Here is a 72,089-nt window from a genome sequence, read left to right on the forward strand (position 1 = left end):
TCCAAACTTCAGCCTGACATGTTTGTTCTCTGTCAAAACTTTAGGATCTTTAGTAGAATCTGAAACTAATGTCAACAACATGAGTTTGTATAGAGCTGGAAGAGTTTAAGAGCTGAAGTCACTATGTCTTTATTGAAGCAGCAGCATGTTGTCATTAATATTAATGAGAGCTGTGTTTGACTTTTAGTATCTGACTGTTTTTAAGCTGCATCCTGTTGGTTCAGGTGTTTGGAGTTTCCATTTTCCAAACTTGTACATTCTCAACCTTCTTCAGCTCTGAACAGATGATGAAACACTCAACGCTTTCAAGCAGGAACTTTGTCTCCTAAACTCACATCTTTTATTCTTTATTCAGTTTGAGTCACTGCAGGTTGTCAGAGATCAGCTGTGCTTCTCTGGCCTCAGCTCTGAAGTCCAACCCCTCCCATCTGAGAGAGCTGGACCTGAGTGAAAACAACCTGCAGGATTCAGGGTTGAAAGATCTGTGTGGTTTTCTGCAGAGTCCAGACTGTGGACTGGAGACTCTGAGGTCAGACTCCATTGTTTACTTGTGTGCTGAGATGAATATGATGTGAAAGTTGTGCTTTATTCAGTATTTATTAGGTCAAATCTCCTTCAGAATTTCTAACATTCAAAGTGTGAAATGGTTGAAAGGAAGTTGTGAAAGTGCTGACTCTGATTTTCAAAGTGATTTTTAAAGCTTTGAAAATGATTTGGATTCTGACTCTTACAGTCCACATTGACAGTGTCAGCAGTTTGACTGAGTTGAGCTTGTGTTATTCACAAAGTCTCATTGAGATCAGGATGTTTGACAAGAACTGATCTGTACAACACGTGTGAGCAGGTCTGAAGGCACAAGTGTTCATAGCTGCTCCCAATGGCCTCACTCACAGGCACAGTGAAAAGCCTGCTGTCACAGAGAGGACACGTCACCATGGTTTAAATACGGAGAGGACATTTTCACACAGTGTCTCCTGAAGACATTCATAGAGCTACACTCAGCTGCTGAGCTGAACAGGGACACAAATATTTGTGGAACCAATGAAAACAGAGCAGAGAGAGAAGTTCAAACCCTGGCTCCTTTCTCAGCTCCACACAGCCGACCAATCACTGAGCCCACTGGGTGTCAACGTCCCACTGTGTCTTTGTCACAGGGACACAAACTGTGGGACACAGACCCCCCCTAAGCTGTTAGCCACCAGGAAGGTGGGGCCAGGAATCCCAGAATGCAATGCTGGAACAGCAGATTCAAATGTGTGAGCAGAGAGTGTTGGATGAAGCTGAACTTGCTTTGGACCAAAGACACATGACTGGAATGTGATGAAATGTCTCATTCAACACACTGCACATGTGCTGAATGTCTGCAGCTTCTCAAACTCTCAACACAAACTTCAGTCACACTCAAAACATCAAAGGCTCAAACTATTATTTCACACAATATGAAAGATTTGATTTGAAACCTTAGTGAACACTTTGAAAACTTTCTTCCAAACTGTTAAACCTGAGTGTGAATGTGGGACTTTTTGAAGGAGATTTGAGCTCAGAGATTTGATGCTGATCCACACTGAGCATCTTGTTCAGCTTCATATTTCAAACTCATTGAATGAAGATTCAAAATCCAACACTTGCTAATTGACTCTTTACTTTGGAACAATTTCATCTTCACCTTCAGTTGACTTTTATATTTCTTCGCATACAAAGCAAATATTCCACATTAAGACAGAAAGAAATGTTTCTTCACTCTTTGCTTTATGATCTGTGATGTTTATAGTGACTGAAGTTAATGAGAGCTGTGTTTGACTTTTAGTATCTGACTGTTTTTAAGCTGCATCCTGTTGGTTCAGGTGTTTGGAGTTTCCATTTTCCAAACTTGTACATTCTCAACCTTCTTCAGCTCTGAACAGATGATGAAACACTCAACGCTTTCAAGCAGGAACTTTGTCTCCTAAACTCACATCTTTTATTCTTTATTCAGGTTGAGTTCCTGCAGGTTGTCAGAGATCAGCTGTGCTTCTCTGGCCTCAGCTCTGAAGTCCAACCCCTCCCATCTGAGACACCTGGACCTGAGCTACAACAGGAACCTGCAGGATTCAGGAGTGAAGGATCTGTGTGGTTTTCTGCAGAGTCCAGACTGTGGACTGGAGACTCTGAGGTCAGACTCCATTGTTTACTTGTGTGCTGAGATGAATATGATGTGAAAGTTGTGCTGACAGTAAAGTGCAGACATCACACTGATATTATACTGATCCACACTGAGGATCTTCATGGTAAAGTCTGTTTTCTTCTTCTGTGGTTTAGTCCACTGACTGTGGCAGAGCAATGTTGAGCTACAGATTTCAAAGCTTCATTTAACAAGAAAAAAGTTTCACTTTTTAAATCACATCCAAGTTTTTTCCACACTCACATCAACAAATATATATTCAGTATTTTCTTCTTCCAACACGACTAGAAAGTGATGAGACTAAAGTCAAAGTGACTCAGATATTCAGAGCAAACTCAGCATGTTTGTTAAATGTCGTCACCGTTACATGAAGTGAAAATCTTTTCCATTTTGTCTCAATCATTTGTTGACTTTCCTCCAAACTTCAGCCTGACATGTTTGTTCTCTGTCAAAACTTTAGGATCTTTAGTAGAATCTGAAACAAATGTCAACAACATGAGTTTGTATAGATGGAGCCACTGGTGGAGCTGGAAGAGTTTAAGAGCTGAAGTCACTATGTCTTTATTGAAGCAGCAGCATGTTGTCATTAATATTAATGAGAGCTGTGTTTGACTTTTAGTATCTGACTGTTTTTAAGCTGCATCCTGTTGGTTCAGGTGTTTGGAGTTTCCATTTTCCAAACTTGTACATTCTCAACCTTCTTCAGCTCTGAACAGATGATGAAACACTCAACGCTTTCAAGCAGGAACTTTGTCTCCTAAACTCACATCTTTTATTCTTTATTCAGTTTGAGTTACTGCAGGTTGTCAGAGATCAGCTGTGCTTCTCTGGTCTCAGCTCTGAAGTCCAACCCCTCCCATCTGAGACACCTGGACCTGAGTGCAAACGACCTGCAGGATTCAGGAGTGAAGGATCTGTGTGGTTTTCTGCAGAGTCCAGACTGTGGACTGGAGACTCTGAGGTCACACTCCATTGTTTACTTGTGTGCTGAGATGAATGTGATGTGAAAGTTGTGCTTTATTCAGTATTTATTAGGTCAAATCTCCTTCAGAATTTCTAACATTCAAAGTGTGAAATGGTTGAAAGGAAGTTGTGAAAGTGCTGACTCTGATTTTCAAAGTGATTTTTAAAGCTTTGAAAATGATTTGGATTCTGACTCTTACAGTCCACATTGACAGTGTCAGCAGTTTGACTGAGTTGAGCTTGTGTTATTCACAAAGTCTCATTGAGATCAGGATGTTTGACAAGAACTGATCTGTACAACACGTGTGAGCAGGTCTGAAGGCACAAGTGTCCATAGCTGCTCCCAATGGCCTCACTCACAGGCACAGTGAAAAGCCTGCTGTCACAGAGAGGACACGTCACCATGGTTTAAATACGGAGAGGACATTTTCACACAGTGTCTCCTGAAGACATTCATAGAGCTACACTCAGCTGCTGAGCTGAACAGGGACACAAATATTTGTGGAACCAATGAAAACAGAGCAGAGAGAGAAGTTCAAACCCTGGCTCCTTTCTCAGCTCCACACAGCCGACCAATCACTGAGCCCACTGGGTGTCAACATCCCACTGTGTGTTTTTCACACTGACACAAACTGTGGGACACAGACCCCCCCTAAGCTGACAGCCACCAGGAAGGTGGGGCCAGGAATCCCAGAATGCAATGCTGGAACAGCAGATTCAAATGTGTGAGCAGAGAGTGTTGGATGAAGCTGAACTTGCTTTGGACCAAAGACACATGACTGGAATGTGATGAAATGTCTCATTCAACACACTGCACATGTGCTGAATGTCTGCAGCTTCTCAAACTCTCAACACAAACTTCAGTCACACTCAAAACATCAAAGGCTCAAACTATGATTTCACACAATATGAAAGATTTGATTTGAAACCTTAGTGAACACTTTGAAAACTTTCTTCCAAACTGTTAAACCTGAGTGTGAATGTGGGACTTTTTGAAGGAGATTTGAGCTCAGAGATTTGATGCTGATCCACACTGAGCATCTTGTTCAGCTTCATATTTCAAACTCATTGAATGAAGATTCAAAATCCAACACTTGCTAATTGACTCTTTACTTTGGAACAATTTCATCTTCACCTTCAGTTGACTTTTATATTTCTTCACATACAAAGCAAATATTCCACATTAAGACAGAAAGAAATGTTTCTTCACTCTTTGCTTTATGATCTGTGATGTTTATAGTGACTGAAGTTAATGAGAGCTGTGTTTGACTTTTAGTATCTGACTGTTTTTAAGCTGCATCCTGTTGGTTCAGGTGTTTGGAGTTTCCATTTTCCAAACTTGTACATTCTCAACCTTCTTCAGCTCTGAACAGATGATGAAACACTCAACGCTTTCAAGCAGGAACTTTGTCTCCTAAACTCACATCTTTTATTCTTTATTCAGGTTGAGGGGCTGCAGTTTGTCAGAGATCAGCTGTGCTTCTCTGGCCTCAGCTCTGAAGTCCAACCCCTCCCATCTGAGAGACCTGGACCTGAGTGAAAACAACCTGCAGGATTCAGGATTGAAAGATCTGTGTGGTTTTCTGCAGAGTCCAGACTGTGGACTGGAGACTCTGAGGTCAGACTCCATTGTTTACTTGTGTGCTGAGATGAATATGATGTGAAAGTTGTGCTGACAGTAAAGTGCAGACATCACACTGATATTATACTGATCCACACTGAGGATCTTCATGGTAAAGTCTGTTTTCTTCTTCTGTGGTTTAGTCCACTGACTGTGGCAGAGCAATGTTGAGCTACAGATTTCAAAGCTTCATTTAACAAGAAAAAAGTTTCACTTTTTAAATCACATCCAAGTTTTTTCCACACTCACATCAACAAATATATATTCAGTATTTTCTTCTTCCAACACGACTAGAAAGTGATGAGACTAAAGTCAAAGTGACTCAGATATTCAGAGCAAACTCAGCATGTTTGTTAAATGTCGTCACCGTTACATGAAGTGAAAATCTTTTCCATTTTGTCTCAATCATTTGTTGACTTTCCTCCAAACTTCAGCCTGACATGTTTGTTCTCTGTCAAAACTTTAGGATCTTTAGTAGAATCTGAAACAAATGTCAACAACATGAGTTTGTATAGATGGAGCCACTGGTGGAGCTGGAAGAGTTTAAGAGCTGAAGTCACTATGTCTTTATTGAAGCAGCAGCATGTTGTCATTAATATTAATGAGAGCTGTGTTTGACTTTTAGTATCTGACTGTTTTTAAGCTGCATCCTGTTGGTTCAGGTGTTTGGAGTTTCCATTTTCCAAACTTGTACATTCTCAACCTTCTTCAGCTCTGAACAGATGATGAAACACTCAACGCTTTCAAGCAGGAACTTTGTCTCCTAAACTCACATCTTTTATTCTTTATTCAGGTTGAGGGGCTGCAGGTTGTCAGAGATCAGCTGTGCTTCTCTGGCCTCAGCTCTGAAGTCCAACCCCTCCCATCTGAGACACCTGAGACACCTGGACTTGACAGGAAACAACCTGCAGGATTCAGGAGTGAAAGATCTGTGTGGTTTTCTGCAGAGTCCAGACTGTGGACTGGAGACTCTGAGGTCAGACTCCATTGTTTACTTGTGTGCTGAGATGAATATGATGTGAAAGTTGTGCTGACAGTAAAGTGCAGACATCACACTGATATTATACTGATCCACACTGAGGATCTTCATGGTAAAGTCTGTTTTCTTCTTCTGTGGTTTAGTCCACTGACTGTGGCAGAGCAATGTTGAGCTACAGATTTCAAAGCTTCATTTAACAAGAAAAAAGCTTCACTCTTTAAATCACATCCAAGTTTTTTCCACACTCACATCAACAAATATATATTCAGTATTTTCTTCTTCCAACACGACTAGAAAGTGATGAGACTAAAGTCAAAGTGACTCAGATATTCAGAGCAAACTCAGCATGTTTGTTAAATGTCGTCACCGTTACATGAAGTGAAAATCTTTTCCATTTTGTCTCAATCATTTGTTGACTTTCCTCCAAACTTCAGCCTGACATGTTTGTTCTCTGTCAAAACTTTAGGATCTTTAGTAGAATCTGAAACAAATGTCAACAACATGAGTTTGTATAGATGGAGCCACTGGTGGAGCTGGAAGAGTTTAAGAGCTGAAGTCACTATGTCTTTATTGAAGCAGCAGCATGTTGTCATTAATATTAATGAGAGCTGTGTTTGACTTTTAGTATCTGACTGTTTTTAAGCTGCATCCTGTTGGTTCAGGTGTTTGGAGTTTCCATTTTCCAAACTTGTACATTCTCAACCTTCTTCAGCTCTGAACAGATGATGAAACACTCAACGCTTTCAAGCAGGAACTTTGTCTCCTAAACTCACATCTTTTATTCTTTATTCAGGTTGAGTTACTGCAGGTTGTCAAAGATCAGCTGTGCTTCTCTGGCCTCAGCTCTGAAGTCCAACCCCTCCCATCTGAGAGACCTGGACCTGAGTGAAAACAACCTGAGGGATTCAGGACTGAATCATCTGTGTGGTTTTCTGCAGAGTCCAGACTGTGGACTGGAGACTCTGAGGTCAGACTCCATTGTTTACTTGTGTGCTGAGATGAATATGATGTGAAAGTTGTGCTTTATTCAGTATTTATTAGGTCAAATCTCCTTCAGAATTTCTAACATTCAAAGTGTGAAATGGTTGAAAGGAAGTTGTGAAAGTGCTGACTCTGATTTTCAAAGTGATTTTTAAAGCTTTGAAAATGATTTGGATTCTGACTCTTACAGTCCACATTGACAGTGTCAGCAATTTGACTGAGTTGAGCTTGTGTTATTCACAAAGTCTCATTGAGATCAGGATGTTTGACAAGAACTGATCTGTACAACACGTGTGAGCAGGTCTGAAGGCACAAGTGTTCATAGCTGCTCCCAATGGCCTCACTCACAGGCACAGTGAAAAGCCTGCTGTCACAGAGAGGACACGTGACCATGGTTTAAATACGGAGAGGACATTTTCACACAGTGTCTCCTGAAGACATTCATAGAGCTACACTCAGCTGCTGAGCTGAACAGGGACACAAATATTTGTGGAACCAATGAAAACAGAGCAGAGAGAGAAGTTCAAACCCTGGCTCCTTTCTCAGCTCCACACAGCCGACCAATCACTGAGCCCACTGGGTGTCAACATCCCACTGTGTCTTTGTCACAGGGACACAAACTGTGGGACACAGACCCCCCTAAGCTGACAGCCACCAGGAAGGTGGGGCCAGGAATCCCAGAATGCAATGCTGGAACAGCAGATTCAAATGTGTGAGCAGAGAGTGTTGGATGAAGCTGAACTTGCTTTGGACCAAAGACACATGACTGGAATGTGATGAAATGTCTCATTCAACACACTGCACATGTGCTGAATGTCTGCAGCTTCTCAAACTCTCAACACAAACTTCAGTCACACTCAAAACATCAAAGGCTCAAACTATGATTTCACACAATATGAAAGATTTGATTTGAAACCTTAGTGAACACTTTGAAAACTTTCTTCCAAACTGTTAAACCTGAGTGTGAATGTGGGACTTTTTGAAGGAGATTTGAGCTCAGAGATTTGATGCTGATCCACACTGAGCATCTTGTTCAGCTTCATATTTCAAACTCATTGAATGAAGATTCAAAATCCAACACTTGCTAATTGACTCTTTACTTTGGAACAATTTCATCTTCACCTTCAGTTGACTTTTATATTTCTTCACATACAAAGCAAATATTCCACATTAAGACAGAAAGAAATGTTTCTTCACTCTTTGCTTTATGATCTGTGATGTTTATAGTGACTGAAGTTAATGAGAGCTGTGTTTGACTTTTAGTATCTGACTGTTTTTAAGCTGCATCCTGTTGGTTCAGGTGTTTGGAGTTTCCATTTTCCAAACTTGTACATTCTCAACCTTCTTCAGCTCTGAACAGATGATGAAACACTCAACGCTTTCAAGCAGGAACTTTGTCTCCTAAACTCACATCTTTTATTCTTTATTCAGGTTGAGGGGCTGCAGTTTGTCAGAGATCAGCTGTGCTTCTCTGGCCTCAGCTCTGAAGTCCAACCCCTCCCATCTGAGACACCTGGACCTGAGTGAAAACAACCTGAGGGATTCAGGGTTGAAAGATCTGTGTGGTTTTCTGCAGAGTCCAGACTGTGGACTGGAGACTCTGAGGTCAGACTCCATTGTTTACTTGTGTGCTGAGATGAATATGATGTGAAAGTTGTGCTGACAGTAAAGTGCAGACATCACACTGATATTATACTGATCCACACTGAGGATCTTCATGGTAAAGTCTGTTTTCTTCTTCTGTGGTTTAGTCCACTGACTGTGGCAGAGCAATGTGAGCTACAGATTTCAAAGCTTCATTTAACAAGAAAAAAGTTTCACTCTTTAAATCACATCCAAGTTTTTTCCACACTCACATCAACAAATATATATTCAGTATTTTCTTCTTCCAACACGACTAGAAAGTGATGAGACTAAAGTCAAAGTGACTCAGATATTCAGAACAAACTCAGCATGTTTGTTAAATGTCGTCACCGTTACATGAAGTGAAAATCTTTTCCATTTTGTCTCAATCATTTGTTGACTTTCCTCCAAACTTCAGCCTGACATGTTTGTTCTCTGTCAAAACTTTAGGATCTTTAGTAGAATCTGAAACTAATGTCAGCAACATGAGTTTGTATAGATGGAGCCACTGGTGGAGCTGGAAGAGTTTAAGAGCTGAAGTCACTATGTCTTTATTGAAGCAGCAGCATGTTGTCATTAATATTAATGAGAGCTGTGTTTGACTTTTAGTATCTGACTGTTTTTAAGCTGCATCCTGTTGGTTCAGGTGTTTGGAGTTTCCATTTTCCAAACTTGTACATTCTCAACCTTCTTCAGCTCTGAACAGATGATGAAACACTCAACGCTTTCAAGCAGGAACTTTGTCTCCTAAACTCACATCTTTTATTCTTTATTCAGTTTGAGTCACTGCAGGTTGTCAGAGATCAGCTGTGCTTCTCTGGCCTCAGCTCTGAAGTCCAACCCCTCCCATCTGAGAGAGCTGGACCTGAGTGAAAACAACCTGCAGGATTCAGGGTTGAAAGATCTGTGTGGTTTTCTGCAGAGTCCAGACTGTGGACTGGAGACTCTGAGGTCAGACTCCATTGTTTACTTGTGTGCTGAGATGAATATGATGTGAAAGTTGTGCTGACAGTAAAGTGCAGACATCACACTGATATTATACTGATCCACACTGAGGATCTTCATGGTAAAGTCTGTTTTCTTCTTCTGTGGTTTAGTCCACTGACTGTGGCAGAGCAATGTTGAGCTACAGATTTCAAAGCTTCATTTAACAAGAAAAAAGTTTCACTCTTTAAATCACATCCAAGTTTTTTCCACACTCACATCAACAAATATATATTCAGTATTTTCTTCTTCCAACACGACTAGAAAGTGATGAGACTAAAGTCAAAGTGACTCAGATATTCAGAGCAAACTCAGCATGTTTGTTAAATGTCGTCACCGTTACATGAAGTGAAAATCTTTTCCATTTTGTCTCAATCATTTGTTGACTTTCCTCCAAACTTCAGCCTGACATGTTTGTTCTCTGTCAAAACTTTAGGATCTTTAGTAGAATCTGAAACAAATGTCAACAACATGAGTTTGTATAGATGGAGCCACTGGTGGAGCTGGAAGAGTTTAAGAGCTGAAGTCACTATGTCTTTATTGAAGCAGCAGCATGTTGTCATTAATATTAATGAGAGCTGTGTTTGACTTTTAGTATCTGACTGTTTTTAAGCTGCATCCTGTTGGTTCAGGTGTTTGGAGTTTCCATTTTCCAAACTTGTACATTCTCAACCTTCTTCAGCTCTGAACAGATGATGAAACACTCAACGCTTTCAAGCAGGAACTTTGTCTCCTAAACTCACATCTTTTATTCTTTATTCAGTTTGAGTCACTGCAGCATGTCAAAGATCAGCTGTGCTTCTCTGGCCTCAGCTCTGAAGTCCAACCCCTCCCATCTGAGAGAGCTGGACCTGAGTGAAAACAACCTGCAGGATTCAGGACTGAATCATCTGTGTGGTTTTCTGCAGAGTCCAGACTGTGGACTGGAGACTCTGAGGTCAGACTCCATTGTTTACTTGTGTGCTGAGATGAATATGATGTGAAAGTTGTGCTGACAGTAAAGTGCAGACATCACACTGATATTATACTGATCCACACTGAGGATCTTCATGGTAAAGTCTGTTTTCTTCTTCTGTGGTTTAGTCCACTGACTGTGGCAGAGCAATGTTGAGCTACAGATTTCAAAGCTTCATTTAACAAGAAAAAAGCTTCACTCTTTAAATCACATCCAAGTTTTTTCCACACTCACATCAACAAATATATATTCAGTATTTTCTTCTTCCAACACGACTAGAAAGTGATGAGACTAAAGTCAAAGTGACTCAGATATTCAGAACAAACTCAGCATGTTTGTTAAATGTCGTCACCGTTACATGAAGTGAAAATCTTTTCCATTTTGTCTCAATCATTTGTTGACTTTCCTCCAAACTTCAGCCTGACATGTTTGTTCTCTGTCAAAACTTTAGGATCTTTAGTAGAATCTGAAACAAATGTCAACAACATGAGTTTGTATAGATGGAGCCACTGGTGGAGCTGGAAGAGTTTAAGAGCTGAAGTCACTATGTCTTTATTGAAGCAGCAGCATGTTGTCATTAATATTAATGAGAGCTGTGTTTGACTTTTAGTATCTGACTGTTTTTAAGCTGCATCCTGTTGGTTCAGGTGTTTGGAGTTTCCATTTTCCAAACTTGTACATTCTCAACCTTCTTCAGCTCTGAACAGATGATGAAACACTCAACGCTTTCAAGCAGGAACTTTGTCTCCTAAACTCACATCTTTTATTCTTTATTCAGTTTGAGTGACTGCAGGTTGTCAGAGATCAGCTGTGCTTCTCTGGCCTCAGCTCTGAAGTCCAACCCCTCCCATCTGAGAGAGCTGGACCTGAGTGAAAACGACCTGCAGGATTCAGGAGTGAAGCTGCTGTGTGGTTTTCTGCAGAGTCCAGACTGTGGACTGGAGACTCTGAGGTCAGACTCCATTGTTTACTTGTGTGCTGAGATGAATATGATGTGAAAGTTGTGCTTTATTCAGTATTTATTAGGTCAAATCTCCTTCAGAATTTCTAACATTCAAAGTGTGAAATGGTTGAAAGGAAGTTGTGAAAGTGCTGACTCTGATTTTCAAAGTGATTTTTAAAGCTTTGAAAATGATTTGGATTCTGACTCTTACAGTCCACATTGACAGTGTCAGCAATTTGACTGAGTTGAGCTTGTGTTATTCACAAAGTCTCATTGAGATCAGGATGTTTGACAAGAACTGATCTGTACAACACGTGTGAGCAGGTCTGAAGGCACAAGTGTTCATAGCTGCTCCCAATGGCCTCACTCACAGGCACAGTGAAAAGCCTGCTGTCACAGAGAGGACACGTGACCATGGTTTAAATACGGAGAGGACATTTTCACACAGTGTCTCCTGAAGACATTCATAGAGCTACACTCAGCTGCTGAGCTGAACAGGGACACAAATATTTGTGGAACCAATGAAAACAGAGCAGAGAGAGAAGTTCAAACCCTGGCTCCTTTCTCAGCTCCACACAGCTGACCAATCACTGAGCCCACTGGGTGTCAACGTCCCACTGTGTCTTTGTCACAGGGACACAAACTGTGGGACGCTGACAGCCACCAGGAAGGTGGGGCCAGGAATCCCAGAATGCAATCCTGGAACAGCAGATTCAAATGTGTGAGCAGAGAGTGTTGGATGAAGCTGAACTTGCTTTGGACCAAAGACACATGACTGGAATGTGATGAAATGTCTCATTCAACACACTGCACATGTGCTGAATGTCTGCAGCTTCTCAAACTCTCAACACAAACTTCAGTCACACTCAAAACATCAAAGGCTCAAACTATGATTTCACACAATATGAAAGATTTCATTTGAAACCTTAGTGAACACTTTGAAAACTTTCTTCCAAACTGTTAAACCTGAGTGTGAATGTGGGACTTTTTGAAGGAGATTTGAGCTCAGAGATTTGATGCTGATCCACACTGAGCATCTTGTTCAGCTTCATATTTCAAACTCATTGAATGAAGATTCAAAATCCAACACTTGCTAATTGACTCTTTACTTTGGAACAATTTCATCTTCACCTTCAGTTGACTTTTATATTTCTTCACATACAAAGCAAATATTCCACATTAAGACAGAAAGAAATGTTTCTTCACTCTTTGCTTTATGATCTGTGATGTTTATAGTGACTGAAGTTAATGAGAGCTGTGTTTGACTTTTAGTATCTGACTGTTTTTAAGCTGCATCCTGTTGGTTCAGGTGTTTGGAGTTTCCATTTTCCAAACTTGTACATTCTCAACCTTCTTCAGCTCTGAACAGATGATGAAACACTCAACGCTTTCAAGCAGGAACTTTGTCTCCTAAACTCACATCTTTTATTCTTTATTCAGGTTGAGTGACTGCAGGTTGTCAAAGATCAGCTGTGCTTCTCTGGCCTCAGCTCTGAAGTCCAACCCCTCCCATCTGAGACACCTGAGACACCTGGACCTGAGTGAAAACAACGTGCAGGATTCAGACCTGAATCATCTGTGTGGTTTTCTGCAGAGTCCAGACTGTGGACTGGAGACTCTGAGGTCAGACTCCATTGTTTACTTGTGTGCTGAGATGAATATGATGTGAAAGTTGTGCTGACAGTAAAGTGCAGACATCACACTGATATTATACTGATCCACACTGAGGATCTTCATGGTAAAGTCTGTTTTCTTCTTCTGTGGTTTAGTCCACTGACTGTGGCAGAGCAATGTTGAGCTACAGATTTCAAAGCTTCATTTAACAAGAAAAAAGCTTCACTCTTTAAATCACATCCAAGTTTTTTCCACACTCACATCAACAAATATATATTCAGTATTTTCTTCTTCCAACACGACTAGAAAGTGATGAGACTAAAGTCAAAGTGACTCAGATATTCAGAGCAAACTCAGCATGTTTGTGAGGTAATGGAGGACGGCTGGCTTGTTTTTGACAGCAGACAGGATGGTGTATCGATCTGGATACAGGAGGAGATATAAGGAGATGTTTATTCTTCTGTTTTTCCAGCAATGTTTATTGTCACAGTTCAATATTCAGCATTGCCATTAATCTAGAATAACATAAAGGCGGTAACATTTAGTAGTGATAAACCACTATCCAGTCCTTAACATAACTAGGATACCGACTGAAATAACAACTTAATATTTTGCCCTGGAAATTACCATCAGGACGCCCTAACACGGCCAGAATATCTCACATTGTGCTAAACTTGTACACTTTTATTAAACCCACAGCATGTGAGCATTATAACAAGCAACAGACACTTACGTTCTGTCATTGACTTGATACTCTGAATCATGAACTGGAACAAACACATAGAGAGGAATACGGACAACGACCATGGCAGGTAAAGGCAAACTCTAACTAACTATACTGTGCGTCTAACGCTGTGCGCTTCTTCACTCTCAAGGCACAAAAAAGTGGTCTCAGCTCTTAAGTCCAACCCCTCCCATCTGAGACACCTGGACCTGACAGGAAATGACCTGCAGGATTCAGACCTGAAGGATCTGTCTGATCTTGTGAAGAGTCCAGACTGTAGACTGCAGACTCTGAGGTCAGTAGAGGGTTGGAGTCAGTCCATGCTGCTTTCATCAGTATTGTACTAAACACAGTTCGTATCAAAGCAAAGATCCAGTGTCTCCTGTAAACCTCCAACCTTCTCAGTGGCTGCTTTCCTCATTGAAGCTGTGAGAGGAGAACAGGGACAGGCTTCAGGATTGGACAGAAAGACAGAGACACAGAGGACAGTCAGCCAGTCAGATATTAGTAATCAGGAACACCAAAGGTCAGTCAGCTAAGTTTTGTCTTAACTCTGGCTTTTCAGTTTAATGGACATGGATGGAATACAGTATTGTTTAAGATAATAGCAGTACAATGTGACTAACCAGAATAATCCAGATTTTTAGTATATTTTTTATTGCTACATGGCAAACAAGTTACCAGTAGGTGCAGTAGATTCTCAGAAAACAAACAAGACCCAGCATTCATGATATGCACACTCTTAAGGCTGTGCCATTGGGCAATTAGTTGAAAGGGGCGTGTTCAAAAAAATAGGAGTGTGGCATTCAATCAGTGAGGTCATCAATTTTGTGAAAAAACAGGTGTGAATCAGGTGGTCCCTATTTAAGGACTATTTTGAACAATACTGTATGTATATTGAGCTCATGAACTAAGATGAATATTTTTAGATCAGCACATGGAACAAAATAATTTCATCTAGTGTGCAACAAACCTACAGAACCCAATGAAAGACAAGCTCAGTAGGTTTCACTCAGAATCTTCCGAATCAACACAGTACAAATATCTACCAATGAAACAGAAATAGTGAATGATTTTGCAGCCAGAGAAAAGTGCAAAAAATTAGAATAATCTATCTTGGGAAAATATACAGTGAAAAATGATGAAGCTTAGCTCAGAGGACCAAACTTCAAGGATACAGGATCAGTTAATAATCAGCAGGGTGAGACTGATCTCGGATTATCACTGTTAGGTTTAATGAAGCTAACTCAAACAAAAGCGGATGATTCTCCACTCGCTTTGTAATTGTTGTGGTTGTGTCCGTCCTCACAGGGTCGACGACAGGGAGATTAAAGCTTCTGGAGACAAAGCATGTGAGTACTGAAACAGTGTCTCCTTTCCATCAGTGTGTCCTCAGTAAAATCTGAGTGTACAATGAGCACGTGGTTCGAGCTCTGGAAGACAGGCTGTGTTTACTTCAAGGGAATCTGGATCCTTAAAGTCTTAAGTCTAGATTCTCACTCCTGACTTGAGTCCTGGTGGGGATGATATGGAATCTAAACAGGTGGATGTTGGAGTCAGGTGAGCAGGATTGGTGGGAAAGTCTGAGGACATCTGGTGGACAGGTGGGGATTGTCAAGTCTGGAATATATCTCAGAAATGCCTGGGTCTGGGGAAGTGAGACATATCTGGAGACAGGGACAGAGCGGCAGGCTGAGTAGAAGAAAATAAACCAAGGCAGTTACTGTGACAACATGAGGTAAAATTGAATTATTAAATAAAAAGGAGGAATTGATCATTACAGAGATCTGCAGTCTGCCGGTCGCAGTTTGACCACAGTCAAAGTGATGACAGGAGACTTTGAGCTGCTGCCCATGTTATCTGACTCAGATCCGATGAAGACAGTAACAGTAAACTCAGATTTCTGACATCTCGTCCCTTCAGGCGACTCTGATCTCAAACAGGAACCAAACACAGCAGACTCAGAGCTGGATGTGTCTGACAACACAAAGCTGACGAAGGTGAGAGAAAGATCGTTGTATCCTGATGCTCAGATTCAAGGGCTCGACTCGCTGCAGGCAATGGAAAACAAGCATTCAGTACTTCACCCTCTGTACAGGGGGGAGAGAAAGGCATCAAGTGTCTCTTTGAATGAGGAAACTAAACCATCTGTTGTGTGGATTCTGACTCTGTACCAGTTCAGTCCTCAGCAGCCTTTATCCACAGACTGCAGAGTCTGCTGTGCTTCAAAGCACACAGATGTCCTTTGTAAATAATTACAGTGGCACCTTATACTTGTGTCACACTATTTGTCCACTCAGACTTAATTGTCCCTCTGATCTGTACAGTGAGCTTCAGTTAAGTATGGACTATGGAAGAGTATTTGTTTGCTTCACTGAACAGAAGTTGGTTATTTCCAGTAAAATGATGATGTTTCTTTCTGAATCCCAGCCTCCATCAAGCTTCACTCCTGAACTGCAAACTGAATCTGCAAAAGTCTCATACAGGTAATGATAAAGATAGTAGCTCCTTCTTCCTCCACAGCTTCACTGTGTTGAGCCATAGCAGTCAGCTGATGTGGTCTCTGCAGGCTCCTTTCCCTCTCTCTCCTACGGTGCCAACCCCAGGGTCATATAGTGATATTGTGTTTGTGCATGTGTATGTGCTGTAAACTCCTCTGTGTGTCCGTCTTATTTCGTTTTTCTCACCTGCATGTTTACCTTGTGTCTCAGTCCGTCCCACTGAAGACAGAGAATGATCGAGGAAAACTCATTTTTAGAGAAACAAGTAGTTTCCTCTGAACCGTGACCTGAAGTGACATCAGTTTCTGATGACGACAGTGCAGCTTTACCAGCTGTCAGTCAGCTTTAACGGCCCTGTTTTATCTTTTGACAGTTTGGACTTTGTATTTGCACATGCGTGCACAGTCGAGTACTGAACTGAACCTGCAGTTTGTCCCCTCTTTCCTCTGGGCTCTCAGGGCTCATGAAGTGGAGTCTGATTTGGGACGAGCTCAGTTTTTGAGTTTCTGGGTTTAAGTGGTTTGTTATGGTCATTCAGCCTTCTGTGTCCTACAGGTTCAGGTGTCCTGGTCCAGGTGAGTTCCAGTGTACTGTAACTGGACTGGTGTTTGTAATGGATCAGGAGGCGGAGCTTCTCTACAAGACTGTCCAGTGGGATGAGAGCCTCCTCCAATCAGCTGGCAGGACAGCTGCAGGGCCACTGTTTGATATCCAGTGTCCTGAGGATGCTGTCTGTCAGCTCCACCTCCCACACTGTGAAACTAAGGATGGTGAGCAGATTATTGTGCTTCGTTAGAGCAGTGATCAAACCCTATAGTCCCGTTCGTGTCCCCTGCAGCTGCAGAGTTCATTACAGCCACAGTCACTGCAGACATCTGTCCCAGCAGCCACTCTGTAACTTATGTCAGAGAACTGCCTCAGTGAGGTCAGTAAGATCTCAAGCATGATGAGGTTTATCAGAGCCCACTGGGGCACACTCGGTTTATACGTGGCTCTACAAAGCTCAGTTTGTTAGTTTCATTTTTATTTTCACACAGAAACGTCGACATAAACAAAACAAAACATCATATTATTTTGAAAGTTTTCTTTGATAAATAGTGAGGGAACAAACCCATTTTTTATTGATAAAATGATATTTAAAATTCACGGCGACAGAGTCAGATATGTGATGTCAGTCTTATTGTTCTCATTAACAATATGTTTGTACTGACACTGAAGAAATAACATTTTAATACAGTACTAATTAGCATACAGGTTCACAGAGTAAAGAGCAGGTGGTCTCTCAGGTCATCTGGATTTATCCTCTGAGGATCCTGAATATATTAAAAACCATTATCTTTTCTTTGTTGTCATTTCTTGTAGCCTGATCCCCCACGTTCAGAGGTTTGTCCCCTCTGAACCTCACCCCAGCTGACTGAAAGCAGTCTGACCTGCAGCAGCAAGGGCCCAGTCCCTCACCGGCTGCCCACCCACTAACTGTGGGCAACTGTTTAATTCTTCAGTCACAAGACTGAGTGTCCCACATATAGAATAAAGTGATCACTGCTACTGTATTGAGGCTGTTGTCAGTAACACGGATGTTGAACTCCGCTTTGTTTTCACAGCTCTGCTGTCTGAAGGCCTGCTGTCAGTCGTCCACATCACTGGTGATGGAATGACCATCCTCGAACCGCTGGAGATCACAGACACTCACGTGATTGTCAGCGTCCCTCATCTGTCTTCCTTTGGTCTAGTCTGGGACATTTTAGGGAGGTTATGGAACAACATGAAAACAATTAATGGCCAAGTTTTGCTGTTCCTCCGACCACCAAACCCACAAACACAGAGGCAGAACCTCAATGTGTTTCTCCTGCCGAGCAACGTCCCTCTGGAGGAGGTAAAGATTTTTGAAATGTTACAGCTCCACTGTCAGTCCAAACTCATCAGTATCTATCAGACCTTGTGAAACAAATAAAAAACAGTTACTCACCTGATAAGATGGAATTTCCTTTTTTAAATCATTTTATTGGTGAAACTCGAGAAAACCTCTGTGATTTAACAAAGATTGACAAGAACTGGATAAACATTACATTACAGGGACTGTCAGGAAAGCTGTGCACTGGTGTGTGGCTTCATCCAGCCCAGTATCTCCCTCACTGCTACCAGAAGTCAGGAGAACATATGAAAGAGAAAATCTCTGATTTCTCTGATCAGTGGGGCTCTGCTGCTGATCTGCCTTCTAACTAAAATGTTCTCATGTCTTTTAAGGTGAGTGCAAAACAGCGAAATTCTGAGTACATCCAGGCACCTTCCAAATGCAAACTCATCAAAGACCAAAGCTACACTGTTCACTGTCCGGTGGCCTTTAAAGTACAGCCTGAGGTGAGTATTTCAGATGAACATGATTCATAAACTGCTGCTGGTTACCTTAAGTTTACTTTGGATACGCTAAAGATCCTGACACTGGTGCTACTGGTTTTCAGAAAGAAGATTTTGACCTGGATTTTGGACCAAATTACCACCCAATATTTGAGATCCGTCTGCCTACAAACATAGAAGAAGCAGCTGTAACAGTCCGAGACCAAACAAGTACAGATGTGTGGAAGCACGAAGTTGAGCTCACTGGTAAATCCTTCATCTACCTGCAGCATCACTCCACCTGATAGAAGAGAAAAGAACAGAAGACAGTAGAGTAATGTCATAGTTACTGATTGATCCATAGTGCCTTTACACTTGTTCTGCCTGAGATCAGCGTCAGCCTGCTCTTATTCTACGGCCCACTGTGTAACCAGCGTGAGTGGATCTTATTGTTCATGGAGCTCCAGGACCAGTCTGTTTAAAATTAGTAAGAGATGGTTGAAAACTCTGACCTGTGAGTCAAAACGTTCCACTGAAGAGCTGAATGAGGAGAAGCTGAAAGTAACTTTGATCAAGAACATGTAGGTATAAATGCAGGCATAAATGCAGTGGAGCACATCTGGATGTGGTCATAGTTCTCTGTGCTGGAATGTAACTAAGTACAGTTACTCCAGTACTGTAGTTCAGATTTTAGGTGTTTGTGCTTATGGTGCAGCAAACTTCACTAAGTGTCAGAGGGAAATATTCTGCTTTTTACTGCTTCACATTTCTTTGACAGCTACAGTTTCTAGTTACTTCTAGTTACTTACTAATTAATTAATGAATTAAGATGTTTGCATACAAAACATATAAAGGTCTGAGTAAACATGAAGCTTTACTGATGATTAAACTGCTACAAACAGAAGTGAAACGGTCGAGTGACAGGAAATGCTGCCTGTAGAAATACCAAAGATCTAACAGTTCCAGCTGCTCACGTGAGAATTTTCAGATAAATAATATGGAGGAAATAATCAACCTTTAAAAGTTCAAATTCAGCTTCACCTCAACCAACAGCTTCAATGCACAAACAACAGTTTAATCAAACAGTAGAACCACAATCACAGGGACGTGTCTGTGTGATTGACAGCATGTGGAGGGGCTTGTCCATAGTGTCTGGTGATGTACAGAGCAGAGGCTGCAGCAGACAGAAAACAATTCTGTTCATTTCATTTGCACTTTTGTAATTAGATCTGTTTGAAAGTGATTATCAACAAAAGTCTTTCTCTGGTTTTCTTCCAGGTCCAAGGAGGATAACTGTACAGAGGAGCCTCCCAGCAGAGGACAGTCTTCCAGCAGAGGACAGCCTTCCAGCAGAGGACAGGCTGCTCTTAGTTCGCGGGCAGTTTGTTAAAAGAGTGTCTGAACCTGTTCTAGACCAGCTTCTGGACAAACTTCTTGAGCGTGGCGTTGTAAATGATGAGGAAATGCAGTCAGCCCAAACCAAAAGCAAAGCAGATAAAGCACGATACGTGATCGACACAGTGCGAAGAAAGGGGACTGAAGCCAGCTCTGTTCTGATCGCTGCCCTCTGTGAGGTGGATCCATGCCTTTCCAGAGTGCTCACCTTAAGATGAAGCTAAAGCCACAAACTGTGGACTGTGAGGATGGATTTCACATTATTTACACGGCTTCACCAACTGTTGAGTGTCTGTTAACAGTGAAAGAAGCAGAGAGGGAATTGAGACAGTGAGGACACAGGGTGGAAGCTAAAGGTCTCACTGTTTACAGTCAGATCCAGAGTCTTCTCCATCTCTGGTGCAGCTGAATGTCTCTTCATTCAGCTCCACAGTTACAGATGGTCTCAGTGCTTCTGTCTCTTGTGCAGCAGTAATGAAAAGGTTTGATTCCTCAGGATCAGAAGCCAAAGCACCTGCAAAACCAGTCTCTGTTAGGGGTAGACGGGGTCTCCCTCCTCCTCTTGTTCCTGCTGTTTCAGGAACAGGACAGAGCGTGGGGACATCATGACTTACCTGTGTTGACGAACGTTTACCTGTTGGTTTGGTTTACTCACGTCTGTTGTCTTACCTGTGCCCCAGGATTTCCAGCTCAAACATCTGCTCAGCTGGTCTCTGGAGACGTGGTCCCCGGCTCTGTCCTTCACCATCTGTGGAGGGAACATGGACTCACGTCCTCCCTCAGACCACAGCAGCCTGAGCCGTCTGCCTGAACTCCCTCTGAGCCTAAAGCCTGACTCTCAGAACAAAATGAAATAGTTGAACTGCCTTTTGTCTCTGCTCTGAGTTCTGTTCTGTTCTTTGGGTCTAGTCTTAGAAATAAAGTCTCATGATTCTGATTGTTGTGCGTCACACTGACTGTACAGTGTTTAACGCTTCAGTCAGGACGTTAGCCGGTGGAAGGCAGCTCTGTCTGAGCTGCTCTCTTTGCTTTGAGCTGTTAGCTGTGAGTTCACTGCTGGTCAGTGTCGTAATCACAACATCAGCGTTTTGGTTTGAGAAACTAAGACGGAACACAAGTGAAATTTTTTCTCACCAAATGTTCTCACAGCTAAAAAACAGGGCAAAAAGAATTTAGAGCCAAATGAAGCAGTGAGTGAAGTTTAGCAAAGCTGTGGTGAAGCACGTGTCCCAGCTGCTTCAGTAAGAAAGAAGGATGAGCTGCTCGACATCACGTGACCTCTGCCACCAACGTCCTGATCAAATACAGGCTGTTCAGTCCTTACTGCTCATTTCCTGTGAGTCCAGAGATCAGACGATCTGAGGTTTATGGGATCATATGAGCTCGTCGTGTGGTTCACAGGTGAAAGCTTTTGGTTGTGTAAATGTAAAAGTCTCATTATATCAGCAGTCGTCCACAGTTACACAGCTGTGTGATAGAAATGCAGCAAAAGTCTGAAAGTTCAGTTGAACACATCTCAGCTTCGTCCTCTGGAAACAGCAGTGAAGCAGAGTAATGACACTGAAACAAAGGAAACACCAGGCGTCATGGATCAGAGCAGCAGGAGCTCAATTATTACACAAGATGTTTTTACTAACAGAAAATAACATCACAGAAATATGATTCACTGAGGTCAGAGGTCACTTTGGACTGGAGGAGGAAAAAAACAGCGTAGGAGCTAAGACTGAGACGATGATGGAGCGAAGGACAGTAAGTGGACCATTTACAGTGAACGTGGCTTCGTCCTCTTCATCCTGAGGCTCATCACTCAGTCACTGAGCTGATGTAGCTTCTGCTGCGTCCTGTGAGGATGACACACACACACACACACACACACAGTGAGCCTCACACGTGACCAGTCACATGACCACAGATTGATGTTCATCATGTCAGCTATACACAGTGACTGTGTCTCTGCTGTGGTCAGAGCTTTCAGGCTGTTTCGTCTCTAATTGTAGTTTGTGTGTGTTTCTGTTCTGAGTTCTGTCACCAGCAGAAACTGAAGCTTCAACCTGTTTATGAAGCTGTTGTGTCAAACGTGTGTGATGAGTTTCAGTCCATCCCAGATGTTTCCCTCAGGCTTCCCCCGAGGGAAACACCTAGATCTTAACTCTTTCTTTTAAAAATGAGTAGTTTCTGCATTCAGCTCTGAATCATGGAGAAGACGTGAGGTCAGCTGCCTCGTTCTGTTTCTTTCTCAGATTTCTCCTGTGTGATCGTGTGAGCTGAGTCAGGAGCTGTGTTAAGGTGGATCTTTCCTTCCTCTTCAGACTTGCAGTCAGTAAAGTTGATCCATGATGATGAACCCCTCCTCTCCCATACCGAAAAAAGTGACTTTTTGGTGTAGTAAATTCTATTAGAGTAACTGTCATAATTTCTACCAAGTATTTTTAAGATTCAATCAGAACTAGAGTTTTTTAGATAAAATTAAACATTGTATTACCGTAATACATGAACTATGGGGAAAGAGTAAGTTTTACTTTTGTTTTCCTCATAATATTTAAATGTTTATTATTTGTATGTACATAAACCTAGAAATACTGCATAAACTTTACTCTGAAAGTGTAGTTTTTTGAAAAGCATGCACGACGCATGCGCAGTTGCGCAACAGGACTGGCTCTGCCCATGGACGTTACAGGATCACAGAGCAAGGTGTAGCACTAAGGCCTACAGCCACAGGTAAGTTATTACCGTTCTGTTTTAAATTTGTGATAATATATAGGTCCGCATGTATTTTGATAGTTTGGCGCAAGATATGTTACTGTTCACAAGTTAATTTAAAGTTAGCATAACGCCACATTAGTCCGCGCTGGTCTGTACCTAAGTGGGAGGGCGGCAGTTTTTACCGATAAAAATAACTAAAGTTTGGATATTAAATAAGGCACTAACGTAACGGTATAACATTTATCAAGTGACGTCAACATAGTAGAATATGATTCTCTGTAAAACACGAGTGAAAACTTGGCGGCGACACTTAAGTAACGTTACCTTAGTGAATTAACGCTGTGCATGAATGAGCGGGAGATACTGATGAATGTTTGAGAGAAATGCCCCAGAATAGGCTTTTAAAACACACGTTTATTGACAGAAGCGCCAGACGTCTTTGAGAGCTCCAGCTTGCGAATACAAAGAGACTTTACTGGATGTTTCCTTTCCTTTCTTTTTTTTTTTTTGACCAGAAGCTAGTTAGCACGGCAAAACAAAAATTCATTTATGTTTGTTCATGATGCAGTTTAATTGCCCCCCAATTTCCAGGAAATTCCCCCAAATTCATATATATGTCCCTAACTCCTAATTTAAAAAAGTTATTAAAATATTTTTCTATCTATTAACAGAAAGCAAAGCAGAACAGAACATTATTCTTATCATTTAGGCAGGTAGGAAAAAATGTATGCATCATATAATGTTTTGTTATTTTCCCTTATTCATCCATCATAACATAATATTGAAATGTTTTAGACTATTGTTTTAATAACACAAATTGTGTCTCTTCATTTTCAGGGTGCCCTTTGGAGGAGCCAGTGGACAGTTGGAGTTGAGGTCTAGTCAGGAGAAGAAGTTCATCAGGGAGAAAGAGTAGGCCCCTTGTGATATGAGATGGTCATGCAAGAAATGCAATTTTAGGTCATCAAAACGTTTAGAGCTCATAAAACATTACAGGTTGAAGCATCCACACACTAGTCAAGGCTGGTCACTACCCTGCTTGTACTCAGATTGTCCTTGTTTATTTAAAAACTGGGGGGCACTTCATGCACATTTGTCTAGAAATCATACAGAGACTCAACAGTCAGGGCAGATAGTTTCATTTTCGTGTCTTGTATGTAATTCATGTAGTTTTAACACAGAGAGGCAATATTTTGAACACCTTGGGACTCATCTGAGAAAGCATGAGACTGTTAATTGTGTTTTTAAAGATTGTGACTACAGTACGAATATATATTCAACTTTTGCCTCACATAAAAGTAGGAAGCACAATCCTCACTGCATTGAAGATTTTAAAAATACTGTATTCCAGGCACATTCAAGTCAGGCAAGTGAGGTAACAGAGGATAGTAGTTTGGTTGAAAGTGTAGGTAATTCTGATGAAACATTTGTCCAAGAATCAGCACTGAGTTCCAGTTAATCTTGGTTTACTAGTGGGAAGTTGCCTGTCATAAATGTTTTCTCATTTTTCGTCAAATAAGGTATCTGTTACAGTAAAGATTTTATTCTTTTAAAATTTTAAAAACAGAAATAAATGAACAAATAGATGTGAAAATAAATAAATAAATCAGATTTCTGCTTTGTTCTGATGCTCCTCTGAGATGTAACATCATACTAACTGCTCAAATAATGTGACTTGATCTCTCCTTATGGAAGGTCAGAGGTCACACTCTGTGGTAACGGTCTCACACAGTCCAGTTCAATATTTACCGTTCAGATTCAGACAGATCGTTGGTGACATCTGATCATCGAGGGCTTTGGTGGCCACGCAGAAATAAACTCCTTCATCTGTGGCGTTGAAACCGTAAACGTCTCCTTCAGATACATTGATGGATCCACCTGTGATCTGCTTGAACCAGGTGAAGTGGCTGATGGGAGGATTGGCTCTGCTGGAGCAGGTCAGGTTCACCTGGGTACCTGCTGACACCCCACCTGGTGGACTGATGGATGCTGAGGTGTCCTTGGGGGCATCTGGGCAAAATGTAAAAAGACAGAGGAGAGAGGAGGAGCATCAGGCCCTGCATGGAAACCAGCTGACAGCTCATGAATCTTCAGGTGCTGAAGGGTTTCTTACATGAGACACTGAGAGTCACTTTGCCCTCTGCTGGTGAGACAGCTGTCCCTTCATTCACAGGATATTTGGCAGAGCAGGAGATGCTGCGTCCATCATGTTTGTCTGACAGAGTGATGTTCTCCTGGATTTTAACTGTAAAGGTTTCATCTATGTTTTGCTCCAGTTTGTTCTGAGACTCATGTGGGACAGCCCAGGTGAGTGTGGGAGGGGACTGTGGACAGGGAGAGACAGCTGAGCAGGTTATACCCACAGACTCCTTCTCCTTCACATCACCTAAGATGTGAATCCTGGGGCTCGGAGCAGAATCTGTGGTGAAACAACAAACACTTGTTTTACACCAAAGAAAACAAACAATCCGGTTTGTGTCAGCTCAACATCTGAGAAACAAACTCAACATTTCAGAAAAAACATTCAAACCTGAGACCTCACTGTTTAAAAGTCTCTGGATGGGATAAGGAAAACACTCACTGAGCACTTTATTAGGAACACCTGAGCACCTGTTTATTCATGCAGTGATCAGTCAGCCAGTGCAGATACAGGCCCGGCGCTTCACTTTATGTTCACACCAAACATCAGAATGAGGATAAAATGTGTCTCACAGCTGTGGTGAGCGAAGAAGGAACAACACGTCCAACACAGGCTCTGAACCGCTGCCTTGTATCAACAGTCCAGGCTGGTGGTGGTGCCGCCCCCATGGAGTCCCAGTCTCATGTCAAAGCCAAAGCTCTGACAACAACATTAAAAACAAACGAATAAAAATAAAAAAAAAGAAGTAACTGTGTCAGCTGTGGTTAAACTGGAAAACAGAGTGGTGCAGTTTTTCTGACTCGGGTTTCCAGTGATGCTTGCTGCATATTTGTTCACTGACCCAGTACCATTGAATATCACATTGTTTGGATTCAACTGAAATCTGTAGTCATTTTTAATCCACACTCCAGAGGAAGCTCTGCTACTGTTAAAGCCTTTTTCAGGATTAGCACTAAAGGTACATGGGATTTGCAAACAAGATCCTCTCAGTGCTTCCATCTTCTGTGGTGCAGTAATGAAGAGGTCTGGCTCCAGAGAACAATCAGCCAAAGCTCCTGTAAAACCAGATTCATGATTAACATCATGTGATTAATGTAACATGGAAAATGCTCCATGAGGTGAAAGTAAACTGAGCAGACTTCAGCAGCAGAGTGTTGCATCATGGTCTTTTTTCATTTTTCTTAATGATTAATAATAACCGCCCTTCACCCCCCAACAGGTGATGTCTGAGGCCACATACACCCACAGTCAGTGCTGTCACAGAGAGAGAAACAGACCATAATATTCAGCTCACCTGACAGAAAGAAGAGGCTCAGCAGCACGCTGGCTGTCACCATGTTCACACACTGGACCAAAGTCATCACCTGGATTTACAAACACAACCATTCAGTGGATTTTACCAAACACTGACATCAGGAACTTCTCCTGTGCAGCCGCTCGTCTCTGAGTTGTGAGTTTGTGACGGACATCATGTGCAGAGCTGCACAGTGAAACATCACATTTCACATCGACGGAGAATGTTTCCACAGACGCCGAGCTAAAGTTTCACGAGTGTCGTTCTGCTGAACCAAACCACAGCCAATAAAATGACCACATATCACATCAGGTGTTTTTCAGTGTCTGAACAGTAACAACAGGATTTAACTGTCTACGTTAACAAGGATCAGAGTAAAACGTTGTCTCACCAAACGAGCCCACAGCAGAGAAGCAGCAGCACAGATCCTCTGAGGCGAAGGGACGAGCTGATGCTGATGCTGATGCTGATGTGCAATGAACTAATTACTCAACTTCCCTGTTAAGGAAACTTCCTGTGATACCAGACCAATAAGCAGGTCCACATGGTTTTTATAGCAAAGACATGCAAACAACAACCTGCTCCTAAATACCTCAAAGACCAAAGAGCTCATCATAGACTTCAGGAGAAAGAAAACAGAGATCCCACCTCTAATCATCAGTGGGGACTGTGTGGAGAGGGTGGCAGACTTCCGCTTCCTGGGTGTCCACATAGAGGAGAGTCTATCCTGGAGCGTGAACACCTCTGAGCTGCTGAAAAAGGCCCAGCAGAGACTGTACTTCCTGAGGATACTCAGGAGGAATAACATCACACAAAGACTGCTGGTGTCCTTTTATCGTGCCTCCATTGAGAGCATACTAACATACTGCATGTGTGTATGGTACACCAGCTGCACAGCGGCTCAGAGGAAAGCACTCCAGAGGGTCATCAACACTGCCCAAAAGATAGTTGGCTGCCCTCTCCCCACACTGGAAGAACTACACAGTTCTCGCTGTTTGAAAAAAGCACAGAACATTATAAAGGACACCCACCATCCCGGTCACTTCCTGTTTGAACTATTGCCTTCAGGCAGAAGGTACAGGTCAATAAATGCAAGAACAAACAGACTCAAACACAGTTTTTAAACCTTCAGTTTTAAATAATATGCAATACTCTGTTTTTAGGCAATGATTTGGTGTGTATGACTGTGTGTGTATGTCTGTTATGTATGTTGCTAATGTTACTATATGTTTTATTTATTTATTCTTTTTTATGCACTGACTGGAGAGCACTTTAAATTTCGTTGTACCTGTGACAATGACAATAAAGATCTATTCTATTCTAAACTTTGGAATAATCTCCCAGTAAGTCTGAGGTGTGTGGACTCTGTGGACTCTTTCACAAAGCAGATACAAATCCATCTGTTCAGACAGGTTTTTAGGTAACGTAGTATTTTCTGTTTACACTTGTGTTCTATATCTGCTCCTCTCGTATTTTATCTGCTGTTCTTATTGTTTTATTTATTTGTTTCTCTCTCTTTGACTGTGAAGCAGTGTGTGACTAGATTAGAGCCTTTGTGGAGGCAGAGTGATGAGTCTGTGCTTTAAATGACAACTGGGATTGTGGCCAAAAACTTCTTAGCTAAAAATACAAAACGCTGCTTCATCCTTGATAGACTTGATAATGAGCTCACGATGAAACTAATCTCACTTAAGGTCTCAATCATTGTTCTCCTTCAAATCTTATACCAACAGCCTGTAAAAGAAACAGTGTTCTCCTGTTGGCTTTTTAATTAACTGTTGAATTGAATGTTTTATTAGTGATATGATTGTCAGTTGTTAATGTGAATCACAGTACGTTTCCTCTTAAATACAGTCACAGCAGTGTTTGTCCTTCAGAGCTGTGCAGAGGCTGAACTGGGCTGTGTCTCTTTTGTCAGAGTGAGGTGTAAAGGTGCTCTCATGAGTGTTTGTCTGCTGACTGCTGGTAGAAATGAGTGGAAAGTGTCTTTCTGTCTCCTGTCAGTCCATAATAAGTCCTCCTTCAAGGACTCCAGGACTGGTTTCAGAGGGTTCTTCATCTCTCTCTGCTCTCTGTGCTTTGCACCACCTACATTCCAACTTTGAGAAGAGTTTTTGTCCATCAGTTCTTTGTTTTTTCATCAATACAGTAATGTGCTCTTTCCTCACACTCTGGTTTTCCTGTGACTTTGCAGTAGACATTATTTTCTGTGTTCACCTCTTTATTGAAAGTGAGGAGTGATATTCACTATCTCTCCATTGCCACAGACAGTTTTAGTTGTTGTTTCTGCAACAGATCAGCTGCTGCACAGAGAATCATTTGGACTCATGTTTCTTTTAGATCAACTTATCTTGTGCTGTTAGACCTTAAATCCACAGAGTCCTGCTGTATGTTGGTCTCTTCTCTGCATCACACTGAGATAACAGTTACACCTGTCACCTGAATCAAGTAGGAAGCTGATGGTGAAAGTTAAAGCTGACACTATATCATCATGTTCTGGGAGTAGAAGCTGTAAAATAACCAGGCTGGATGGAAGGAGGAAGCATTTTTTTTCATCATTATTTTCAGTTACTGGTATTTTCTCAGTCTGGGTCCAGAAACAAAACTTTCTTTGTTTACTACAATGACTTATTTTTATTTCTTTCTCTTCTGTTGTGGGGCTCCTGTCTCCTGATCTCCTTCATCCTGGATCTTCTTCTTCAGATCCTAAAACAATGACTTATTTTTATGCTGGTGTGAGAGTTTACATGCAAGTGTGTTTGTTACCTGTGAATCACATTGTGGTTAAGTTTGTGTTTGGGAGATTTCCTCCATGTGTTTATGGAAACAGATGAAGGTATCAGGTCATTCCATTATCTGATGATCTCTACCTGTTAAACCATCCAAAGCAGCTCTGCAGTGTTTCCATCTGTGTTCATGTTGCTGTTTGAGGGTTGAGACTTGGTTTCAGGGTTAGAATTGGGTTTTGGTTAGAGTTAGGGTAAGGACTAGGGAATGCATTATGTCAGCAAGTGTCCTCACAAAGACATAAGTACCAGTCTGTGTGTGTGTGAGAGAGAGAGAGAGAGAGAGAGAGAAAGAGAGAGAGTGTGTGTGTGAGAGAGAGAGTTTGTCCTTTGATGCCTTTGATGTATCAACATTCTACAGTCTGATGTCACAGGCTGCAGTAAGTGGACACACAGCCAGAGACAAGTTAGGAAGTCAAACAGGAGCAGAGACAGTTGGACTGGACAGGACTTGCTCATGATTTAGGAAGAAAGAAGCACTCAGATATTTCTGCACAATTATTGACAAGGAAGGGAGGAGCTACTGCTGTTACAAGGACAAGAGAAAACTACAGGAAAGTCCAGATCAGCTCCAAGGTTTTCAGTAAGTCAGTACTTGTTAGATTTTTTTTTAATGCTGATCATGACTGTGAGATTTCATATGGTTGCTCAGCTTCTTAACTTTGTTTTGGTGTGATGCTCTGTAGTTTGTGTTAAAGGAAAGGATTTCTAGGAAGTCTGTACTGTCTGCAACAAGATCCTTTCTAAAGAAATTCTAATGGAAATGATGGAGCATAAAATCCACAGTCCCTGTCCTGTGGAAAAGTTGACTTCCAGAGTTGAAAAGAAGCAAACATGAGGCTTCAACAGTCTGAGTAGATCAAGTTTCTATCTTCCAGGTATTTTTAGTCCAAAATTCTCCTCTTTGTGTTTCTACACCTAATGTTTCCTTGCAAAGCTGTGGTGGAGAGATGGAAACACAGAGAGGAAATTCTGCACTAAAAGACAAACATTTGAAGATACTCACCTGATTTTGTTTAACAATGCTGATGAATTGTGGAATTACTATTTGCACAGAAATAGGACTGTGGATTTTGTGGCCTATCATTTCCACAGAAATGGTTTAAAGAAGGGATCTCCTGGCAGCCAGTATGGACAGCAGGAAGAATTAGATCAAACACCAGTGCTTTGAATGTGGAAATGGGAATGTGAGTATATCTTTAATTGATTTGGGTTTTTTATGCCTTTATTATGGAAAGTAGAGAGATGACAGGAAATCAGGTGGAGGCAGAGGCATCAATGTTTCCAGTGGAAACTGAATTAGGGATGTTGTGGTAGATGTTCAGAAGCTTAAGGTTGTTACAGAGGTGCCCTGAAAAGTAGCATATTATGGGCTTTTTCCATTCCATTATTTCCACATAAGCTGTGATGGCATGCATTTCCATTACAGCCTCACAGGAGTTAGCAGGGTAGCTGTGCCAAATTGCACTGTGTTGGTCCTGCTTGGTAGCAGAGCTGACCATTGCCAACCTATGACATTCTCCTCCCTTTAGCTGTGTCTGCAGTTGCTACACTCCTGTGTGTCTATGCTGTAGACTTGAGAGAAAGCTCTATTCTTAATTCTCTCTGTTTTCAGCTCTCAAGACTTTTGCAGCTTCTACCTGAACCTCTGTGATCTGGGGTTTACTTTCACTCCTCTGTTCCAGTTTGGACTTTCAGATATCAGCCTTATTTCACTGTTTACTGATCATTTTCAGCCACATCACAGCTGTTATGTTACTACTAATGCAAAGCAAACTTTTTGCTGTTTCTTTTAAACTATGAAAAGGTTGTAAGAAAATGAAATGTGTTTCTCAGTGAGTTAGCATCACTTTATTAGTGGTTCAGATGAACAAATCAGTTTGCTGTGCAGTAAAGTGGAAGAAACACTTGCAGCGTTCCAGCACAGCTTTAGTGATAGTGGCTGTTCACAGCATGGCTTAATGTGAGCACACCTCCACAATGGAAAATGCTATTTGCTAGAACGAGGAGTATATTAATTTTAGATGTCACATTTCCAGCCCACTCACCTTCCCAGTTTAGTATAAGGAAGCTGGTGTATTTGTTTGGAAAGCTTGCTCTGTAGTTTTGGAAGCCACGCCTCCTTGTCTCTTTAGGCCCCAGTCAAATTCACTACATCCCAAACAATATGTTACCTTTTGAAACCAGAATGAAAGTTTTGCGTTCGTGGTGATATATACATTGATAATTGGAGGTTATTACCAATCATTTTAACTTATTTGGAAACTTTTCTGTACATACATAGGGTCATGGGTAAATCTTAAAATCTGAGTTAATTTTAGAAAACCTAGGACATTTACTTTCAACAGAGTCCTACATCTGCCCACTTAGTCCAGTGGTTGTGGAGCATAAAGATAATTGTAGAAGACAGCGTCTGTGAGTGAAATATTGTGTCTCTGTATTCTTGTATTTGCATCAAGTACATGTCAGGTTTAATCTCATTGACCTCAGCAGAAAAAGGGTGTGTCTTTAGATGGCAGGTGTCAATTTAAGATCTCACCCATTTACCTAGACTTATTTCTGCTGGTTTTCTGCCACCACAACACAAGTGTAAATGCAGTGATGTAACCATGATGTCCATTGCAAATTGATCTGTGGATATAATTTTTCAAACCAAATTATATCCAGAGATGTGTTGTTTTTCTATCTTTTTTCTTTCCTTCTTTCTTTCTTCTTTGTTTTAGCTGATTGTAGATCAGGTGCAGGGTTTGGTAGTGTAGCTACCTGCCTGGCTGGGCAGGATGCCAGCTGTGGAGATGGGCGCTGAGTTTGAGAATTTAACACGCCGGCAAGCAATCAAACTCGTGCACGGTGGAGGACGCGAGTCTGGCGGTTGGTGAGGTGATGGGGTACGGCAGCGTGAAGTCTGCCTCCAGCAGGAATGGTGCAGTTGTTATTTGGGGTTGGACAGCATTGCCAAAGTTAGTGAGTTGGTTGAAACTGGAATAGTTATCCAGGACACATTTACTCTTGTGCCTCCGCTGGTTAATCCAGCCAAAAAGATAATTATTTCCAAAATCCCCCCGTTCATTGAAGACGGGACACTGTCCAAAGAATGATCACGTCTTGGTCAGCTTGTTTCCCAGATTAAAATAGTTAGTTTGGGCTGTAAGTCTCCACTGTTAAAGCATGTTGTGTGTCATCGCAGGCAGGTTCATGATCCTGAAAGATAACCCTGGGGATCTGAATCTCTTCCTGACTTTTAGGGTGGATGGTTTTAACTACATGGTGTTTGCAACATCAGCAGCAGTGACAGTCAGAGGAGTGATATGTTATGTGATAACTTGTCATTGTGTGAGGAGCAAACTGATGAGGTGGATATGTCTGATGAAGAGTTCTTGAAATTGTCTCAAAAAAGAAAAAATCCAGAAATTGTGCAAAATAGTGCAAAAACTTTTAAAAGAAGTAAAACTGTAAAATGTTCTATGGAGTGGAATGGCACTGTCACACCGACACAGGAGGATCAGCAGAGTCTGTATCCTCCTGCTGACATCAGAAAATTCCTGCAGGGAACTAAAGGCGGCAGGTGTGTGAAGGTGGAAGATCATTCCAGATCAAAAACTTTTTACTGAGTCAGCGAAGCCCTTGACAAAAAAATCTGGACATTTAGGTGGGGCAGCTGTGGCGGAGCACATTAAGAGTGCGGCTTTGGACTTTGGACCGGCCTGTTCACTCTGCCACTCTATTCACTCTGTAATTTGTCTCATCAGTTCATGAACTGACTGACTGAACTCTCCCAGCTTCAGCCCAGAAATCTCATGGACAGCTGTAGTGGTTCCATGGTGTAATGGTTAGCACTCTGGACTCTGAATCCAGCGATCCGAGTTCAAATCTCGGTGGGACCTGGTTGCTCTTTGTATTTTTGGGGCAGCCGTGGCGTAGTACATTAAGAGTGCAGCTGTGGACTTTGGACCAGCCTGAGATCGGAAGGTCGTGGGTTCAATCCCTCGATCAAGCGCAAAAAATGGATACGGTGGTGGTGAAGAAGACGTGTCTCCCCTGCCTCTGCGACCATGGCTGTGGTGCCACTGAGCAAGGCACTGATCCACACCAGCTTCCCGGGCGCCTCACTAGGCAGCCCCCTGCCCCAGCGTCTCTAGTGCATGTGCACGCTTGTGTGTGTTTCGTTCACTTGGTGTGGGTAAAATACAGAGAGTAATTTCCCCAGGAGGGATCAATAAAGTCATTAAAATTCAATTGACAATTTTAAAAAGAGATACTGACAGATCAGGAAATTTCTCGACTTGATAAACTGATACTGAAAGCCAAGACTCAAGTAACCACTGCTGGCATCTAAACACACTCTGTTCCTGTCTCTGTTTCTTCTTCTCTGTTGTTTAGTTTCTTTTAGCTCTGCAGTCTCCATGTGTGACTTCACAGCAGGCACTCTTAATCTTAATGGGGCAAGAGATAGACTTAAAAGAGCTGCTCTTTTTAAGCTGATGGAGCTAAAGAAAGTTGATGTTCTGATGATCCAGGAAACCCACAGTAACCTGGAGAATGAAGTTGACTGGAGGCAGACAGGTGTATTTGAGCCATAAGTGCAGCTGTAGCGGGGGGTGGGGATTGTTTTCTCCAGAAGTTTCAGTCCTTCCTCCTGTGTAGTTGAGGAAATCATCAAAGGCTGTTTAATGAAAATCACAGCTCAGTATGAAAAGGTGACTTTAGTTTTTGTTAATATCTATGCACCAACACATGGGGTGGACAGAGTGTTGGTGCTGAATGAACTGTGTGACAGACTGAGGGAGGTGATGGCTTCTGTCATACACACTGACTTAATGTGTACCTGGCAGGCTGATAAATGATAACATCACTCTAATTGGATTGGTCTTTGAGGTTTCTGGCTCACTGGGTGAAGATACTGGGCTGATCTCCATAGATCAGGAAAGAGCTTTTGACCGGGGAACACCAGTATATGTGGCAAACTTTAGCTGCTTTTAGGTTGAGTTCAGGTTTTATTGCCATGATCCAGGTTCCTTACGGTGACATTGTGAGTGTGAAAATGAATGGGGGGCCTTAGTGCTCCTTTCTATGTTCAGAGAGGGGTCAGACAGGGATGTCCTCTGTCTGGGATGTTGTACAGTCTGGCCATAGAGCCTCTTGTTCACAAACTAAGACATGACCTGGTGTTCATTTTCCTGGCTGTGATATCCCTGTGTCATTGTCAGCATATGCTGATGGCATCATGCTGCTTTTAGGCTCCATTTTATACAAAGGCTGCTCACTGGACCTGCAGACCTGGTGTGGAGGGCTATGTCCCAATGCATCCTGAGACAGTTGGGTGGGATGGGATTGGATTTGTCTCTGTTTTCAATGGACTCTAAGAAGTTGTGTACCTCGTCCCTACCTGCATTTTATAAATTTTATGTTTTTTCTGTGTGGACTTTGGAGAACAGGAGGCAGGAGCGAGGAAATTCTCTGCACTGGCTCCTACAAGAAGCAGTACTGTTTTTGGACTGTCCAGTACGGGGTGAACACACTTTTTCTAGACTTTTCCAATCTGCAGACCTGTACATTCTGGGTGAGGTACTGGAGCTGGCTGGACCTCAGTTGGAAAAGCCTGCTGTTGTGGCTGCATCCCTTGGGGTGAAATCTGTGCGAGTCATCAATAAGCTTCTTGGGCTCTGGAGAGAGAAGCTGACGGGACAGGAACTCACTCTTACAAAGGATTTTTTTGTTGGTACGGTACTACCTAATGAGGCTGACTCTTTTCCTAACATCAGACTGCTTCCAGATTTAGAAATTGATCAGGTATGTTACTTGAGCCAATCAATCCTGCAGGTGTTTCCTTGTTGGGCACCTCAGGAAAGATTTTATACAGACTGATGGTAAAGACTCTAAATAGAGACAAACTGAGTGGGCGCATCCACATTCCTTGGAAGACTCATCTGAACTCCATCCCAGATGTCAGGCCAGCATGGAACTCTCTGTATAAACCTCCATTGGCAAAGAAACATGCAGACTTACATCTGTGTAGGTTCTCATTCATCCAAGTCATTGTGTCCTAAGGGTTGATTGAAGGCAACTGGACTTCTTATTTGGAAGCTTGAATGAAATCAAGTTGCTTTCAATCAACCCTTAGGACTGGACTTCTTATTTGAAGCTTGATTTGATTCAAGTGAGGTTTTGCATGCAGGACTATGTAGTGGAGTATTCTCACAGTGACATTAGGCTACTTTTACTGAAGTAAGGCATCTCAATACTTTGTACACCACTGGTTACAAGATGTTTGTCTTTATTTATATTTAGAAATGGATTCCCGAAAGGGACATGTTCCTCCCGGCCACCTGGACCAGCCCACCCAGGCCCACCGCTGTGGAAGCCCCACTGAGCGTGCACGGTCCCGTTCTCGCAGACGCACACCCAGGCCCCCGGCATGCCTGGACACCCCATCCAGGCTCCCATTGTGGATGGCCATCCCGCCCAGGCCCCTGGCGTTCCCAGCTCTTCTGGGTCTTCCACCCAGGCTCCTGACGTGCCTGCTGGCTACAGAGCGGTGGATGCCTCCCTCACAGCCAGAAAATGTAAGCAGTGTTTCTGACTTAAATTTACACTGCAGTTATTACATTGTCTGCCTTTAAAGGATAGAAAAATCTATTTAAATAATGTCATCTATCTATTAAGTTGTTGCTACCTTGTTCCCCTTTAATAGATGTAACATATTGTCATAAAAATAATCCATCTTCATTAACTAACTTGTCTTCTTTTATTCTTGTTTTCTTCCCACAGATACAGTTTGGATCATGGGTGACAGCTATGTCCGATGTGCTGCCCAGAAAGCTGCAGCGACCGTGGGGAGTGACCTCAGCGTGCCAGGTGTCCGCATCTGCTGGTTCGGCTGGGGTGGACTGCGGTGGAAAGGCCTCCTTCCTGTCTTTTCACATTCCCTCCGAGGAAGAACAGCACCTGACATTCTCATCATCCACTGTGGTGGCAACGACATGGGAGATGTGAGGAGTGTCAAGCTGGTAAACATGAGGAAGGAAGATGTTCATCATCTTCGCCAACAACACCCTGGCACCTTCATGTTTTCAGCTTTGACACCAAGGTGTCACTGGAGGGCTTCTGTTGCTAACTCAGGGAAACTCGACAAATCCAGGAGATTTGTTAACAGCAATGGCTACATTTGTGCATTTTGAATGGTGCCATGATAGAACACCCTCTCATTAAGCATGACAGTCCAGGGCTATATTTAAAAGACGGAGTTCATTTGACACCAAAGTGAAATGACATCTTTTTAAGTACTTTGGGCAGTAGTCTTAAAGACCACCTCCAAATGCAGTGAGTTTCTTACACTGCATTTGAATGTGGCCTTTATGACAAAATTTTTTAGGCCTAAATATATCCCTCCGACTGTCATGTCTAATGTAATGTAAAATTAACAGAAACCAACATATGTAGCCACAACACTGTTTCCACTTCTGCTCTTCCTCATCCCTTTCCTTTGCAGTCCACCTCACCACCTCACCACCTCATGGATTCTGCTGCTCTCTGGGCACCACGTTGGGCATAGATTTTGCTGCTCCCCGAGGCCATGAACATCTGAGCCATACACCTCTCAGCTCTGAAGCCACATCTGACTGTTTTTACCTTAATTTAAAAGTTTATTACTGATTATAATTCCAAATACTGTACACCTGCTTGTTTTGTTTGTTGAAATAGAAAATTGACTATAATTGAAATTATTGTCATGTTAGCCCATATTCAAATAAATTATTTTCACAGTTGCACTCCTTTTGTCTTCTACACTTATCAAAAATGTTGAAAGTGTCGGTATAAAGGACTATCTCTAAACACGATTAACTGATTTTAATAAGGTTTTTTTTAATAGATACACGGTAAGATGCATGCTAAACCTCCAATTCTAAGAAAGTCCCCAAAAACACAATTTCTGAGTAATATCCCCACCATGTATGAAAAATCAGTCAAAAAGTAGTCATAAATTCACAAGTATATACAACATGTTATTAACTTTCATCACCAAAATATTACTACATTACATTTGTTAACTGATCAATGGCTGTTTGTACTGTGCTTTACTCTTGGTTGATTTAGTCTGACCCAGTTTATAAAAGACAAGGAATGGGAACATGTAACACGAGACAAACGTAACTTAGGAGTATAGGCACGGGACAAAAGGATAAAAGGGATAAAAATATATAGAAAAATTACATATAATAGGGGATAACATCATAACACAAAGAACATCGCATCCCTAAACTGCATTTAAGAACAAACAAGCAAACAGGCACACAAACAAGCCAAATCCCAAATCATGTCTACTGTCCCATAGGATCACCATAACAATTTGATCAGCCTTAATGAAAACAAAATTCCACCATAAACTTCTCATAATTTTAAATTAAATTTTCTGTTAATACATTTTATATACAGCAAAATCCAAAATAATACTGATTTAACCTAAACTTTCTTAAATAGCACATCTAAAAATATAATCCAAATAACAATGGATGTAACATCTTTTTACATAAAACCTATGTAAATTATAAATCATAAAATGATTTATGAACTTTTTTTAAATCAATATTTTCGTGTGTGTGTGTATATATATATATATATAATAAAATGCTGAACAATTATTTAATTTTTCAATTATTTTTTCTTATGAGGATTTTGTGTTTTTTAATAACAATCTGCAAAACTTTGCTCAACTTTAGCACAATTACAGAAACTATCCACACAAACATTGACCAGGGAGGTTGCATATGTATTTCAGTCGTGTTACAATATTTCAAAGCTCAATATCGTCTTGCAAGCTATAAGTTCATGCAAGCTATAAGAGATAAAGAAATCTGTGCTATACTGACACGGACAAGCTCATGACAAGTTATTTAACAGATCTATGTCTTCTTAGGCCCCATGCAGGCTCTCGTCTAGGAGATAAAGAAATGGTTTTATACTGACACAGACAGGCCCATGTCAAGTATGACATTAAACAGCGATATCAAAAGTGGTTTCAGGTCAGCTCAATGTCTAAACGCTCTTTCTGTTTCAGATAATACTTAGGCTCCATTCATGCAGGCTCTAAGATAATTTTCAACAGTTGATAAAGCTAACATTACAACTGATTTGAGACAACACATGTACTTCCTTAGAATGCATACACAGAAAGTTACTTTGGCCCCGTTCATGCAGGCTCAGTTAGGCTCACAGTTTTCTTCAGTCCAACTCGGGCAAGTCTGTCCACTACAAAAACTATGCAAATTGGCCACATTCTGACATGCATGTATAACAAGATACTGTACACAAATGAAAATATTTATTTGTCATTATTTACATATTTACATTACATAATATACATATGTACAAAGTAAATGCATATTCGCAAATACATATTTACAAATATATACATGATTATATAGACACACGCACGCACGCACACACCCCCACGTAAATAAACACACGCATACACACAGAAATGGCCAGCCATCTTTTTCTTCCTCTTAATCTCCATAAAAATGGATTAATTTCGTGAGTTTTTTGCGGACTACCTTGCCCTCTTTTATTTTCTCCGTCTCTCGCCTTGCTATATGATTCGAGCAAATTTTGCAGAACCATGTAGAAGCCATCTTCACCAGCACATGGACATGGTTAGCTTCAACACACGTCAAACATGTGGCTGTGCAGCTGTGGGAAGAGATTCTTGTCGGAACAATCAGCAAGAACCTGGGTGACAATCGCTGCTGTTGTTCCTCTTCCTTGTGGAGGCTTTCCTGCGTTGGCTTTTAAAAGATGCTGGAAACATCTTTCTGTGGCTTGACAGATTGTTGTGATGCCTGTTGATGGTTTCAGTGGGCCACCTCTGTCCTTCAAAGCCAGGAATCGATGCACCGACTCATCACTGGTCAGGGCTTGGGAGCAAGGCATGCAAGTAATCCTCTTTTTCACAACAAAACCGGTGATGTAAGAGATTGCTGCTTCCTTATATTCTGACAGACTGTCAATGTCTGGAAGGTCAGGGAGGGTGTCATCTTTGGGCACAAGCACTTCCATGGGCTCCACATCCACCCTGCATGAAATGTTAACGGTCGCAGGTGCTGAGTCGAAGATGGTTGTGTTGTCATGAAGGAGAGAGTTGCCTGTGCCCTTTTTCACCTGGTGCCTTACAAGGAGGCGCTTGTATGCTGCTCGAAACTGCCTTACATTGGGGTTGTTGTCCACGTGCTCTGATTGCAGAGAAGAACAGTTCTAGGTGATCCTAGCTAAGTTTGTAGGAAAGAAGGTAACGGCATGGGGCCCCTGGCTCTTCAACTAGGTCCTCATAGATGCCAATCACACTTCTGCCACAAGCAATGAAACCGTAGATAGGCGTCTTCTTCTAAGTGGAATGCACATGTACAAGTCTGTTGTCTTTTCCTTTAAATTTGAGCCCGAGGAGAAGTGACTCATTCTTTTCCAAAATATCCTTCTTTAGTTGATGGTTTTATGGGTGCTTTGAATCCTTTTCCAAAAGGGTTGCGACTGTTTAGGTCAGGGACAGTGATACACCTGGATGTGTTTCATCCAAAATAAAAATACTACCTTCTTCAACTAATACTGTATGTCAGCTTTCAGGGAGTCTGAAGACACCAACCACCAACAGTGTGAGCTGCACACTGAATGTGATATTTCAGTGTTCTTTGAATTAAACATTGTGAGTCCTCATATTAAAATGTGAAGTTGAAGGAGCTGGAAAAGTAAAACACAAAACTGTAATACAAACCCATTCAAATAGGATTTTCCATTGTGTTGGCTGTAGTCACATCAAGTCATGATATGAATGGTCACTAACACTCAAACTGTGCTGGAACAGTGAAAAAAGTGTTTTTCCACTTTACTGCACAGCAAATGAAGTTGTTGATCTGAGCTTCTACTAAAGCACTGCCAACTCACTGATAACTACAATCAATATTCCTACAACTTTTTCCCAGCTAAGCAGGAAAAGTTTGGTTTGCATTATCAGTAACATAACACAGCTCTGATATGGCTGTAATTGATCAGTAAACAGTGACATAAGGCTGATATCCCAAAGTACAAACAAGAGCACAGGAGTGAGACTAAACTCCAAACTGTAGAGACTGAGGTAGAAGCTGCAAAAGTCGAGAGACGTTTTAGAACAGAGCTTTCTCTCTAATCTTCAGCATAGATACACAAGTTTAGCTACTGAAGACACAGCTAAGGAGAGGAGGATGTTAAGAGTTGGCAATGGCCGGCTGTTTTACCAAGCTGGGTCACAGCAGCAGTGCAGCCATCCCCTACTACCCTGGAACATTGTGTTCCCAGAATGCAGGTTTACTTGTGGTTCCTAAAGTCTCCAATAGAGAGAATGGGAGGCAGAGCCCTCAGATATCAGGCTCCTCTACTGTGGAACCATCTACTAGTTTGGGTCTTGGAGGCAGACGCCCTCTCCATGTTTAAGAGGAGGCTTAAAACTTTCCCTTTTGATGAACCTTATAGTCAGAGCTGAGTAAGACTTTCCTGAATGAGCCACTAGTTATGCTGCTATAGGTCTACACTGCTGGAAGACTTCACATGATGCACTGATTTCCTCTGTCCTCCTCTCCCTCTCCATCTGTACACATTCATATCCCATTAATGTATGTTACTAACTGCAGAGTCTGGATCTGTGGCTGCAGGAAAACTGCTGTTCCACATGCAAAGCACTGGTGGTTGATCTTCAACATAAATGATAAAAAAGACTTGGAGGACGCCTGTTTCAACTATATAAGTCAGACTGCTGAAGCCTCATGTTTGCTTCTTTTGAACTTTGGACGTCCCTTTTACACAGGACATGGACTGTGGATTTTATGCTCCATCATTTAGGAGGATCCAAAGCAACAACCACAAATGATTTACATTTACATAAAAGCATGTGAATGTCTTTGAACATTTGACGTTTCAAAGATAAACTTGAAAAAATAGGCACCTTCCCTTTAACACAAACCATAATGCTTTGAAGACAAAAATGGAAACCTAAGTTGACAATAGAAAGATCTCACAGATACAATCAGCATAAATTGAACATGCACTGAAACCTTTGGGCTGAAGTTCTTGTGTGATTAGACATCATGCCAATTTAACAAACACATCCCACTGAACTGAAACACTGACATCAACTAAAAAAGGTCTGACTTACTGAAAACCTTGGAGGTGATCTGGACTTTCCTGTAGTTTCCTCTTGTCCTTGTAACAGCAGTAGCTCCTCCCTTCCTTGTCAATAATTGTGCAGAAATATCTGAGTGCTTCTTTCTTCCTAAATCATGAGCAAGTCCTGTCCAGTCCAACTGTTTCTGCTCCTGTTTGACTTCTGAACTTGTCTCTGGCTGTGTGTCCACTTACTGCAGCCTGTGACATCAGACTGTAGAGTGTCCTGCAGCAAGGGTGTGAAGGCTCCTCCTCTCCAAGTCTGACAGATACACTGTCAGTCTCAAGCACTTGTGACACAAGTGATTCTGGATGCCAGCCTTTGATGGACAGTGTTCTTGCAGCTTGTATACAACTAGATTTTAATCATTATTTATTAGACATAATTCCTAAAAAATGCAAGTAATATGTACAGGTATTAGATGAATGTATTTGCTTACAACATAGATCTAAGTGTAGTTGTAAATAGTTTATAATGTTTTCTTTTTTAGAATGTGGAGCAAATTCTTGTGATTAAAGAGTATGAAGAGACTGGAAGTTTGAAAGATTCCACCACACGGTTACTGGTTAATATTATTGTCGCTCACATGCATGAAAAAGAAGGATAAGAGGCTTCAGCTTAATCCTTTTATAAAACAGACAAAAATGGTAAGAGATTTTTTCCTGCTTGCAGGAGAGCTGTTAGTAAAGCAACAAAAGAGTTTCATGCCCTTGGGATTGTTTCACTTTTCACATCATCCAGAACATATGATGATCAGCCAATCGGAGATGAATGCATGGAAGCCATATCTCTCCTTCACCACACAGCTGATCCTGAGTTAGTTTTCCAGAGGATGAGAGAAACCTTCTGCTACCATCAGCAGATTCTTCATGACCCACAGTTGTCAGCTGATGTATTACACGTTTCCACGTTTCTTGGATGTCATGTCATGTCATCATCTGCCGCTTATCTGGGTCCAGGCCCAGGTCGCAGGGGCAGCCCGCCCAATTCACAATGCACCGAAGGCCTATGGCACCTCCATGGGTGGTGGGCCCATGGGAGGTGGTGCCACCCGGAGTGCGATTCAAACCCACGACCCTGAGAGATTGAGTCTCATGCTCTACCAACTGAGCTAACCAGGCGGCGGGACAGGTTAGTATTAAATATATTTTTTAAGTAAAAATATTGGTTTATTTTAAATGTTTGAAAATGTTTTTCTCTTTTTATTTAGATTTTGCAAGACTTCTCACTGATGTTTGGAGCAGAGGTTGCTTCAAGGTTCCTTGAAAAATGGAACAGCAGTTTTAAAGATAAAGTTATCAAGGAGGCAGGAACCTGAAAGAGACGTCTCTCTTAAAACAACAACTGAAAGCTGCTCTGAATGAAGGATCTGACACTGCTGATGAAGCAGGTACAGTTATCATCAGAATAGTAATGCAGTTATGTGAGTCGTCCAACAGTCCTCAGTTTATTGTGTTTTTATTGATTTATTTTACAAAAGCATCTCTGAGTCTAAATAGGCCACTTAAGTCTGCAGTTAAGATTCAGTGTGAGGGCTGAACATCGCTTTGCTCTCCAGCACAGATTTATAATGACTGGGCCATTAATAGTTGTTATATGTGTATATGTTTAAGATCATAGTAAAACCATTAGAACAATGCACAGAGTAATATCATAAACACACTACTTAATATATATAATGAGTGTAAAAGTACTTTTCACTCTGTCCTCAGAGTGGGACAGCAACATGGCTTCTCTTCTGGTGCTGCTTCATCTTCTCACTCCACAACCAGCTGGAAGAAAGCGTCCCACAAAGATCAGCGTCGGAGAGACAACAGATCATCTGGTAAAATTTCAGAAGGTTTGTCAAAACTTCCAAATACTGTAGATGTTGCTGAGTTTTAGAAACACATTTTTGTAAACATATTTCTCTTGTTTCAGTCATCCCAAAGCCTTGAGGATCATCTCCTGACCACTGAAGGAACCCATCAGCCATATCTTCTTGCCACAGGAACTTCAAAGACCCAGGTTTTCACCTTTTATATTGTCTTGGACAAAAAGCTTCTGTCATGTCAGTCATGTACATCCTTTGGTGCTTTTGATGAGCTGTTCAAGTCACATTTTGTTTTCGGTGTGAAGTATGATGACGCTCTCTCCAGCCTGTACACATTTTTACAGACAGAGTAAAAGAGCTCAGAGCAAAGCTGTTAAACAAACCATAAGTAGCTTATTTAGCCAAAATGTTGAGATGTTTCCTCTGCAATTCATCCTTTGGTTCAGTGCTGCTTTTGTTCAGGAACCTCAAATGAATTCATGCCATGTATCCAGGTAAAAGTCTCTCTAGTTATTGTGGATTCAGGAGACATCTCATTAAGATACACAGCTCCATTGATAACACAAGTGTGTCTAACCAGATCCCTTTCAACAACGACACAGAGACAGTAAACAATTCTCAGTCTGTAACTGATGAAATACTTCATCTCATTTCCAAAATACTGAAGCAGCTCCTTCAGGTTCTACTCACAACAAAGACGTGTGTGCTTCAGTTATAGCCAAGCTTTTGGGGAGTGGTGAACCAAATACTGTAGTTCTTTATACAACTGAAAATTTAGAGGAATTTATCAAGCAGGTTATCAAGCAGCTATCACTGGGAATGCCTGTCCTTAAAAACAGTTGAGTCTGGTCCAGTTAAAATGTGTTCAGTTGAAACACTGGATTTTTCTGAAGATATAACAGCATCTCTTCACCTTGATTCTGAAGCCATCGTCTGTCACACAGTGGGTGAAATGCTGTGGAGCTGAGTATCGTGTTGGACTCTTTGTGTGCACTGGTACTGATGAAAACATGAACCATTGTTCAGCAAAATAACATCAATCATTTTGCACAAAGTGTTTTTTGTTTTGATTGAGCATGAAACTTGTTTCCATGATCACTTCCATGTTTTCCAAGTGAGTGACACTACACAGAGTGAACTGATTCTAGAAAGGGAGAGATTAAGATATTTCAAATGGTTTGATGCTCAGATGTCATATGGTTGTGATTCATAATGTTATGTTGTATCAGAGAGTTGTATAATCTGATTTCTAATCTGAATTGAATGAGTTCTCTTACTGTTTTATACTTGAACTGTAAAGTGAGTAGTCGTCTACCTCAAGTTACACAATGCACCACAGAGAAATGTGTCAGTTTTTATACATTTGCAGACATTTTATTATGCAGTAATGTGTTGTTTACAGTGTTTTGTACAACTTCACAAATGTTTTTCATTGGCATTATTTGCTGCCTGTGTGCTGTTAAATTTTACAGTTTTAAGACAATTAATTCAAAGTGTCATGTGTTGAAATTTTAAATGTATTTGCACAAATAAAAGCAAAAAAATCAACAGGATGGTGTTTGGTGGTCATTTTCCCATAAAATTAAATAATAATGAATAAATCTTAACTCTAAAAAGTGTTTGGTGTCAACACTGGAGAAGGTGTCAACACTGGAGAAGAGTTTATATCTAAATTAACTAAATTTTAGAGTCACACTCAGTGAGGGATGAGTATTTTAACACCAGGAGGAGTTCAAGTTAACTCTGTTTCAGAGTTAAAAATTCAGCTCCAGGAACAGAGTTATTTTAACTCTGCCACAGAGTCTATTCTATGGTCACACATGTTCACTCAGACTGAGCTGATTTTAACTCACGCAGAGTTTATTCCAGAGGCTAAAATTAGCTGTGTGTGCAGTATTTCCAGCTTTACACATGAACTTGTACAAAAATAAACACTTCTGTAGTGATGAAGAAAAGTGTCCATGTAACATTTAGGGCTTGACCATGGTTCCTGGCCCCTAAACAGAGGAGGAGCAGAGAAAATGTGTTCAGATGTTCAGATATGCAGATATGAACAGAAGTGAACCATGAAGCACGTGCTGGAGGAACACATTCACAAAGTGTGATATTAAAGAGAGTCAACAATGAAATCTGCTCTTCACCTGAGCTTCTTTCCACTAACTGCCTCTAGAAGGTGGCAAAGCTCCTGAAGTGCTGATTTGGAAATGTTTCATATTATCTCAGGAATAATATGATGGAAACTTGAAATGATTGTGATGATTGTTTACTGTATAAGTCCATGTAAGAGCTCCTTATCTGTTATTATTTACTAGAGGAAGTCAGGCTGCTTCCTGAACAGAGACAACTATTCACAAATGTACTCAGTGGTTTCACTGTGTTAGGTAATAACTAAGATTTCATGTTTCATTCTTAACTCCAGTGCCAGCCAATGGAGACAGGCCAATATTGAGTGAATACAATACTGAATACATATGAAAAAGCGCTCAAAGACAAAATCAACAACACTGACGCTGCATGCCACACCGCGTTTCACTTCTAATATCTTAATATCGATCCCACGACAACTTTCAGAGAGCAAAATAGCTCCTAAAACTCTGAAATGTAACCAATATGTGCACAGGCTGCAAAAGTTTTTCCACAAATATGGTAAGAAGCGAGCAAATCAAACATAGTGACGTATTCCACAGGTTCAGTGAAGACGGAGCACGCACGTGCGTGTGACATCAGAGGATCACTGTAAAACTATTTGAGTGCAATGACAAAAATAAATCAAAGTTGTTGAGCTCTGTAAACTTGAAATGAGAAATTTGTACTTATGACAGAAAATTAGAGACAAATTAACTTTTTAAATAGTTTTGAGTGATTACAACTCATCTTCTGTATCAAACTTTTACTGTTCAATTTTACAGTGTGCTTTGACATCAGCAGACAAGAGACATGACACAGCACTCTTAAGAAGGTGAGTGTTAGGAAGCAGTGACAGCTCTTAGAGCAGGATCTTGCAAGTGAAGTCATCAAGTGAAGCTGCAAGTGATTGGTCAGCTACATGATGTGTGGTGGCGTCTGTGTCTGCACTGAGCAGGAGGGGGAGGGGGGAGTTACAGACACAGCACACACAGGATCAACCCCTCAAATCTGAGGCATTTGTTTTTTTCTTAATGTCAATCTTCACTAAAGATGAGCTAAAACTGTTACCTGGATGCTGATTTTTTATTTTTGTTTTACACATTTTTGTTTATATTTTCTTGTGTGATTCTTTGCAGAAGAATCACTCTGTGGTGCAAGGGCGGAGCCAGGGGGTGGCTCCGCCCTTGATTGATCTTCGGCCACCCCACCGGTCACCCTCCCACCACCGATTTGACGCAACTTTTTTGGCGGAACCATCTCTGTACGTCGGTGTTCCCACAGGGACGCAATTCAACAGTGCACCTCTAACGAGTAGTTCTCCACCAGAACAGATGGTGGCAGTAATTCACTACACAACCTGAATGTCAACCACCGACGCAATTGCAGGAGAAGAAGTAACTTGCATTACCAGTGAAGAAGAGCGGACTTTTCCCCGTTGCTAGAAGTCGGAGGTAAGTTTGATTTAATATGTTTGAAATCTTTATTGTCTTAATGTAGGTGCTGGGGGTGAAACAGATATGGCTAAGTTTGCTAATTTAGGCTGTTAACAGTATGAAAGTCGAACCAGTTTCACCGTGTCACTGCTAAAAAAAAGTTTTAATAAGCCCCAGAATTGTACTCTACAACGCCTCAATAATTTGTAGACGGCTATTAAAAGTAAAGTCAACTTTCAGTGCTAATTCGGCTTATTAGTTTTGGTCAGTCTGTGTCTTGTTCTTGACTGAAAATTCAAATTTGTTTTCCGTGCATTCACACGAGCATGTTCGGGGGCTCCGGTGCTGTCTCATAATCCGTACTAATGAGTTGGCAGCCAAATGATTAAGTTTTGCAATGGAATATCTTTGAAATGCTTGCTCATAATATTGAGGTTTGCACCTGATAGGCAAAATGAAGAGGAAAATTACTTCCTACTTCATTAGTAATAAGTCCAGTAGTGAAAGGAGGGAAAGTAGCGTGGAGAGGGAGATGCAGGATGAGAGTGATGAGACAGAGCCAGACAAAGAAGGACAGCATACACCAGGTGCTCTTCATAGTGACCGTGGTGGAGTAGGTCCCCTAGAGTGTGCTCTGCAAAGTGTATGTCAAGGTAGGTTACAGTATTCCAAACACAATCCTCAAATTCTTGAAGTGTTACTGTATCTGTTTGCATTAAATGATAACTTTTGAGGAACCGAATTTCAAAAATGTGGTTTAGATGTGATTTCAAGACATATTAGTGTCATCATTTTAACTTTATCTCAATTGACAGGTGAAAGACTTGATGCCGATCAAGGGCACAGCAGTGCAGCTGGGCTTTCTGTAAAACTCCCAGACCAGAGTGGACCACCAGGTTTATGATTTACATTAATATACTCATAAATGACAAACAGATGTATTATATAGTATAACTGAAATTTCATATTTTCTTCTGTTAGACATCTCCAGATCTCGAGGTGAAGCTCCAGTCCAGCCACAGGTTGCTGCCTTTCCAAGAACTGCCATGGGAGACAGACAGAGACAGACAGAGACATTTCCAGGCCTCGTGGTATTCCATTCATACATGGATTGAATATTCACAGAGCAAGGATGCTGTTTATTGTTATGCCTGCAGGCACTTTGGCCTTCCAAACACTGAATCAGTTTTCACTTCGGATAGAGGCTATAAAAACTGGAAAAAGGCTATGTTCAAGGATGGAGGCTTAGCATCCCATGCTAAGTCTGAAGCACACATGAATGCTATGTTAGCCTGGAAAAATTTTGAGAGAGAACAAAAAGACAAGGCATCTGTGATGACTAAATTGTCACAAGAGCACTCAAAACAGATACAGGAAAACCGTGCCTATATTAAAAGTGTAGCTGAAGTTTTGCTGTTAACTGCAACACAAAACATAGCACAAAGGAGTCATAGAGAGACAGTGGATTCTGACAACAAAGGAAACTTCCTTGCTATATTAGAGGTTCTTGGTAATCATGACGCAGTTGTGAAAAAGAAATTGAAAACCGGTAATGCCAAATACACAAGCCACCAAATCCAAAATGAAATGCTGGACACATTAGCAGAAATGGTACGCTCCACCATTATCAGTGAGGTCAAAGAAAGTCAAGTCTTTGCCCTTATGGCAGATGAAACCAAAGATGTAAAAAAGAAAGAACAAATTTCTCTTGTTCTTAGGTATTACTACAGGGGAGCTGTGAAAGAGAGCTTTTTGCACTTTGAAGCTGCAGAGCACCTTAATGCTGCAGGGTTGGCAGAGAAAATAATACACACCCTTGAAAAATATGGGCTGGAATATAGGGACAATTTGGTTGGACAAGCTTATGATGGAGCATCTGTCATGAGCGGCAAGAACTCTGGAGTTCAGGCTCATGTTAAGGAAGTGGCAAAGCAGGCTTTTTATATACATTGTTATGCCCACTGCCTTAATCTAGTTCTTGTGGACACAGTTAAAGCTGTCCCTGAAGTAGAGTGCTTCTTTTCTGTTGTACAAAGATTGTACACATTCATGTCTGGGTCATATGTTCACACCAAATGGCTCAATAAGCAGAAAGAAATGTATGACGGGGCACCAAGGGAGTTGCAAAGATTAAGTGACACACGGTGGGCCTGTCAACATGAGGCTTGTAAAACCATTCTTAAGAGACTGCCTGCAATTGTTAGTGTCCTAGAGGAAACAGTGGAAGAAAAGAATGGTGATAGGTCAGTTGATGCAAGGGGCCTGCTTGCCCAAATCAACCTCCAGTTTGTAGGGCTTCTAGTTACATTGACCACGCTCTTTGGTGAGGCAAGATGCCTTTCCGATGCCCTGCAGTCTCCGAATCTGGATTTAGGTTTAGCTGCTGATTTAGTTGAGGCTCTTGTACAAACTCTTAAGGACTGCATGACTGAAACACGCTTTGAAGAGATGTGGAAAGAAGTCATCCATAAAGCTGAAGAGTGCAATATTGACACTGATCCTGCACCCAAAAGACAGAAAATACTAGCAAAAGGCTTGAAGGGCACACTGTCATGAGCCAGCTCGGTTGGCGTCCTGAGCAAAAGAAGGACAGTTTTCGCACAGGGTTATTTTATCCAGTGCTTGACCATATGCTCACTGAGATCAACAGATGGTTCTCTAAACAAAACTGTGAAGTGATGAGGGGCATTCAGGCACTGAATCCGATAAATGCTACATTTTGTGATGAAGCAGCTCTGTTACCCTTTGCATCCATTTATGGAAGCAACATTGAAGACCTGAGACATGAGTTACATCAGCTAAAAAGAGTTCTAGAGAGGAAAGGCGAGGCAGGCCTAGAAAAACCATCTAGCATAGTTGTACTAACAAAATTCATTGAACCCCACAATGAGGTGTTTCATGAGGTCTTCAGGTTGTGTAAAGTTGCAGTTACCATACCTGTGAGTACAGCCACCTGTGAAAGGAGTTTTTCAGTGCTGAAGCTGATTAAAGGTTATCTGAGATCAACCATGGACGATGAAAGGTTGAGTAACCTGGGTGTTTTGAGTGTGGAGTCCAAACGTGCTGCTTCCCTTGACATGGACGAATTTGTAAATCGGTTTGCTTTAAGTCACAGCAACAGAAGAATACGGCTTCTGTAAATTTGTTTTATTGTGTTTCATGATTCTGTTCAGTAATTTGTACACTGTGTATAATTGGAGACAAATTAAACAAGAAATATGTGTGAGCTAAATCACCAATTAAAAAGACTCTCACAACTGTTTCAGTTTTTTTAATTGGTTTAGGAATACAGTAAAAAGCTTATTATGTGGATCCTCATGATGTGGTAGTCAGAGTCACAGTTACTACATGGCAGTCACTGCCTGTATAAGTGAGTGAGTGACTAAGAAACACCATTAAATCAGCCACCCCTGTGTAAGCAATGGTCTCAGTCTGGCCACCCCTATGAAAATTGTCTGGCTCTGCCACTGCTGTGGTGGTGTGCTTCTCTGTGGTGTTTCCCTGTAAATAGTTAAAAATGTATTATTTATACAATCAGAGATTGGATCTTTTTGTCAAATTGAGATGGGGATTTGTTTTTGTACTTAAAATTTATTTTTTTGTAGCGCTCTGTTCCATGTTGAGTATAATAAGCCATATAAATAATAAACATTTGATATTATGAATGTTTAGTACCTTAGTAATTCATTTTACACATAATTTTACATTATTTTAGTAATAAATTCATTTAATAGTGCCACAGCTGGACACATCCCCCACACGTTTGAAAAGCTTGTTACGCCCCTGCGGTATTCCCATCACTGTATCCCACGGTTGCTGAAAATACTTTCACTTTCACTGACGTTAATGGCGCAGATGATTTTCTCTGTCTGAAGGTAAATGTCACTTTTAATGTTTTACTCGTCAACACTTCCTGTAGTTAGCTTAATTATCTGATGTTCGAGTTTTTAGTGTTTTATTGTGTGTGTTTTTTATACTTCGTTGTGGTGTTTAGTTGTGTCACGGTAAAGTCGGGATGAGGCAGGAGGAGAGCCGTTATTCATACATGGCGGCGCGCAGAGACGCAGCGGTTCGTGGCTCTTCATTCATTCATTATCCTCCATGTTGTGTGGATATTCACAGGAGAAGCGGTGGAGTCAGAGTAGAAGCAGAGTGAGCTGATGGTCAGTAGCTGAACACTGAGCCGCTGTTCTCCCGCAGTCTGAGCCGCTAAATACGGTCTGAGCTCGGCCGGACAGCGGCTGGAGAACAGCTCTGACTTCCTCTGTCATTATGTGGTGGGGAATACTCCCTTAGTCGAGGTGGAGCTGCATCCTTCTTTAATCTCTTTTGTTCTAATTTTTTTAACCAACTGCGTTACGTTACATTTTTTATTTGTTGATTATTGTTATTGTTTGTTGGGTTACATTACATTTTTTTTTGCTATTATCATTGTTTATTTGATTGTGATTTAATATTGTTTTGAGATCCTTTTCTTTCTAGGCAGAGTGCTACTGTGGAGAGGCTATAAGGCACCTGTGGTGAGGGCCCTTCACTTAACTGCATGTGAGTTAATACACAGGGACACGATTTGCTGTGAGGTTGCCATGGTTGAGTTTGGTTTTGCTGCACCAAAGGTGAGTAGTGGTAGCACACCTGGCACTCCTTTGGGTAGTCTGCCTCTCTGCATTTTAACTATTTAATTCAGTTGCAAGTATTCTTTTCATCTGCTTGTAACATTTTACTTTCTGTTTTCAACAGTTCCAGTCCCTGCTTGTTTTTTTGATTATTAAATACATTTATAAATCTTTCAGCTCACGTCTCTGCCTCAGTGATGTACCTGTGTGTGTTGTACTTTCATTAAGTATTTATGCTAGGAATTTCTTGGGGTGCAAGTCCCCAGAGGGGCTGACAGGGTTTTTCAGGCTCTATGTGATTTTCAGAGAGACAGTTAACACTCCATCCACAGAGTCAGAGGCCTCCTGGTCCTATCAGGACAAACTCTACCTGATGAATTAGATGATAAAGACCCAAATCCATAAATACTCTCACAATAAAGCATCTCAGCGGCTCTGATAGGTGATTATATCTCTGTGGCTGGTCACAGTACAAACAGAAAAACTGTCTGTCAGGACATATTTGCTGTTTTTATTGATGTCTATCTGTGTCTCTGCTGTTTGGTTTGGTTTTGGATTGTTGTTGCTCCTTCATATAGTTCAGACTTTACTATTATAAAAGACAGGAAAGTGTCAGGGGCCCCAACTTAAAGGGCCCCTGGAATAATATTGAGGAGAAATGAACTGAGTCTCAGTTGTTTTGTGTGGAATAATCACCTGCAGCTTGTTTCATCAAGTCATTTTCTACAGAAACACTGCAGACAAACAGATTGTCAGATAAAATCAGTGGATCTCAGTCCATCTGTGTGTCAGTGAATGGAAATGCTCGTCTCTGAATCGTGTGTGAAAGATATGAAAGAAGAAAGAAGAGCCAATCAGTGGAGGAGCAGCTGATATTTCTACAGGACAAATGATGGAGAAAAGATCAGGGACATAAAGGTCTGGACAGATGAGTCAGTGCTCTGTCTCCAGGGATGTTTTAACTGCACAGACTGGGATGTTTTCACACAGTCCTGTGGGGATGATTTGGACTCATTGGTGGATATACATTGTCTTTTGCAGGGACATGATCATTCCCTGTAAGTGTGTTAAAATATTTCCCAACAACAAACCATGATTTACCAAATCAGTCAAAGCAGGATTACAAATCAGAACTGGAAAACAAGATGGCAGCAAACAAACTTGGTTCAGCCTGGGCAAGTATGAAAACTACTGCAGGCCTTCAGAGCACAGAGCTCAGTATTTGTGGTTTTTTAGATGGTTAGAACTCATACTCAGAGCTGGATAATGCTCTGAATTGTTTTGATTCCTTTGATTTTACCACAGAAACTCAGCTACTGAAACATAAAGACACTATGCACTTGAACATTGAGCTGCGTGATGTCAAAAAGACGTTCTGTGTGGTAAAAGTGGACAAAGGTCACAGCCCCGATAATATATGTGGGCTTTTAGTGAAGTCCTGTGCACATTAGCTGAGTCCTGTGTTTCAATATATTTTTAAGTCCTTACAGACACAACATGTCCCTAAGCTCTGGAAAGATGCTGTGGTTTCTGTCCCAAAACACTGAATGATTATAGAGCAGTCGCCCTGACTTCAATTTGAATGAAAACTTTAGAGAAACTGGTCAGATCTGAGGTCCTGAAGCAAACTGAACATGCACTGGATCCTCTGCAGTTTGCATACAGGCCTCACAGAGGAGTGGAGGATGCTACAGTGACTCTGCTCAACATGCTTTTTAAACATCTGGATTTTAATGGGACACACACCAGGCTTTTATTTGTGGACTTGTCTTCTGCTTTTAATACAATCCAACCTCACATTTGAATTGAAAGGCTCCTACAACAGTTTGATTTAAATAAGAATCTGGTGGGTTGGATTCTGGATGTTTTAACCAACAGGACACAGAGAGTGAGGGTCAACAGTACATTGTCTGACCAAAGGTGTTCTTCCACTGTTTCTCCTCAAGGGTGTGTGTTGTCACCACTATTGTTGATTTTATACGCAAACATGTGTCAGAGCAGACATGACAGCAGAAGCATCATAAAGTGCTGATGACTCAGTTATTGTTAGTCTCCTCCAGGACGGTGAGAGCAGCCATGGACCAGTCATTGATGATTTAGTTCAGTGGTGTGAGGAATCCTACCTGCAGCTAAATGCTACAACAACCAAAGATATGCTCATTGATTTTAGGAGGAAACCCCACAGGAACCAAGTCACTGTAATTAAAGGTCAGACCATTGAGTATGTGCAGTCTTACAAATATCTTGAGACTATCATTGACAGCAAATTGACTTTTGAAGAAAATTGTGAAGTGGTTTGTAAAAAGTCTCAGCAACGTTTACACTGTTTAAGGAAACTTGTACATTTTCACACTGACTGAACCATAATGAGCATGTTCTCTCTCTTTATCATTTTCTTTAGTGTCATGGTTCAGTCAGACAACTTTAAAACAGAGGAAGTCCTCAGACCAAATAGTTCAGTGGTCTAGTCGTCTGCTTGGTGAGTCCCAGCCAAGCCCAGTGTCCCTGTACAGCAGACAGGTACAGAGGACAGCTACCTCCATTATTAATGATGACTCCACCCTTTGCACTGCCACGTTCAGCTTCCTCCCTCCGGGTGGAGGTTTATCATCCCGAGATGTTAAACCCAGTGATATAAAAACAGCTTTGTTCCTGCTGCTGTCACAGAGTTGAACAAGCTGCAGTGATACATTGCACATACTGACTTATTTATGTATTTATTTTATAATTCATTTCATCATGTTTATAGTCAGCTGTGTTGGTTTTGTGTTACATTTCTTTGTGTTCTGTGTATGTGTGTCAAAAGGGCGTCATCATCTGATCATATGACTGCAAAACAAATCTACCTACAGGTACAAATAAAGTAACACAAACCTGATCCTGAGGATGATTTCAGTTGATGTGCAGATGAATGATTTGTGTTTTCTCTCCAGATGAAGGTAGAAAGTGTGTGTGAGCTGATGTGGATGTGAATTCAGCATCATGAATCAGTGTGAGGACAGAGAGGAGGGAGCCCCTCCCCCTAACAGCAGTCTGTGTGGGGACCATGAGATCCAGACCAAAGCTCAGAGGTGAGATGAGGATCTCTGTCCATGACTCTTCTCCATGTCAGAGCTCAGCACTCACATCACTGCACCATCATTATTCACACTCAAAGCTCTGTGTGTGTTGTGTTGAAGGCCAGAGCAGCAGCACACACCAGACTCTGCTGGTCCTGAACATGGACCTGAGCCCAGCTGTGTGTCCATGAAGAGTGACAGGTCAATGGGTCGCTTCATTGATTTCAAAGGACAGCCTCCCTCTGCTGCAAAGAAGTGAGCTGCAGCTGAGTTTAAAATGTATCAGACAGCTGTCCTGTATAACTGGTCTTCTATGAAAGATGAAGTGATTGTGTTTTGTCTCCAGGCTTCATGAATGACACAGTATATGAACATGATCAGGCTGAAACACAGGCTTTATTGGCGAAGTTGATGTTTCTCTTTTCAAGAAAAGCACTTCTTATGTTCTTATATGTGTCATTCAGATCAGAACTAAAACTCCCTGTAACTCAGCACCTGTCCAGTTCCAGTGTTTGTGTTAGTGTCCTGTAGCAGAGGTGAGACTTCTGTCAAACCCAGTGTGAGTCCTTAAAACTCATCATTTAAAAGGTGGACTTGTTGTGATGACTCTAGGTCATGAGGTACAGAACTGATTGCTTGTTTCCTCTCATTGAGAATGTCACAGCACAGTAGTGTTTGCTTTAATCAGGACAGTCACCACAGAACATAAAAGCAGCTGTTGTTTGTGTACAAAGCATAAAACACTCACAGATGCTGCAAACATAATGTGAGCTAATTCTTCATGATTCCTCCACAGAGTGGACCAGGAGAGCTCAGAGGTTCCCAGTGCTCAGTCTGCCCAGCAGCATCAAACACACCTGGACTCCATATTTATGGTCTGTACATGGACAACAACTACTTTGACACCTGTTGTGTTGACAATAATCTCCATGCTGCACTTTTTAGAGCAGTGGATTGTCAGTGTGTCCAACATGGATCTGATGTTTGGCTCCATGGTTTTTCTTTGATTGTGTCATTCATATAGTTTTCTGTTCCAGCTGCTGGAGGAGAACATTGTCACTTTTGTGAAGAAGGAGCTGAAGAAGATCCAGAGGGTTGTGAGTCCAGATTACCCAGAATGCTCAGAGAGTCAGAGGGAGGATGAGGAGGTGTTGGACAGTGAGGATGAAGAGCAGAGGTGGGGCAGCAGAGAGGCTTTTGTGAAGATCACAGTGAACTTCCTGAGGAGAATGAAGCAGGAGGAGCTGGCTGACTGTCTGCACAGCAGTAAGAGGATTTCTCTAAAGATTCAACATGATGGACAAATGGGACATTTACTAACGTCTCAAGACATGGAGGGAAATATGTTCATGTGTGTTCTTTAGGGGGATGAACATGTCATGTTTTCTTTATGAATCAGTCATTGATGTTGTTTCTTGTTTGTTCATTCAGGACATGTTGCTCCAGTTTGTCAACATAAACTTAAATCTACTCTGAAGAAGAAGTTCCAGTGTGTGTTTGAGGGGATCTCTAAAGCAGGAAACTCAACCCGTCTGAATCAGATCTACACAGAGCTCTACATCACAGAGGGAGGGACTGGAGAGGTCAATGATGAACATGAGGTCAGACAGATTGAAACAGCATCCAGGAAACCAGCCAGACCAGAAACAAGCATCAGACAAGAAGACATCTTTAAAGCCTCACCTGGAAGAGACGGACCAATCAGAACAGTGATGACAAAGGGAGTGGCTGGCATTGGGAAAACAGTCTTAACACAGAAGTTGACTCTGGACTGGGCTGAAGACAAAGCCAACCAGGACATACACTTCACATTTCCATTCACGTTCAGAGAGCTGAATGTGCTGAAAGAGAAAAAGTTCAGCTTGGTGGAACTTGTTCATCACTTCTTTACTGAAACCAAAGAAGCAGGACTCTGCAGGTTTGAAGAGGTCCAGGTTCTGTTCATCTTTGATGGTCTGGATGAGTGTCGACTTCCTCTGGGCTTCCACAACACTGAGATCCTGACTGATGTTACAGAGTCCACCTCAGTGGATGTGCTGCTGACAAACCTCATCAGGGGGAAACTGCTTCCCTCTGCTCGCCTCTGGATAACCACACGACCTGCAGCAGCCAATCAGATCCCTCCTGAGTGTGTTGACATAGTGACAGAGGTCAGAGGGTTCACTGACCCACAGAAGGAGGAGTACTTCAGGAAGAGGTTCAGAGAGAAGGAGCAGGCCAGAAGGATCATCTCCCACATCAAGACTTCACGAAGCCTCCACATCATGTGCCACATCCCGGTCTTCTGCTGGATCACTGCTACAGTTCTGGAGGATGTGTTGGAAACCAGAGAGGGAGGAGGGCTGCCCAAGACCCTGACTGAGATGTACATCCACTTCCTGGTGGTTCAGTCCAAACTGAAGAATGTTAAGTATGATGGAGGAGCTGAGACAGATCCACACTGGAGTAAAAAGAACAGGAAGATGATTGAGTCTCTGGGAAAACTGGCTTTTGAGCAGCTGCAGAAAGGAAACCTGATCTTCTATGAATCAGACCTGACAGAGTGTGGCATCAATATCAGAGCAGCCTCAGTGTACTCAGGAGTGTTCACACAGGTCTTTAAAGAGGAGAGAGGACTGTACCAGGACAAGGTGTTCTGCTTCGTCCATCTGAGTCTTCAGGAGCTTCTGGCTGCTCTTCATGTCCATCTGACCTTCATAAAGTCTGGAGTCAATCTGCTGTCAGAAGAACAATCAACCTCCAACAGGTCTAAACTGTTCAGAGACAAACCCGATCCAACACAGCTCTACCAGAGGGCTGTGGACAAGGCCTTACAGAGTCCAAATGGACACCTGGACTTGTTCCTCCGCTTCTTCCTGGGTCTTTCACTGCAGACCAATCAGATTCTCCTACGAGGTCTGCTGACACAGACAGGAAGTGGCTCACAGACCAATCAGCAAACAGTCCAGTACATCAAGAAGAAGATTGAAAAGACTCCCTCTGCAGAGCAAAGCATCAACCTGTTCCACTGTCTGAATGAACTGAATGATCGTTCTCTAGTGGAGCAGATCCAACAGTCCCTGAGTTCAGGACGTCTCTCCACAGATGAACTGTCTCCTGCTCAATGGTCAGCTCTGGTCTTCATCTTACTGTCATCAGAAAAAGATCTGGACGTGTTTGACCTGAAGAAATACTCTGCTTCAGAGGAGGCTCTTCTGAAGCTGCTGCCAGTTGTCAAAGCCTCTAACAAAGCTCTGTAAGTGTATAGATAGTTGGATTTATTCATCATTATATAAAGACTCTGCTATTTTATTCAGCAGGAGGGAAAATAAATTCCTCTCTTCTTTAATTCGTTATCATCATCTCTGAGCTCTGAGCTTCATCACATTGAATCTGAATTAAAATAATGGATCCTACATTAAAGAGCCAAGTCTCAGCTTTAATTTGAGCAGGTTGACATCAGTATAGAAAGAACTGTGTGGGAGATTCAGCCCTTTTAGTGGTTCAAAAGTAACTGGACAAATACACATGAAGTGAAACAAACTCATCAGATTTAATATTTAGTGTAAAATCCTTTGCAGTCATTGACTGTAGTATCCATTATTATATTTTAAAGTGAATGTGCTGAGATCCCAAATAACATATCATGTCTAACTGTCCAAATACTTACGGCATTGACTGTACATGTCTGTTTATTGCTGATTGTGTCATATTTAACTGTCATGTCTCCAACTTGTTGAGAATAAAACAGAAAGGATTTGAATCAGAGCCAATGAAAGATGATCATCAATGTAGAAACTCCTCATTGGTTAGCAGGTGGATAAAGAGCTGATATTTCTGCTTCACTCAACAAATCTGTGTTTGATATTTGGCCCAGTTTTCAAATGCAGGTCTGTTAGTTTGCTGTGAGCTGCAGAGCAAACTGAGAGTTTTGTTCCTTTGATTGTTCTTTCAACACAAATGTTATTTGACTTTCTCTTCATTGTTTCCTCTTCAGACTGAGCAGCTGTAACCTCTCAAAGAGAAGCTGTGAAGCTCTGTCCTCAGTTCTCAGCTCCCAGTCCTCTAGTCTGAGACACCTGGACATGAGTGACAACAAGCTGCGGGATTCAGGAGTGAAGCTGCTGTGTGGTTTTCTGGAGAGTCCACACTGTAGACTGGAGACTCTGAGGTCAGTTCACTGTCTGTTACTCTTTGTAAGGGACCAAGCTGGCAAGCACGAGGAACACAGGTGAATTTCTTCAAAAAGAGGGTTTTATTTACCCAAAAAAGATGCAAAGAAAGATTTTAACCAAGATATAACAAACTTGGATCCATAAAAGAGGTCAACCTAACAGAACTATTCTGAAAAAAATACAAACTCAAGTAACTGAACAGACCAACCAGCAAACAAAGACAAACAGACCTACAAACTGAACAACAAAGGACACATATATAATGGTTGATCAGGCCATTATCCTAACAAAAAGGGGGATTTACAGACAACAAACACGGCAACAAACTCAACAACAGAAAACAAAACCAGACAATCAGCCTGCCAGTAAAGAATATCTTTAACTACTAACTAAACAATCTAAATCAATGACTAACAGTCTAAAGAAATAATTAACTATACAAACTAAATCCCTAATTTCCCCCCCATGATGTGGCATCCACTTGGTCCAGCCCAATTTGCCCGCTCCCTCCATATAATGGCTGCACTTCTGGGGGCAGCTCCTTTTGGACCCAGCCTCACAGGACACCACTCAGCAACACCAGTGGCACCAGCAGCAACAGCACTCTCTGCACCGGTAACTCAAACAAACCAAAATTAGAATGAACCATTTAAACAAAGAAAAGAGTTGACTGTACAAAAGTTAACTAAATGTGCGCGCTACAAATAGAACCAATTGTACTGTCAAAAAAAGGATAAATAAAGTGTGTGTATTATGTTAAACAAATCTCATGTGTTTTACTGTGTAGGTGCAGAGGGTACCGACATTGCCATGTGTTGTGTGGTCACAGGTGTGGCCATCACACTCTTGTAGATCTTATATCTTTAATCCACAACTGAACCTGGTTTATCTTCATCCAGAACTTGAATCCATTCATCTTGAATGAATGAGATTTGAAATAGTTGTTGTTCCATATTGTGACCTTTTCTTATCTCAGACTAAGAATTATTCCTTCAGTTTCACTTCATTTCAGTCAGTTGTCATGAATAATGTCTGTTGACTTCAATGAAACCTTCAGAACTCACACACTCGTATTTGTCACAGTCAGCAGACTAATGTTTTCTAAATGAAGTGTAGAAAATGTCCAGTGTGAGTTGTTCAAAGTCCATTTTTATCACAACAATATACAGAAGATCCTCAGAACTAATATTTGTGCCAATCAATTGAAAAACACTTCATTTCAATTGTCAGGACTAATGTCAGTTTGTGTGTGTGTGTGTGTGTGTGTGTGTGTGTGTGTGCGCGTGCGTTTTGATATTTAACACAAGTGTGGTAAATTGTGGTCTTTGAATTGACTTGTTAAATGTGTTAAGGAGCAAAGACTTAAAGGACCACACTGTTGGTTTATAGACAGATAGATAGATAGATAGACTTTATTCATCCCTCAGGGGGAAATTATGCTACAGCAGCAAGTAAAACAGTCACAAAAAGAAAGGAAAGGACAAGTTGACAGCTAACTGGCAGCACTTAGCAACTCTACAAAATACAGTGTAACAAAGTATAAAGACATAAAGAGTGAATGTATATATAAATATATATGGCAAGAAAAATAACAATAATATTAATAATAAGATAAAATAAAAAAAAATAACAGGGAGGAGAATAATATGTACAATAATATATACAATGTAAAAATATAACCTGTCAGGTGTGCAGTGTGTACATTTATAATAGAAAAATAATTAGAGCCATGGTTCTCTAATGGTGGTATGTACAGTTGTGCAGCAGTGTATAGTAATGTACACATAATATACATATACTAGGGGTGTGCGATATGACGATATTAGATCGTGAAGGATTAGAAAGTGTTGACGATCTGCCAGAGGAGAGAGATCGTATTATCGTCTATAGGGCACATTCTATTAATTGCAGCTCTATTCTTGCGCACAGACGCACAAGAAGGTTTTTTTCCTTGGGCAACTAACAGCCCGCTTCACATGAACATGACCAACCAATCATTCAAAGGATTCAAAGGCTTTTTATTGTCAATTCACCATATATGTCAGACATACAGGGGAATCGAAATGTTTCTTCTCTCAACAATGTGTATTTTACAATATAAATAAACAATTTAAACAAAACCAGCTAAATAAACTTTCACTACAATATAAATATATAGTAAAGAAATATATGGAAAACAAATATATACATATGAAAATTGCAGATTGCTGAATAGTGCAAATGGTTATGTGCAAGTTGGCCAAAAGATTGTCTTAGTTACAGAGTCCAGGTGGCAGTGGGGGTTGGGGGGTGGGGGTCAGCAGAGTTGGGGTCCAGGGGCGGGGGGCAGGGGGGGGGGGGGTAGTGTACAGAGTTCAGTATCCTGACAGCCTGGTGGATGAAGCTGTTGGACAGTCTTGTGGAGCGGGCCCGGAGGCATCGGAACCGTCTCCCTGAAGGCAGGAGGCTGAAGTGGGGGTGTGAGGGGTGTGAGTTGTCTTCCACAATGTTGATGGCCCTGCGGGTGATGCGTGTGTTATAAATGTCTGTGAGGGGCAACAGAGGGACACCGATGATTCACTATGCGTTGCAGTGTCTTTCGGCAGGAGGCAGTGCAGCCTCTGTACCACACAGTGATGCAGCCAGTGATGATGCTCTCAATGGTGCCCCGGTAGAAAGAGCACATGATGGGAGGTGGGACATGGGCTCTTCTCAGATTGCGGAGGAAGTAGAGGCGTTTTTGAGCTTTCTTGGCCAGCTGTGTTGTGTTTATTGACCAGGAGAAGTCCTCAGAAATGTGCACCCCCAGGAACTTGGTGCTGTTCACCCTCTCCACTGCAGCGCTGTCGATGGTCAGTGGGGGATGCTGTGAAGGCCTTCTCCTGAAGTCGATAACCATCTCTTTGGTCTTTCCCACGTTGAGGAAGAGATTGTTATCCTTGCACCACTGGACCAGTTGGCTCACCTCAGTCCTGTAGTTTGCCTCATCCTGGTTGGTGATGAGGCCCACCACGGTCGTGTCGTCCGCAAACTTGATGATGTGGTTGGTGTTGTGGCTGGGTACGCAGTCGTGAGTCAGCAGGGTGAAGAGTAGCGGGCTGAGTACACAACCTTGTGGAGCCCCTGTGCTCAGCATGATGGTCCTGGAGGTTTTGCTGCCAGCCCTTACCTTTTGTGGTCTCTCTGATAAAAAGTCCAGCACCCAGTTACACAGAGAGGTCTTGACTCCCAGGCATCCCAATTTGTGTATTAGCTGCTGGGGGATGATTGTATTAAATGCTGAGCTAAAATCTAGAAACAGCATTCGCACATAAGAGTCTTTGGAGTCAAGGTGGGTGAGGGCTGGGTGGAGTGCAGCTGCGATGGCATCCTCGGTAGACCTGTTGGTCCTATATGCAAACTGAAACGGGTCATGGGTGGGGGGGGGGGGGGGCGAATTTGATGTTCTGCATCACCAGCCGCTCGAAGCACTTCATTATGATGGGTGTCAGTGCTACGGGCCGGTAGTCATTGTGGCTGGACGGGTGTGTCAATTAAGGCATCCTTGAGCTCCTCAGCACCAGGTATGTTGTCCGGTCCAGCAGCCTTCCGTGGGTTGATCCTAGAGAGGACCTTCCTCACACTGGCTGAAGATAAGGACACAGCCTGCTCGTCCAGAGGAGGTGATGATTTCTTTGCTGGTGTGGTGTTCTGGGTCTCAAAGCACCCAAAGAAGTCGTTGAGGCTGTTCAGCAGTGAGATGTCACTGTCACAGGTTTGTGGGGGGGGGGTTGTAGTCAGTGAGGGTTCGGATGCCTCTCCACAGGCTTTGTGTGTCCCTGGTGTTACTGAAGTGGCTGGTTATTTTCTTGCGGTATTGTTGTTTTGCTACTTTCATTCCACGGGACAGGTAGGCTCTGGCTGTTGCTAGCCCTGCAGCCTCCCCAGCCCTGAAGGCTGTGTCCTGAGCCCTCAGAAGCCTGTGGACCTCGCCTGTCAACCATGGTTTCTGGTTAGCTCGGATGGTAATGGTTTTTCTGTGGGTGACATCGTCAATGCACTTTGTGATGTATGCAGTGACAGCCTCGGTGTATTCTTCAATGTCTGTGTGGTTATTGTTTGTACCAGCCTGTTTGAAAATATCCCAGTCCGTTGTGTGGAAACAGTCTTTTAGTGCTGAGCAGGCCTCCTCTGGCCACACACGTGTCATGGCGAAGTATTTGCAGTGCTGATTTTTTTTTTTTTTTACTAGCCTCGCTGTTTCAGTCAAGGTGTAGCGGGTAGCCCTGGCCGACAACGAAAGTGAAAGCTTGGAGTGGGTCCCCAAAAAGAACTCCACTTCAGTCGTATGGACAGTGTTGGGGAGTGACGGAATACATGTAACGCCGTTTCTGTCTTGGCCAACGCATTCCTGTCCCGGCTCTGTTTTGCCGGCTGCGGCTCAAGCTCTCGCTCCTGCTGCTCCTCGTCCGACTCCATTCTGACCGACTGATCAGGCGAATAGCTCGTTTATTTACGTTTGTTTTCGTGGAGCTGGGGCTTCTGGGAAATGCATTGGGTTGCCTTCGTTCATTTAGAGAATAAAGATAAAATCGTGAAACAGAGAGCAGGTAGCTCACAGAGAGAGATCATCTTTAGCAGCTGTCACTGTTCACTGAGCTCAACTGGAGAAAAATATCCTGGAGTCAGAGAAAAATCCTGGACTGTAAAAATGTTTTTCTAATGGAGACGGCCTCATGATAACTTAGTGGAGTGAGATCAGACTTCTCAGTTATTCCAAATGGTTTTCCTTATGGCTCCAAATAAAAGTCAAAGACTTGAGCAGGGTTTATTTAAAGGGCGACAGGAGCAGAGTCATGATGGGGACATGTTGGACAGGACAGTTTTTCAGCTTCCAGAGGTTGATGTTGTGGTCCATCAGTCAGTGAAGGTGAGGCTGTAGAGTGTGTGAGGGACATGAATTCTTCTGGAGCTTCTGGAGAGGAGAAAGGACTCTCTGTTGTAATGACTACAAAAAGAAGGCAGCTGAGACCAGTCACAGTGTTTGGGATTTAGAGCAGGTACACACTGGATATAGATGTGAAAAAGCTGCTGTTCCCTAACAAATCCCACTTTATTTAACAATCATCTGACTGTTGAATCTCTGAGAAATGAAACATGGAGTGGATGAAGAGATCTTTGGATGACAGAGTTTAGGAAAGTTTTCAAAGCTCTGTTATGAAAAACACTTTGTGCTCAGTTTCTGTTGAGTTGAATGAATGTTTTCGTTGTGGATCCAGGAAATAGACTACACACATGAGAGACATGATAGACATGAAGCTCAGATCTTCTGGTACAGCTGCTCATTTCTACCTGTCAACAGGTGCAGAGCTCTTCAACAAAGAGGTTTTACACCTGGTTAAAGTCATAGAGGTGATGATGATGAACGACACCATCAAATCTGATGTTTGTAAAAAGGCTGGAAGCTGTTTCCAAACAGAGCTGTGAAGCTGAGAGTTGAAGGACGACACCAACAACTCCTTTAATCTGCATCTGACATCTGACTGTTGTTTTCAGATCCAGCTGTGAACATGTGGACTTCTCATTTTAACTGCACAAACCTACTGAGCTACTAAATATATTGATCCTCTAATGACAGACCTGACTGATATGAATCTGTGTTGACATGAACAGGTGTGTGAATGTTGTGGTGACATGTGGATGATGTGTGTAGAAGGCTGACATGATGATGATCCACAGCAACAGAAGGACACAGTCACTCTGCTCATGTTAGAGAGAAGCTCATTGATTAGGACATATCTGATTGGATTATCAATGATTTTCATCTTCATCTGTTATCCTTTATTCAGGTTGAGGGGCTGCTGGTTGTCAGAGATCAGCTGTGCTTCTCTGGCCTCAGCTCTGAAGTCCAACCCCTCCCATCTGAGACACCTGGACCTGAGTGAAAACTGGGACCTGCAGGATTCAGGACTGAATAATCTGTGTGGTTTTCTGCAGAGTCCAGACTGTGGACTGGAGACTCTGAGGTCAGACTGAGAGACAGAAAGAAATGTTCCTTCACTCTTTGCTTTATGATCTGTGATGTTTATAGTGACTGAAGTTAATGAGAGCTGTGTTTGACTTTTAGTATCTGACTGTTTTTAAGCTGCATCCTGTTGGTTCAGGTGTTTGGAGTTTCCATTTTCCAAACTTGTACATTCTCAACCTTCTTCAGCTCTGAACAGATGATGAAACACTCAACGCTTTCAAGCAAGAACTTTGTCTCCTAAACTCACATCTTTTCTTCTTTATCAGGTTGAGTTTCTGCAGGTTGTCAAAGATCAGCTGTGTTTCTCTGGCCTCAGCTCTGAAGTCCAACCCCTTCCATCTGAGACACCTGGACCTGAGTGAAAACAGCCTGCAGGATTCAGACCTGAAGGATCTGTGTGGTTTTCTGCAGAGTCCAGACTGTGGACTGGAGACTCTGAGGTCAGACTCCATTGTTTACTTGTGTGCTGAGATGAATATGATGTGAAAGTTGTGCTTTATTCAGTATTTATTAGGTCAAATCTCCTTCAGAATTTCTAACATTCAAAGTGTGAAATGGTTGAAAGGAAGTTGTGAAAGTGCTGACTCTGATTTTCAAAGTGATTTTTAAAGCTTTGAAAAATATTTTGATTCTGACTCTTACAGTCCACATTGACAGTGTCAGCAGTTTGACTGAGTTGAGCTTGTGTTATTCACAAAGTCTCATTGAGATCAGGATGTTTGACAAGAACTGATCTGTACAACACGTGTGAGCAGGTCTGAAGGCACAAGTGTTCATAGCTGCTCCCAATGGCCTCACTCACAGGCACAGTGAAAAGCCTGCTGTCACAGAGAGGACACGTGACCATGGTTTAAATACGGAGAGGACATTTTCACACAGTGTCTCCTGAAGACATTCATAGAGCTACACTCAGCTGCTGAGCTGAACAGGGACACAAATATTTGTGGAACCAATGAAAACAGAGCAGAGAGAGAAGTTCAAACCCTGGCTCCTTTCTCAGCTCCACACAGCCGACCAATCACTGAGCCCACTGGGTGTCAACGTCCCACTGTGTCTTTGTCACAGGGACACAAACTGTGGGACGCTGACAGCCACCAGGAAGGTTGGGCCAGGAATCCCAGAATGGAATGCTGGAACAGCAGATTCAAATGTGTGAGCAGAGAGTGTTGGAGGAAGCTGAACTTGCTTTGGACCAAAGACACATGACTGGAATGTGATTAAATGTCTCATTCAACACACTGCACATGTGCTGAATGTCTGCAGCTTCTCAAACTCTCAACACAAACTTCAGTCACACTCAAAACATCAAAGGCTCAAACTATTATTTCACACAATATGAAAGATTTCATTTGAAACCTTAGTGAACACTTTGACAACTTTCTTCCAAACTGTTAAACCTGAGTGTGAATGTGGGACTTTTTGAAGGAGATTTGAGCTCAGAGATTTGATGCTGATCCACACTGAGCATCTTGTTCAGCTTCATATTTCAAAGTCATTGAATGAAGATTCAAAATCCAACACTTGCTAATTGACTCTTTACTTTGGAACAATTTCATCTTCACCTTCAGTTGACTTTTATATTTCTTCACATACAAAGCAAATATTCCACATTAAGACAGAAAGAAATGTTTCTTCACTCTTTGCTTTATGATCTGTGATGTTTATAGTGACTGAAGTTAATGAGAGCTGTGTTTGACTTTTAGTATCTGACTGTTTTTAAGCTGCATCCTGTTGGTTCAGGTGTTTGGAGTTTCCATTTTCCAAACTTGTACATTGTCAACCTTCTTCAGCTCTGAACAGATGATGAAACACTCAATGCTTTCAAGTAGGAACTTTGTCTCCTAAACTCACATCTTTTATTCTTTATTCAGGTTGAGGGGCTGCAGTTTGTCAGAGATCAGCTGTGCTTCTCTGGGCTCAGCTCTGAAGTCCAACTCCTCCCATCTGAGACACCTGGACCTGAGTGAAAACAACCTGCAGGATTCAGGACTGAAGGATCTGTGTGGTTTTCTGCAGAGTCCAGACAGTGGACTGGAGACTCTGAGGTCAGACTCCATTGTTTACTTGTGTGCTGAGATGAATATGATGTGAAAGTTGTGCTGACAGTAAAGTGCAGACATCACACTGATATTATACTGATCCACACTGAGGATCTTCATGGTAAAGTCTGTTTTCTTCTTCTGTGGTTTAGTCTACTGACTGTGGCAGAGCAATGTTGAGCTACAGATTTCAAAGCTTCATTTAACAAGAAAAAAGCTTCACTCTTTAAATCACATCCAAGTTTTTTCCACACTCACATCAACAAATATATATTCAGTATTTTCTTCTTCCAACACGACTAGAAAGTGATGAGACTAAAGTCAAAGTGACTCAGATATTCAGAACAAACTCAGCATGTTTGTTAAATGTCGTCACCGTTACATGAAGTGAAAATCTTTTCCATTTTGTCTCAATCATTTGTTGCCTTTCCTCCAAACTTCAGCCTGACATGTTTGTTCTCTGTCAAAACTTTAGGATCTTTAGTAGAATCTGAAACAAATGTCAACAACATGAGTTTGTATAGATGGAGCCACTGGTGGAGCTGGAAGAGTTTAAGAGCTGAAGTCACTATGTCTTTATTGAAGCAGCAGCATGTTGTCATTAATATTAATGAGAGCTGTGTTTGACTTTTAGTATCTGACTGTTTTTAAGCTGCATCCTGTTGGTTCAGGTGTTTGGAGTTTCCATTTTCCAAACTTATACATTCTCAACCTTCTTCAGCTCTGAACAGATGATGAAACACTCAACACTTTCAAGCAGGAACTTTGTCTTTTAAACTCACATCTTTTATTCTTTATTCAGGTTGAGGCTCTGCAGGTTGTCAAAGATCAGCTGTGCTTCTCTGGCCTCAGCTCTGAAGTCCAACCCCTCCCATCTGAGAGACCTGGACCTGAGTGAAAACTGGAACCTGCAGGATTCAGGACTGAAGGATCTGTGTGGTTTTCTGCAGAGTCCAGACTGTGGACTGGAGACTCTGAGGTCAGACTCCATTGTTTACTTGTGTGCTGAAATGAATATGATGTTAAAGTTGTGCTGACAGTAAAGTGCAGACATCACACTGATATTATACTGATCCACACTGAGGATCTTCATGGTAAAGTCTGTTTTCTTCTTCTGTGGTTTAGTCCACTGACTGTGGCAGAGCAATGTTGAGCTACAGATTTCAAAGCTTCATTTAACAAGAAAAAAGCTTCACTCTTTAAATCACATCCAAGTTTTTTCCACACTCACATCAACAAATATATATTCAGTATTTTCTTCTTCCAACACGACTAGAAAGTGATGAGACTAAAGTCAAAGTGAGAGCTTAAGAGCTGAAGTCACTATGTCTTTATTGAAGCATCAGCATGTTGTCATTAATATTAATGAGAGCTGTGTTTGACTTTTAGTATCTGACTATTTTTAAGCTGCATCCTGTTGGTTCAGGTGTTTGGAGTTTCCATTTTCCAAACTTGTACATTCTCAACCTTCTTCAGCTCTGAACAGATGATGAAACACTCAACGCTTTCAAGCAGGAACTTTGTCTCCTAAACTCACATCTTTTCTTCTTTATTCAGGTTGAGTGACTGCAGTTTGTCAGAGATCAGCTGTGCTTCTCTGGTCTCAGCTCTGAAGTCCAACCCCTCCCATCTGAGACACCTGGACCTGAGTGCAAACTTGAACCTGCAGGATTCAGACCTGAAGGATCTGTGTGGTTTTCTGCAGAGTCCAGACTGTGGACTGGAGACTCTGAGGTCAGACTCCATTGTTTACTTGTGTGCTGAGATGAATATGATGTGAAAGTTGTGCTTTATTCAGTATTTATTAGGTCAAATCTCCTTCAGAATTTGTAACAGTAAAAGTGTGAAATGGTTGAAAGGAAGTTGTGAAAGTGCTGACTCTGATTTTCAAAGTGATTTTTAAAGCTTTGAAAATGATTTGGATTCTGACTCTTACAGTCCACATTGACAGTGTCAGCAGTTTGACTGAGTTGAGCTTGTGTTATTCACAAAGTCTCATTGAGATCAGGATGTTTGACAAGAACTGATCTGTACAACACGTGTGAGCATGTCTGAAGGCACAAGTGTTCATAGCTGCTCCCAATGGCCTCACTCACAGGCACAGTGAAAAGCCTGCTGTCACAGAGAGGACACGTGACCATGGTTTAAATACGGAGAGGACATTTTCACACAGTGTCTCCTGAAGACATTCATAGAGCTACACTCAGCTGCTGAGCTGAACAGGGACACAAATATTTGTGGAACCAATGAAAACAGAGCAGAGAGAGAAGTTCAAACCCTGGCTCCTTTCTCAGCTCCACACAGCCGACCAATCACTGAGCCCACTGGGTGTCAACGTCCCACTGTGTCTTTGTCACAGGGACACAAACTGTGGGACGCTGACAGCCACCAGGAAGGTTGGGCCAGGAATCCCAGAATGCAATGCTGGAACAGCAGATTCAAATGTGTGAGCAGAGAGTGTTGGAGGAAGCTGAACTTGCTTTGGACCAAAGACACATGACTGGAATGTGATGAAATGTCTCCTTCAACACACTGCACATGTGCTGAATGTCTGCAGCTTCTCAAACTCTCAACACAAACTTCAGTCACACTCAAAACATCAAAGGCTCAAACTATTATTTCACACAATATGAAAGATTTCATTTGAAACCTTAGTGAACACTTTGAAAACTTTCTTCCAAACTGTTAAACCTGAGTGTGAATGTGGGACTTTTTGAAGGAGATTTGAGCTCAGAGATTTGATGCTGATCCACACTGAGCATCTTGTTCAGCTTCATATTTCAAACTCATTGAATGAAGATTCAAAATCCAACACTTGCTAATTGACTCTTTACTTTGGAACAATTTCATCTTCACCTTCAGTTGACTTTTATATTTCTTCACATACAAAGCAATTATTCCACATTAAGACAGAAAGAAATGTTTTTTCACTCTTTGCTTCATGATCTGTGATGTTTATAGTGACTGAAGTTAATGAGAGCTGTGTTTGACTTTTAGTATCTGACTGTTTTTAAGCTGCATCCTGTTGGTTCAGGTGTTTGGAGTTTCCATTTTCCAAACTTGTACATTCTCAACCTTCTTCAGCTCTGAACAGATGATGAAACACTCAACGCTTTCAAGCAGGAACTTTGTCTCCTAAACTCACATCTTTTATTCAGGTTGAGTCGCTGCAGGTTGTCAAAGATCAGCTGTGCTTCTCTGGCCTCAGCTCTGAAGTCCAACCCCTCCCATCTGAGAGACCTGGACCTGAGTGCAAACGACCTGCAGGATTCAGGACTGAATCATCTGTGTGGTTTTCTGCAGAGTCCAGACTGTGGACTGGAGACTCTGAGGTCAGACTCCATTGTTTACTTGTGTGCTGAGATGAATATGATGTGAAAGTTGTGCTGACAGTAAAGTGCAGACATCACACTGATATTATACTGATCCACACTGAGGATCTTCATGGTAAAGTCTGTTTTCTTCTTCTGTGGTTTAGTCCACTGACTGTGGCAGAGCAATGTTGAGCTACAGATTTCAAAGCTTCATTTAACAAGAAAAAAGTTTCACTTTTTAAATCACATCCAAGTTTTTTTCCAAACTCACATCAACAAATATATATTCAGTATTTTCTTCTTCCAACACGACTAGAAAGTGATGAGACTAAAGTCAAAGTGATTCAGATATTCAGAACAAACTCAGTGTGGCGAGGGGGGGGCACTAAGGGGAGGATTGCAATCACCGACAACACCACCTGGGGACTTGCACCCCAGGAAATTCCTTCGCATAAACTTCTTAATGAATGTACAAGACACACAGGTACGTTACTGAGGCAGAGACGTGAGTTAAAAGACTTATAAATGTATTTAATAGTCACAAAAAAACCAAACAACGACTGGAACGGATGAGAACTGCTGAAAAAGAAAGAAGAAAAAGTGAAAAAAAGTACCGGCAACTGAATGAAATAGTAAAAATGTATTTTATTATATTCCAGATACTAAAAACAGGAGGAAGGCCTCAACAATGAATTAAAAAGAACAATATATTTAAGATTTTAAAATTCAAGTTAAAACACTAGGCAGAGGCCACATGCAGAGAGGCAGACTACACAACGGAGTGCCAGGAGTGCTACCACTACTCACCCTTGGTGCAGCAAATCAAGCAAATCACACTCACGGCAACCTCACGGCAAATGGTGCAGTCTACAGTGTCCCTGTGTATTAACGCACATGCAATGAAGTGAAGGGCCCTCACCACCGGTGCCTAGCCTCTCCTCAGTAGCACCCCGCCTAGAAAGAAAAGGATCTCAAAACAGAATTAAGCCACAAGCAAATGAACAATGATTGTAAAGCAAATATAACTCGATAAACAATAACCAGCTAATCAAAATACAAAATAACCCAGTTGGCCAGGAGCAAATTCAAACAAAAGAAATCAATAAAAAAAATAACCAAAGGAACTGAAGCCTAAACTCAAGGCAAAAGTCAAAAAACAAAAGGTCAAACTAAATGTACCAGCCACAACTAAATATAAAAGATAAATCTAAACAAGTAGACAAAGGCTAACCTAAGATCCAACAAAGGCAAACTAAGGGCAAAAGAAAGGGGCAAAACAAAAGGGCAAAACAGCAATAGTGCAGGTGAACCTAAAAGAAAGGGGAAAACCATCATTAACCAAGTTCACACTGCTTATTTAAAAAGTATTTAAAGAAAAGGAACAATCATCGGCCAACTCACCACAGGATGTTAAAAACTATTATCAAACCCCTGACAAGCAATGCAGCACCTGGACAGCCACAGCAGGAACAGAGCAGGAGGCAAAGAGGGGGACAAAAGGTCACACATGTCTTATATAGCTTGTTCCTGATTAGGAGGAGTTAGGAGGGACTGGCTCACGGCTGCACTCAGCAGCTCCACCTAGAGTAGGGGAGGCTCCCCACCACATCAGCATGTTTGTTAAATGTCGTCACCGTTACATGAAGTGAAAATCTTTTTCATTTTGTCTCAATCATTTGTTGACTTTCCTCCAAACTTCAGCCTGACATGTTTGTTCTCTGTCAAAACTTTAGGATCTTTAGTAGAATCTGAAACAAATGTCAGCAACATGAGTTTGTATAGATGGAGCCACTGGTGGAGCTGGAAGAGTTTAAGAGCTGAAGTCACTATGTCTTTATTGAAGCAGCAGCATGTTGTCATTAATATTAATGAGAGCTGTGTTTGACTTTTAGTATCTGACTGTTTTTAAGCTGCATCCTGTTGGTTCAGGTGTTTGGAGTTTCCATTTTCCAAACTTGTACATTCTCAACCTTCTTCAGCTCTGAACAGATGATGAAACACTCAACGCTTTCAAGCAGGAACTTTGTCTCCTAAACTCACATGTTTTATTCTTTATTCAGGTTGAGTTTCTGCAGGTTGTCAGAAATCAGCTGTGCTTCTCTGGCCTCAGCTCTGAAGTCCAACCCCTCCCATCTGAGACACCTGGACCTGAGTGGAAACAGCCTGCAGGATTCAGGACTGAAGGATCTGTGTGGTTTTCTGCAGAGTCCAGACTGTGGACTGGAGACTCTGAGGTCAGACTCCATTGTTTACTTGTGTGCTGAGATGAATATGATGTGTAAGTTGTGCTTTATTCAGTATTTATTAGGTCAAATCTCCTTCAGAATTTCTAACATTCAAAGTGTGAAATGGTTGAAAGGAAGTTGTGAAAGTGCTGACTCTGATTTTCAAAGTGATTTTTAAAGCTTTGAAAATGATTTGGATTCTGACTCTTACAGTCCACATTGACAGTGTCACCAGTTTGACTGAGTTGAGCTTGTGTTATTCACAAAGTCTCATTGAGATCAGGATGTTTGACAAGAACTGATCTGTACAACACGTGTGAGCAGGTCTGAAGGTACAAGTGTTCATAGCTGCTCCCAATGGCCTCACTCACAGGCACAGTGAAAAGCCTGCTGTCACAGAGAGGACACGTGACCATGGTTTAAATACGAAGAGGA

The 72,089-nt window shown here is 41.8% G+C and overlaps 2 protein-coding genes and 1 non-coding gene across 3 annotated transcripts; 2 read left to right on the forward strand and 1 right to left on the reverse strand.

The window, feature by feature from the left end:
- The first annotated feature begins 9,235 nt into the window (after positions 1-9,235).
- On the forward strand, positions 9,236-20,555 carry LOC121188714 (NACHT, LRR and PYD domains-containing protein 1b allele 2-like). The gene is made up of 9 exons (XM_041048576.1): positions 9,236-9,279; positions 14,860-14,900; positions 15,472-15,548; positions 15,979-16,034; positions 16,605-16,819; positions 17,654-17,925; positions 18,297-18,410; positions 18,512-18,653; positions 19,665-20,555. The coding sequence occupies exons 5-9, from the start codon at positions 16,663-16,665 to the stop codon at positions 19,997-19,999; spliced, it is 1,020 nt and encodes a 339-aa protein (XP_040904510.1). The 5' UTR covers positions 9,236-9,279; positions 14,860-14,900; positions 15,472-15,548; positions 15,979-16,034; positions 16,605-16,662; the 3' UTR covers positions 20,000-20,555.
- Positions 20,556-24,222: 3,667 nt separating this feature from the next.
- On the reverse strand, positions 24,223-26,378 carry LOC121188919 (sialoadhesin-like). The gene is made up of 5 exons (XM_041048862.1): positions 26,310-26,378; positions 25,919-25,988; positions 25,344-25,679; positions 24,598-24,966; positions 24,223-24,494 (listed from the first exon to the last, which is right to left on the reverse strand). The coding sequence occupies exons 2-5, from the start codon at positions 25,983-25,985 to the stop codon at positions 24,223-24,225; spliced, it is 1,044 nt and encodes a 347-aa protein (XP_040904796.1). The 5' UTR covers positions 25,986-25,988; positions 26,310-26,378.
- A 6,138-nt stretch (positions 26,379-32,516) lies between these two features.
- On the forward strand, positions 32,517-32,588 carry trnaq-cug. The gene has a single exon. It is a non-coding gene; the product is annotated as a tRNA-Gln (tRNA).
- Positions 32,589-72,089: the final 39,501 nt, after the last annotated feature.

The sequence above is a fragment of the Toxotes jaculatrix genome, chromosome 10 (genome assembly GCF_017976425.1).
Source record: "Toxotes jaculatrix isolate fToxJac2 chromosome 10, fToxJac2.pri, whole genome shotgun sequence".
Lineage (NCBI taxonomy): Eukaryota > Metazoa > Chordata > Actinopteri > Toxotidae > Toxotes > Toxotes jaculatrix.

Coding starts and splice junctions, on each gene's coding strand:
- LOC121188919 (XM_041048862.1), bottom strand. CDS start 25,985: ATGACTTTGGTCCAGTGTGTGAACATGGTGACAGCCAGCGTGCTGCTG. Junction 24,967..25,343: donor TTTTTTATTTTTATTCGTTT/GTTTTTAATGTT, acceptor TCAGATGTTGAG/CTGACACAAACCGGATTGTT. Junction 24,495..24,597: donor AGTGACTCTCAGTGTCTCAT/GTAAGAAACCCT, acceptor CATTTTGCCCAG/ATGCCCCCAAGGACACCTCA.
- LOC121188714 (XM_041048576.1), top strand. CDS start 16,663: ATGGATCAGGAGGCGGAGCTTCTCTACAAGACTGTCCAGTGGGATGAG. Junction 17,926..18,296: donor GCAACGTCCCTCTGGAGGAG/GTAAAGATTTTT, acceptor ATGTCTTTTAAG/GTGAGTGCAAAACAGCGAAA. Junction 18,411..18,511: donor CCTTTAAAGTACAGCCTGAG/GTGAGTATTTCA, acceptor ACTGGTTTTCAG/AAAGAAGATTTTGACCTGGA.